General features: G+C 41.7%; 1 protein-coding gene and 1 long non-coding RNA gene across 3 annotated transcripts; one reads left to right on the top strand and one right to left on the bottom strand.

Moving 5' to 3' along the window:
* Positions 1-23,489: 23,489 nt before the first annotated feature.
* Positions 23,490-51,159, bottom strand: MAL2 (mal, T cell differentiation protein 2). Of its 2 annotated transcripts, XM_027092567.1 has the most exons (5): positions 50,639-51,159; positions 36,537-36,707; positions 28,376-28,531; positions 26,483-26,551; positions 23,490-25,737 (listed from the first exon to the last, which is right to left on the bottom strand). In XM_027092567.1, exons 1-5 carry the CDS (start codon positions 50,768-50,770, stop codon positions 25,666-25,668), a joined length of 600 nt encoding a protein of 199 aa, XP_026948368.1. In that variant the 5' UTR covers positions 50,771-51,159; the 3' UTR covers positions 23,490-25,665. The 2 variants fall into 2 exon arrangements, with proteins under 2 accessions (XP_026948368.1, XP_026948369.1); XM_027092568.1 differs by lacking the exon at positions 26,483-26,551 and having other exon boundaries at positions 50,639-51,131.
* Positions 49,566-52,613, top strand: LOC113612598 (uncharacterized). Its single transcript, XR_003429890.1, has 2 exons — positions 49,566-50,428; positions 52,302-52,613. It is a non-coding gene; the product is annotated as an uncharacterized LOC113612598 (long non-coding RNA).
* Positions 52,614-72,089: the final 19,476 nt, after the last annotated feature.

Below are 72,089 nucleotides of genomic sequence, written 5' to 3'. Positions count from 1 at the left end.
AGTGACTCCATGTGACAATTCACCTGGGGCAAACCTGGCTCACGCCTGTTGCCCCAGATGAATTTTAATAGACTCTCCTTTCACTCTCAAAAATGATATATGTTATGGTTGGGTAATACATTGTATGATTGGCCCACTTCTAGCTAATGCCAAGAAGTCTGCCCTTTTGGTCAGTGAAAGACACGTTGTCCTTAAAGGGTTTCAGAAGAACAGTGAAGTGATCTGATTTCTGGTTTGACAATTTCACTCTGGCTGCAGAATAGAGAACAGATTGAAGAGCGACAGGACTGGAGTCAGGAATACTGTTTGGTGAAAAGTTGTAGAAATCCTGGCAAGAGTTGATCGTGAGTTGAACAAGATGATGGCGGTGGGAGTGAGCAGGAAGGAATGGATTCCTCAAATACTAAGACTTAGACTGGACTTACCACTTCACATGTGATCTTGAACAAGTTCACCCAGCATTCATCCTGTGAGGCCCTCAATAACTGATTTCCCTTTCCCTGGTAACCAATCCCTTCATCCCCAGAGCACACTGCCCGGGTCCACCTCCCATGGTCAGCTCTCCATTTTTCCAAATTAGATGGTTCTAATCCTATTCCCAGTTTGCTGGTGCCTCTACCCCCACTTTGCATTCCTTTAATGCCAAGATACAGACAAGTAGATGTCTCCAAGGACAGCCTGATTTACTGGAAAATATGTTTAAGATTTATAGTTGCTTGAAGAATGCATGTATCGATTAGAACAATGACAACAACAAAAACTCCACCAGGCTCTAACCTAAAATCATATGCCTTGAAGACTACACACTTAAGAAGTGTGACCTATGAACATGGTAGCTGTGTACTCAGGGTTTCCTAAAACAGTTGTCACCTGTCCCCGTGTTTTTGGTTTTGGTTTAGAACAGTTCAGTCACCTGTCCATGGTGTCTTGGAAGAAAGATGGCGGTTTCTAAAAATCAGCTTCACCCTCCATCATAAACCTGCCTTCCTTTTGCCTTCTCCTTTTTTCCACCCCTTCTCTCCTTCCTTCATTTCTTGTCAATGGCTTTTCCTTTTTCTCACTTTCCCCTTCCTCTGCTGTATACACGTTTTCCTCTAAGCTCACCCCTCGGGAACCTTGACCTCTGTCGTTTGGCTTCAATGTCCTTTATAACCCAGTTCCTCTCCACCAAGGTGGACTTTTGTCCAAGTCAGTTCCTTTCCTGAAGCATGGCACAATTTCCCCTTGTCACTGTGTTTTATGCTGAGACTTTACCCATCAAAGTTTTGTGTCTGAGTTGATTCTACTGAGCGAATATCCTCCTTCTCTATGAAGTGCTTTCATTTTCTACTCTAGTCTGGAGTTGGCACCCTTCTTTCTCACCTCCTCCCAATTCCTTTAACACCGATGATCTGACTCTCTGTGTAGTGTTAGCAAATTTTTTATGCATGCCTGTCTGCCTGATCTTACCAACTAGGCTGACAGCTCCTGGTCAGGAAATTTTTGTCTTACATGCTCTTATATCACCCACCAAAGCTGGCATAAACTTTACACACAGTAAGTTATAGATTTGTGGGTTTTTTTGCGGTATGCGGGCCTCTCACTGTTGCGGCTTCTCCCGTTGCGGAGCACAGGTTTCCAGACGCGCAGGCTCAGCGGCCATGGCCCACGGGCCCAGCCGTTCCGCGGCATGTGGGATCTTCCCAGACCGGGGCATGAACCCGTGTCCCCTGCATCGGCAGGCGGACTCTCAACCACTGCGCCACCAGGGAAGCCCTAGATTTTTAATTAATATATGAGAAATAGAAAGAATAGCTCCTTATTATCTCTTTCTTTTAGGCTTTTCTTTTCATTTGGCCTCCAGATATCATTAGTGTTCTGGTCTCTTAGTAGGAACCTTGTTGTAAGTCATCAGGATTCCCGGCTTGGGACCCTAGGAGAGGTTAGTTTCTCCTATGGAAAATGGGCATATGAAATACTATTATATTTGTCCTTCGAGTTATCACAAAGTCAAATGAAACAATGTATTGTGGTTTATGCTGAATTTATTTTGTGAGGGCACATAGATGGAAAAGTCAGTTAATATGTTTTAAAAATGATTGACCTTATCATGGACAATATCCAGCATGATACCTTTCCTGTTTTCCATTGCTACTGAGTCACTGTTCCTCTGGGCCACTGTTATTTGTCCTCAAACGTAGGCGTAAACTTACAACTGGTTCATCCCTAAGTGAAAGTCCAGGGGGAAAATCACAGAACTCGTTCTAGTAGACTAGAACTCTAGATATTTGATTTTTCCTAATTTGTAGAGGTAATTGGACAGTACGTGGTCATTGGTGGAAGAATTCACTATGATGTTTTAATCTTTTTAGATTAGGCTGTGAGACAAGAGATCATGGTACATGCTGCGTTTCTTAATGGAACTTAATGGAAGCTAAACAGGTAAAGAAAAGTCTTCTTCCTTCTAACCTATCTATGTTAGCTAATGTTTAAGTACAGTAACCCTTCCCCTCTACAAACAATTCTTTAGGTGAACGGGAAATGTTGTTGGAGAAAGATGGAAAAGAGGCATATTTGTTCAGTTTCATCCTTCATTCCTTTACCCTGTTACTTGCTCCACAAATATTTACTGTTTGTACATTACGTGGCAGGCACTATTCAAGGCTTTGGAGATACAGAAGTGAACAAAAAGAAAATTATGTCTGCATTTTAGGTGTTTGTACTCTAAAAGTAGAGACAGTAAAACAAATAAATAAATAAGGTACGTATAATCGTTATAACAGCTACGTAGAATGTTAACAGGATGATATGAGCGAGAATGACGGGGTATGAGCTATGTGAGATGGGATGAGCAGAGGTCATTCTGAGAATAGCATATGGACAAGTTTGCAAAGAGACATGGAAAGAGTCTTTTGGGCAGCAGGAATGGCTAATGCAAAGCTCTGAGGTATGAAAGAGCTTGACAAGTTCAAGATACAGAAAGGGGGATAATATATAGCTAAATAGGACTAAAAATCAGAGAGTGGCATGGAGTAAAGTTGGAGAAGCAAGTGGCCAAAACCAGGAGTGACAATAGAAATGAGCAGGCAACTGAATGAGAGGGGTGAAGTCCCTTTTCTTCAGTTACTATTGATGTCTTTAAGTAACCCATGTCCTTTTCTCCTAAACCTGAAACTGCCTTATAACCTTTGGCTCACCCCATCTGAGCAGTGGTATATGAGTTGTCTTCTCTAATTCAGACCTTCCTCTGTTGATTTTACTCAGGAAAACTCCTGTTTGGGAGGCCACGGGGAGACACTTCCCATATGCAATTAAGATAATTATTCAATAAAAATGTCCTAATGTAGTGTAGACAAACAAGTTACATTTTATCCATCTTCCCATGGGGTTTCTTAGAAATCAAAATGTTTCTCTTTGGTTTATAAACTCATATGGAGTTGAAGGCAAATTTAATCTGGAAGGTTCTGATTCATTTACATTTAGCATAGCATTCTTTTACAGTGGTTTGAAGTTTAAGAAACCTCTTGAGACATGTATTTTGAAAAACAACTATTTAACTTTTAAAAACCCTTTTAGCTCTCTTTGTTCTTAAGAACAGGAAATTACGATTTTTATAAACAAAGAGAAAAGCCTGTTGCTAGAGTTCAGTTTGCAACATAAAAAGTGATGGTGCTTGTGTAAGTTTCAAATTAGGCAAATAGATTCACACATTCATGGTTTAATGAGAAAATCAGACCTTGGTAAAATGAGCAATGGTGTCTTTTACGTAGAGTAGAAAACTATAACATGTTATCGAGATGCAAGAGTTTCACTCTGCATATTTTCTCACTTTACCTCAGTTCAGTGAGTTATTGAATTTCAGAGATTCCAGAAATACCAGACCTTTAGAAAAAAATTATCAAATCATAAACTGACAGTGTTTGGAGAGACTTTGTAAAAGGTCATTTTATTGGTTAAGGCATTCTACGTTGCAAGTGACAGATAATCTACCCAGACTGGGCTTAAACAGAAGAAGAAATTAATTAGCTTATAACTGAAAAAGTCAGCGGTAAAGGGGGTTTCAGGCAGGGGAGAATTTAGAGACAAGCAATGTCATCAGAACTCTGTGTCCTTCCACCTCTAAGCTTCGGCTTCCTCTCTTGGCTTCTTGTGATAGCGAGCTGGCTTTAAGTAGCTTGAAGCCACGTTTTCCTAGGTTCCACTGATGTCCAATGGGGGATTAAAGAGACACACACATGCCCCTTTCTCAGTTATATTGGGTTGGCCAAAAAATTCTTTTGGGGGCTTCCCTGGTGGCGCAGTGATTGAGAGTCCTCCTGCCGATGCAGGGGACACGGGTTCATGCCCCCGTCCGGGAAGATCCCACATGCCGCGGAGCGGCTGGGCCCGTGAGCCATGGCCGCTGAGCCTGCGCTTCCGGAGCCTGTGCCCCGCAATGGGAGAGGCCACAACAGTGAGAGGCCCGCGTACGGCGAAAAAAAAAAAAAAATTCGTTTGGGTTTTTCAGTAACACCTTATGGAAAAACCCTAACAAACTTTTTGGCAATAGTTTCCAGACCCCCCAGATCTCTGATTGGGTCAGGAGTTCATTTCTGAGCCAGTCACTGTGCTTGAAGGGTGTGATTCTCTGATTGGCCTGGCTCCGGTTATGTGCAACTAGGGATTTGAGTGAATTCTGCTTGAACCACAGAGATAGAGATGGGGAGGTGCTATTCCAGAGGAAAATTGGATAGTAAAACAAATACTCCAACAAACAAAGCCAAACAAAAATGTCCACCCTAGAAGCTTCTGCACCCATTCATCTGATGTTTGAATCCCTTGAACGGGGAAAGTGGAATAGCAGCCTGGATCGAAGTCCTGGCTTTGCCATAAATTACTTGCTGATGGTGCCAAGTCCCTTCACTTCTCTGCACCTCGGTATCCTCGCTTCTAAAAGGAAGGGATTGAACTTTATGTTCTCTCTGAGTTTTCTTCCAACTCTGAAATGGTAATGATCCCAAGCTTGCCAAATGAGAATGGGAAGATTCTTCTGGCCTACGATTTCATGGAAAAGAAAACGGAAGCAGGCCCAGGTGCAGGGCAGAAAAAAGCCAGCAAACCCTGGGCCATAGAATGAATGAAGCAAAGAGAATGCCCGGGGGAGCAGGGTCAACTGTGGGACAGGACATCTCTCTGCAAGCTGAGGGGCACCCTCCAGTCTCTGCTGAGTACTCTGGGGGTGAGTGCACTGGAGCAGTGGTGATAGTTGCCATAGAAAGGGATAAATAGACTGTTGTTTGGTGCAATAACTCGGTTTCCGCCAGAAAGTTTCACACTCAGAATAAATATTATATATGGCTCCCATCAGCAGTTCCTAATCCGGAAAGGAAAAAAAATGTATATTTTTGGAAGTGTTTTAATAAAGTGCTATGATTCTAGATGTTCACAATTTCTCATATAAAATCCTTGAAGTCATATGTGTTTTGGAATCCAATTTTTTTTTTGAAAAACAATTACAGAACATGTACCATATATTACCAAAAGAGGGATATAGTGTATCTGTAATCATCTGTAATCATCTCTGTAATCATCTGTAATCATCTATATCAATATTTTTGCAGTAAAACACATCAATGTTCACATTGAGAGATAAATAAAGACTAAAAATAGTCTCTTAATAGGTCAGGTCAGATTTCTGAAAAAAGAAACAAAACCTGTTTTCAGAGTTTTTTGGATTTTGGAGTTATGGCTAACTATGGACCTGTAAGTACTGGAGTTGATTGAGATCATTTTGGAAAAGATAAAGAAAAGAGATGGAATCTGGAGTATTAGTGAGTAAATTGAATTGTTTTCCCTTATTAAAATCAAGGGACATAGAATTTACATCCTTGTCTTTTTCATCTGTGCCTAGTCTCTTGTAGGTGTTCAGTAACTCTTTGTGAAATGGATACTTTCCATTCACTGGCTGTGTTCTTACCATTACGTCAACTTCTCCGCTGAATGGACCACATCAGATTCATGCCCTTACAGCATTTGACAAGCTGATCACTTTTCCTGGCTCTGTCTTTCACTGACTTGTGTCAAGCCACACTGTATCTAAATTCTGGTTCATCCTCCTTGATTTCTTTCTTGGGCTATTTTTCTTCCACCCACCCTTACATACTGGTGTTTCTCTTTCTTTTTCTTCGTGAATTTCTCAACGGTGCGCTAATAGATCACCTACCCAAGGCATCGCCCACCACTTGGATGCTCACATCTCCAAAGCTGTGTCTCTAGTTCTTGTGGTTCTTCTGAGATCAGAACCAGTAGTTGAGAAGGCATTTCCAAATTCAAATGTGCAGATGAGTTTCAGCAGGAACCTTGCCTCCCCTTATCCTCCATGCACGCAACTTGCTTTAGTGAAGGTACCACCATCCATTCAGGTACGTGAGACAGAATCCTGAGAGCTGTTAAGTTATCAAGTGTACCTAGTTCATATCTTCCCTATATATTTCTTTTTCTCCGTCATTTACTCTGCCACTGTCTTAATTCTGAACTTCATCATCTCCTGCCTAGATGACTCAGGGGTCTCTTAACTCACTTCCCTGTTTCCAGTTACCACTTCCATCAGTATGAGAGAAATCCTTCTCAAGCAAAAATCTTATCAAGCCACGACTCCTGTTTCAAATCATGTGGCTTTCCTCACCCTCAAGATCAAGCCCAAACTTCTTTATATGGAAAATACTCCAAATGAACTAGCCTCTAATATCTAGACTCACTTCTGTTTCCTACATTTTGCCCCAATCCTAGGAACTGTTTATAGTTCTTCCAACATGCTCAAGCCATCTTACCTTTTTCCTTTGTCCAGGATATCCTCACTTTCTAAGTGGCTCATCCTCTCAAATGCCTGATTAACTTACATTTGTGATTCAGACTCAGTTCAGACAGCTGCTTCTTCAGGAAGCTGTTCTGATCATGCCCAGCTGGGATCAGGGTCCTCCTCTGCACACCTATAGCGTTCTGTTTATGACCTTATTACAACATACTTTATAATGTCTATAGTTTTTCACGGGATTGTTAGCTTTTTGTGAGCAGCGGCTAAGAAGTTCATATTCTATTACGTAGAAAAATGCCTGACCCATGATATCCCTCAACAAATTTTTGTTGAATGAAGGAATGAATGAACACATACACACACATATACATACACACACTCACACCCCACATATTAAGGCTCCTATAAGGCATTCAATATGTCCTTTTACTTTCCTAAAATGTAAAATATTGGCCCATTAAATCTAGGAAACTTTTTTGATTTTTCATGACTCAAATGACTAGTATATCATTCAGGGTAGGTGCGTTATTCTGCAGTAAAAAGCAAATAAGAGTACAGAAATCCATAGATATCAAGAAATTTTGAAAACCCAAACTACTACACTGCTTGTGAATCAGTTATACTTAATATAATTATAATCACAGTATACGTGTAATTTTCAATTTTACTTTTTCACTTAATGTTAACACTTGAGTTTTTATGACTCAGCATTCTTCTGTGTATTGTCTGAGAAGGGTTTCTATTTTATGTCTAACATTTCAGAAGTTACAGTTAAGCATACAGACTGCTGTACCTCTGAATAAGTTTTGCTTTGATTCGTAACACTTTTGCATAGGGCTTTAAAAAATGGAATATAATTTACTTACAAAAATTACAGGTCAATGACAGTTGTATACCCCATTTTGCAAGTTGTATAATTGCATTAGCCCACTACACAAAACAAGAAATAGAACATTTACATTACCTACATTACCCCAAAAATTTCTCTCATGTCTCTTTCAAGACAGTGTCTTACCCCCGGGAGGCATCTCCTGTTCTGATCTGTCATCATATCACTAGATTTACTTGTTTTCAAATTAAATATAATCAGTGAAATCATAAAAAAAAAAAAAGTAGTCTGGAATCTTTGAGGCCACCTGGGTCTTAAGCAGCACAAGCCCACCATGTGCCCAAATCGTGAAACATCTCGAGTACGTGAGGACCAGCAGAATTTTAGATACGAAGACATTTAGTTTGTTTTTCCACACTTAGAACTTCAGATTTATGAGGAAAAGCACACAGTTTAATATCACATGTTGATTTTTTTAAAAAAAGCAACTTCCAGATCAATATAAATTTATTTTATTCAACTTCTTCTACATCAGCATCAGAAGCCCTGATTCTCTCAGCTTTTACATCTTTTTGTTTTGTTTTGTTTTTGTATCTTAATTTTTATTTTATATTGGAGTAGAGTTGATTAACAACGTTGTGTTAGTTTCGGGTATACAGCAAAGTGATTCAGTTATACATATATCTCTTCTTTTTCAAATTCTTTTCCCATTTAGGTTATTACAGAATATTGAGCAGAGTTCCCTGTGCTATACAGTAGGTCCCTGTCGGTTACCTATTTTATATATAGCAGTGTGTACATGTCGATCCCAAACTCCCAATCTATCCCTTCCGGGACCACCACACACCCCATCATCTGAATCCTTCCTTCCTCCCTCTCCCTGCTCCCATCACCCTAACCATCACCTCTGCGGGTCTGGATTACAGCACTAGCTTGCTGGCTATCCCGTGTCTCCTCCCTCAATCCATCTCTACACGTTACAGCTAGAATAATCCTGCGTGTCAGTGTTTCTCCAGAGTTTACAGAATAAAATATTAAAGCTGTAGCTTAGTATCCAAGACCTGTTATCATTTGTCCCTGACCTCCACTGTGACCTCATTTTCTCATTATCTCCCTGTGAAAGCCTTTGGCTCATGCCCAGGGGTCCTCCTTGAGTCTTCTGTGTCTTATCTGTCCTGGCTTAATAATGATAGTCCTTATCTCTTAGGGTTGTCATTAAGATTGAATGAAACAATATATGAAAAGCCCCTAGCACACTGCCCTGACATACGGTTGGGCTCCTGATGTTATTGTAGCACGTGGTTAAAAATACATATGACACCTTTATGACACTCTCATTAGCAATCTCTTTTTAATGATCAGTGCCTGTGTAGTGTGCCAGTGGCATCCCTCACTCATTAGGATACCCTGAGCATAAAGAACATTGTAACAAACACACACACGCCCATCAGTCATACTGAAAAACTAAATCGTTCTAACTTAGTTCTTTGTGGTAATCATTCTAGGTCTCATCTTTCAAATGAGGGCGTGCACGATATAGTCCTCCGTCTTGTGGAGCTTCGCTATGACGGCCAAAAGTTAAGCAGCCACTCAGTTACTATTATTTTGAAGATCAAAGAATTTGCCTTTTTTAGGTACCAGGGATGGAGTGTTATAAATCCACTATGCTGTGTAGTATTTTCTTTTTTTTTTTTTTTTTTTTTGGTACGCGGGCCTCTCACTGTTGTGGCCTCTCCCATTGCGGAGCACAGGCTCCGGACGCGCAGGCTCAGCGGCCATGGCTCACGGGCCCAGCCGCTCCGCGGCATGTGGGATCCTCCCGGACCGGGGCACGAACCCGTGTCCCCTGCATCGGCAGGCGGACTCCCAACCACCGTGCCACCAGGGAAGCCCCTAGTATTTTTTTTTAATAGAAGTATAGCTGATTTACAATGTTTCAGGTGTACAGAAAAGTGATTGAGTTATACATACATATATGTATATATACACATATATATTCTTTTTTAGATTCTTATCCATTATAGGTTATTACAAGATATTGAACATAGTCACCCCCTGTGCTATACAGTAGGACCTTGTTGTTTATCTATTTTATATATAGGGTATTTATCTGTTCATACAAAACTCCTAATTTATCCCTACCCCCCTTCCCACTTTAGTAGCCATAAGTTTGTTTGCTATGTCTGTAAGTCTATTTCTGTTTTGTAAATTAGTTCATTTGCATCATTTTATTAGACTCCACATATAAGTGATATCATATGATATTTATCTTTGTCTGACTTACTTCACTTAGGATGATCACCTCTAGGTCCATCCATGTTGCTGCAAATAGCATTATTTCATTCTTTTTTATGGCTGAGTAATATTCCATTGTGTATATATATATATATATATATATATATATATATATAACCACATATTCTTATTTTTGGTGGATGGCTAACATTTATTTCATACCTGCAGCTGCACATTTTTAAAAATTTTTATTGGAGTATAGTTGATTTACAATGTTATGTGAGTTTCAGGTGTATGGCAAAGTGAATCAGTTATACATATATGTATACATATACATATATCCACTCTTTTTTAGATTCTTTTCCTATATACACCATTACAGAGTGTTGAGTAGAGTTCCCCGTGGTATACAGTAGCTCCTTATTAGTTATCTATTTTATATATAGTAGTATGTATATGTGAATCCCAATCTCCCAATTTATCCCCCCCTTACCCCTTGGTAACCATAAGTTTGTTTTCTACATCTGTAACTCTATTTCTTTTCGTAGATAAGTTCATTTGTACCCTTTTTTTAGATTCCACATATAAGCGACATCATAATTTTTTTTTCTTACCTCTCAGATCTTAGTTTCCTGACCAGGGATCAAACCCGTGCTCCCTGTAGTGGAAGCTCGGAGTCTTAACCACTGGACCGCCAGGGAAGTTATACCACATCTTCTTTATGCATTCATCTGTCGATGTACACTTAGGTTGCTTCCATGTCTTGGCTATTGTAAATATTGCTGCTATGAACATGTATCTTTGCAAGTTAGAGTTTTTGTCTTTTCCAGATATATGCCCAGGAGTGGGATTGCTGGATATGCTGTGTAGTATTAAGGTGATCAAGGATGTCACACTGGTGCACTTGCTGAGAACAGGGGTGGGATGCTTGTTCATTGTTTATAAATGTACCTTTATTTAAATTGCCTGAAATCAGGCTATAAAAACAATGCTGTACTGAAGCAAGACTACTGGACTAGGAATCTGAAAATCTGTCTTCTGAGACCTATTTAAGAGCTAATGGTGTGATCCATTAGCATCCGTTTATTTCTTGGTAGAATGTGAATAATACCTGTCTTCTTAGAATACTATTGTAAATAAATTACACTTGTGAAAATGTCTTGTTTAAACTGATAATTTGATTTCTGTCTGCAATTTGCACATATAAAACATAGTGTCGGGCTTTTCTGGTGGCGCAGTGGTTGAGAGTCCGCCGATGCAGGGGACACGGGTTCGTGCCCCCGTCCAGGAAGATCCCACGTGCCGCGGAGTGGCTGGGCCCATGAGCCATGGCCACTGAGCCTGCGTGTCCGGAGCCTGTGCTCCGCAATGGGAGAGGCCACAACAGTGAGAGGCCCGCGTACCGCAAAAAAACCAAACCAAAACAAAACATAGTGTAATATGCAAAGCATGTTAGAAAGATTTTCTTTATATTTGTGGTATTTGCTGAAAACATTGTTTCTTCGAAACCAAATTAGGTTCCTTTCTAAGATGTAAGTAACCATTACACTCAGAGTCAACTGCAAGTAAGTATGGAGAAGGTTTTTCATTATTATTCCTTGTTGCTTTTGCTGTTGGTATTCCTGAAGGGAAGGAAGGCACACGGAAGAAAGGGATTTTATAGAGAAGAGGTAATTTGAGAAATATGACTATTTTGGGGTGCATGAAAACAAATTTGAATTTTTCTCCTTTATATTGAAAACTGACTTGTTTGATAAAAACCAGATTTATTGGGGCTAATGTCTGTGCTACCAGAACAATGCAAAGGCTGCACTACCCCTTGGAGGGACGTCGCAGGTCTTTACCCAGCTAGTCTGGTCGAATAACAGTGGCAAAAACAGCAGCCCCTGCTTCAATTCTTACTGCTCAATAAAATCAGAGCACTGCTCATCTTCCAGACTGCAGACAAACCTGACCCAGAAATGACGAGACTGGCCCCAAATCTCACGACTGAGCCAAAATATGAAACAAGTTCTACCTGGCTCCCAGCTCTGTGTTCCTTCCATGGTACCACGCAACCAAGCTGGTTGTGAAAATAACCGTGACTTCAATCCAGAGGACAAAGACAAAAGTAGAGGGTTACTACAAGATGCAGCACTTTTTCGTTTTACTTTGCTTATTACATAACATGCGTGCTGGCCTCAAATGTGTTATTAATAATTCAACCACCGCTAAGGCTGTAAGTGAAGGCTGACAGAGCAATGCCCATCCTCAGTAGGAGGAATGACCAAGATTTGCCAACGGGGAGCCCAGTGACTATGTTCCCAAATCGTATTTTGATTAACCGCGAAAAATATTGAAAGGTGTTGAAAAAGATGATGTGTAATTGTAATATAGTGCGTGTCTCAAGGACATGAAAGGCACTGATGTTTTTAGCGTCTCCCCTCACACCCCTACCCCCACCAAGTGGAAACGGGCATTATGATGACATTTATTGCTATCTATGTTTTTAATGATTAAGTTTTGGCTTAATGACTTAAAAGGAGCCGTTAACTCTCAGCCCTTACTTAGAACTGCATGTTACATATGGCCTGAAACTGTGGGTTTACACGTTACCTTGAGGCAAGGGACTCAAGAGTATGTCATATTAAAATGGAAAATCTTTCTGAAGTTTCCCACCCTTAAGCAACTGCCTATCGTCTCTAAAATGTACTCGGACTGCCCTCTGCTGGTTGGATGGGAGAACAGCGAAAAGAAAAGTGATGAACATTGGTTTCAGCATTGAATGCTCTTTGATTAATCTGAATTTAATAGAAATGGAAACTACCAAGTGGTCAAGACAGAAAAACAATAGGACAGAGAAAGAATTCTCACTCGTCACTTTGCAGTGTAAATATAAACCCAGACTCAACAAATTGCATGAAAAAGCATCCCAATGTTGAACTGAAGTCTTGCTCTAGGGCCATTTGATCAGTAATGTTGTCCCACAGCTATCGACTGTGAGTGACCAGAGCTCATTTGAGTTCTGAGTAGATTTGTCTCAGGTCCCCTAAACTGTAGGACAGGATGCAATGGAGCCTCGGGACAACAATGTTGCATTTGTTTTCATTCATTTGTTCACTTCATAGCCTGGTGCCCTTTATTGAACCCTGGTGGCAGATGAAAAGATTGGTATCGGGCTAGAGGGCAAAAACAGAGGTAGCTGAAGATCCATGGAAAATGTTATGTGTTTCACTGTAAAATGCTCTCGCATTTCTCCAGTGTTTATCTACCAAATTCATGGCCATGATAAAATCTAAAAAGTATAAATTTACTCAACTCATTGCACTAGATTCAGAATTGTAATCTGTCTTAGGTACCAGTACTTCCTGGCTTCTTGGACCATATCGTTTGGATTGGAGGTGTGGCTGTGCTCCTAACTGCATGCCTTTACACAAGTCCCCAAGTTTCAGCGAACTCAGTTTCCACATCTGGAAAATGGTGATCATAAGGGTATGTCTTGGGTTATTTGGAGGGTTAAGTATGATACATCCAATATTCTTGGATCAGTGACTAGCACATAGTAAATGTTCAATAAATGTTAGCTGCTAATATTATTCTACAGTCAAAAGAGAGGGAACTTCTGCTAAAAGCTTCATTCACAGAGGAGCCATAAAATCATTCCCTGACATGAACGTGTCTAATATTCAGAGAGCAAAAACAAGAAAAATGCACATTCAAATTGGTACAGCCACTATGAAGAACAGTATGGAGGTTCCTTAAAAAACTAAAAATAGAATTACCATATGACCCAGCAATACCACTCCTGGGCATATATCCGGAGAAAAACATGGTCCGAAATGATACATGCACCCCAATGTTCATTGCAGCACTCTTTACAATAGCCAAGACATGGAAACAATCTAAGTGTTCATCAACAGAGGAATGGATAAAGAAGATGTTGTATGTATATATATATATAAATACACACACACACACACACACACACACAATGGAATATTACTCAGCCATTAAAAAGAATGAAATAATGCCATTTGCAGCAACATGGATGGACCTAGAGATTGTCATACTGAGTGAAGTAAGTCAGACAAAGAGAAATATTGTATGATATCCCTTATACGCAGAATCTAAAAAGAAATGATACAAATGAACTTATTTACAAAACAGAAACAGGCTCACAGACTTAGAGAACGAACTTATGGTTACCAGAGGGGAAGGATGGGGGGAAGGGATAGTTAGGGAGTTAGGAATCGACATGTACACACTGCTATATTAAAAATGGATAACCAACAAGGACCTACTGTATAGCACAGGGAACTCTGTTCAATGTTATGTGGCAGCCTGGATGGGAGCAGAGTTTGGGGGAGAATGGACACATGTATACGTACGGCGGAGTCCCTTTCCTGTGCACCTGAAACTATCACAACATTGTTCATTGGCCATATGCCAGTATAAAATAAAACGTTTAAAAAAATGGCCAGGCAATGATAAGTACCCCTCGAGGGCTTCACTTATACACATGGACAGGAAGTTGGCCCCATATGTGCTTGCCTTTCATCTTAGCATCATTCCAGTCGTTTAAACTAAAGAAGACTTGGCACGTGACTATACCACATATCAGATGTGCACGTTTGCTCTCGAATCTGTTAGCAAACATTGAAAAGGGAGAGGGATTTCTGGCCATTCTTCATTTCAGAAACAAAAAAAAGGATAGCTGTGTGCTAGGTGAGGTTGCCATGTTAGAATACCGGGACACCGGACAGCTGGCAGCTGACCAGGGGATTAGGAGAGTGAGTTAGTAGAAAGAGAAAGGAAGATGGACTTCAAAAATAGGACCTGCTATCTCTGATTGCCAGAGGATGCACTGCTGTATGTTCCCGAAATGAAGCACTAAAATTCTCAGACTAACGTGGTACAGCCAAGACTTTTGGACAAACGTCCAGGGCAACCGGGAAAATCTCAACACTCGCTTGAGGCAGAAGAAAGTTCTATGTGTAAAGAAAGAGAATTTTACGACAAGTTAGCTGGGCAGGTGCAATTTGGTTTAGAGTGGGCTTAAGCCTCTTGGGGCAAAGCCCAAACTCCTTAGCATGACACGGCAGGACCTTCATAATGGGAGCCTGCTAACAGCTCCAGCATCACCCCTGCATCCGTCACTATCTCACATTCCAAGCTGCCTCCACACCGAACCACTTTGCTTCCGGAACACAGCATCTCTTTTTCTGTTGGACCTCTACGCAAGTGAGTCTGATACCAAGCAGGACCCTGTGGGGCTCCAGGGCACAAAAGCCTTTCTCCATCCCCCATTTCTCGATTACAGGAAATAGGCTTCATTCAGCCTCCATGACCTTCCATGAGTTCCAAGGGCAGGTTCAAACAGACACTAACTAGGGAAGGGAGAAGACGCAGAGAAAAGGGGAGGAACAGTCAAAAGAAACAATAGTGCAGCCTTGGGTCAGGGTCCTGGTTCCCCCTCAAGGGATATACAGAGCGATATCTTTGAGCTGTTTTGCAGGTACTGAAACCTCCACCAGGCGGGAGAAATTAAGGGTATGGTGCTCACCAGTGTGTAGACCCCAGACCTGGTGGAACCAGAAGGTTGATGATGCTGACTTCCACTTACCTCACCATCAACCAATCAGAAGACTGTCCACAAGCTGATCACACCCTCTTTGAACCCTTACTATAAAACTCACTACGCCCTCCAGGTTGGGACAGACAGTTTTTGAGGACATTAGCCTGCTGGGGCCCCCTTTGCCTGGCAAAGCAATTAAAGCTATTCTTTTCTACTTCACCCAAAACCCTTGTCTCCAAGATTTAATTCGGTTTCAGGGTACAGAAGCTATATTTGGCTTCAGGTCCTTCTGCCTGGAATGCCCCTCTCCTTATTCTCTCGATACTTTCTCGACTACCTCAATTCATTTTTCAGACACCTTGCATATCACTTCCACCAAGAAGCATTCTAACACCTCTCCCCTCTATAACCAGGTTAGTTAGCCTTCTCTCGTGCTTCCATAGCATCCCGTGTTTATCTCTAAAATTAGCTTTTTCTATCTCTATTGCACATTTATTTATAGACTCTCCTCCTTATGGACAGTTGCTGGGTCTTATTCATCATCATAGTTTCATCTCTTGTACAATGCCTGTCCTAAAATAGGTTCTCAATGTATATCTTGAATGGTTGAAAAGACTCTCTTACTTTCCTTAGGAATAATCCAGAATTTCTACTTGAGAGGTTCACTTTGTGGTTGATTTTACCTTAGTGGTGAGGTCACCCTTTGGGCATTGCTTAAGGAAATGTCAACACTTTAAAAGCCCTGACGTCAACAACTGCTCTAGAATTCTTCTTCTATTTTTAAGAATCTCCACCAATGTATAATTTATCATTATTTGTATACAACAGCTGCCCTGAAGCAAGCTGACATTTTAGCTTTCAATACAACCAGTGATATACTAAAGCATGTTATACTCTGAAAATACTCGTTCCAACTGATGATAGCCGCATACAGAGCTATCCACAAAATATGAGGGGCTTTGATTCATTTGCTCGGTGGTACTTGAAACGTCTTAGAGGGCTTCACATTCACTGTCCTCTTAGACTCTCACAATAGTCCTTTACAGGCAGGGATTGTACTTTCCAATCTTATAGAGGAGGAAATCATGATTGCTTTATGGTTTTCCCAGACTTATTCTATAAACGAGTGGGTGCCAGAGTTGACAACCCTTTGCCATTTCTAACTTGGATCTTGCATCTGAACTCCAGATGTGTATATCCAACCACTTCTCAACATGGATACCTAAGGAATCTCAAACTTAAAAACAAACTTGACATGTCTGTATGGGTTAAATTGTGTCCCTCCCCGCTGAAAAAAACTATGCTGAAGTTGTAACCTCCAGTATACCTGTGAGTGTGACCTTATTTGGAAACAGAGTCTTTGCAGATGCAGTCAAGTGAAGCAAGGCCATTAACGTGGGTCCTAATCCAATGTGACTGTGTCTTTTTTTTTTTGACATCTTTATTGGAGTATAATTGCTTTACAATGTTGTGTTAGTTTCTGCTGTATAACAAATTGAATCAGCTATATGTATACATATATCCCCATATCCCCTCCCTCTTGCGTCTCCCTCCCACCCTCCCTATCCCACCCCTCTAGGTGGTCACAAAGCACAGAGCTGATCTCCCTGTGCTATGCGGCTGTTTCCCACTAGCTGTCTATTTTACATTTGGTCGTGTATGTATGTGACTGTGTCTTTTTAAGAAGAAGAGACAAACATACAGAGAGAATGCCTTGAGATGACAGAGGTAGAGATTGGAGCGATGCAATTGCAAGCCAAGGACCTCAAGATTGCCAGTCACCACCAGAAGCTAGGAAGAGGCAAGAAAGAACTCTGTCAGAGTCTGAGAGAGGACAGGGTCCTGCCAACGCCTTGATTTCAAGCTTCTAGCCTCCAGAATGTGAGTGAATACATTTCTGCTGTCTTAAGCCACCAGTCTGTGGCACTCTAATACAGCAGTCTTAGAAAACTAATACAGTGGCCCAAACCTAACATTTCATTCTCTTCCAAACCACTTGCTCCCATAGTCTCTTGTAAAGCAGAAGATGGCAACTTCATCCTTGATCTCAGTTTTGTTTCCTCTCTTGCTCACACTCCAAACCCCATCCTAACACACTCTGCTGCCTTTCCCTTCACAGCGTGCGAGTGTCCAACCACTTATCACCACCTCCACTGCTGCCACTCTGGTCTGACCGTCAGCATCTCTCTCACCTGGTTTATTGCAATAGTCCCTTAAGGAGTGTCCCTGCTTCCACCCTTGTTCCTGTAGAGCCCATTCTCAGCCCAGCAGCCAGCGTGATCCTGTTAAAACTTCAGTCAGATCATGCCACCCTTCTGCTCATGACCTTTCAGTGGCTTCGCGACCAACACAGAAAAAGGTAGAGTCCTTTCATTTGAAGACAAGGCCCTATATAAGCTGCATCCTCCAGCACTGCTTCCTGCCTCATCTCACCCCACTCCTCCTGTTCACTTCTCTCTGGACCCACTACCCTCCTTGCTGAGTCTGGATCACACCAGACATGCCCTGAACGCAGTCCTTTGGAAGGACTGTTCAAATCTCTAAGGCCTTTTCCCTTAGACACCTGCTTGTATCCCTCCCCTAGCATCAGGATTCTGCTCATCGCCTCTAAGCTAGGCTTTCCCTACCCAACTTATTTATTAAATGATAACTCTGCTTCCTCTGACCCTCCTATACTCTTTGCCTTGTTTTGTCTATCTCCCTAGCACTCATGAATATCTTAATATTTCATATATGTGCTTTGCATTTGTTTATTGTCTCTCTCCTCACATTAAAATGTGCTGTATAAAAAAATAAATAAAATTACATTAAAAAAATTTTTTAAAAGAAAATAAATAAATAAATAAAATGTAAACCCCATGAGGACAGGGACATTGCTTTCTCCCCTGTCTCTGTAGCATCTAGAACCATAGCTGACACGTAAAGGAATTCAATAAACATGTGTTGAATAAGTGGCTGAATGAATAGTCTCTTAAATCAGTCTGCTACTTTTCCCATTGACACAAATGACAAAAAAGAAATCCAGTGTCAGTGACATAAATGACCAAACTAGGTTAGCTTTTAAAAAGCTACTGAATGCATCCAATATGCTAACAATTTATTAGCATTCTGCTGAATTAACCACCATAAAATATTTAAACAATTTAAATACCCTTGTCAGACTTACCTGAAAAAACCAATAGATTCAAAAGTGGAAGAGGAGAAAGAAACGAGAGAAGAAAGAGGCAGGAGGAGACCTTTTATAATTTATCAAGATGAGAGTGTTCACTATCAAAACAAAATGAACAAATACCATAAGTAGATTTAAAAGTGAATGGTTTCAGGTGACACAGAATTGCCTGAAGGAGGTTGATGCTAATTTGGGGAAGCCCTTACATCTTTCCTCCACTCTGTTTTAGCAAGTCATCTGGATTTCTTTTCTATGTTTGGAAACCAAATCTACTCAAATCTCTGGACTAAAAACATGTTCTGTTTAGTTATTGGAATCTTAGCAAATTTAGCAATGATACCCAAGTGAAATAGTGCTTTTTCGGATTAGTAGCAAGCACCATTATACATATTCAATTCTGTAAGAACAGTCAGTGGTGCTGATAAAATAAAAATCACAAATATCTTATTGGGTAAATACAATCTCCCTAACATAGGAGGATGTCCCAATGGAGAGGAATACGCTGGGCGATATGATAATTCAGGCCTTTGAAAACACAGAGGAAATAACACGTGGAATGAAACAACGGGAGAAAAACACAGCTAAAAGCACACACTCAAGATCTGACAGGTTTACTGAACTTCAAAGGAGGCTCCACTAGGGCAAATCTGTAACACTAAGGACAGCATCCTGGTGAGGAAAGCCTGGGACACGGAAACATGGGATGGGCATGTTTGAACAGATACTGTCAAAGACTGTGGTCCTCTGGAATTCCCTGAAATACTTGGAGCTGCAGAGGTGACTCATCCCTCCTTATTTAGAGTTAGTACTTTCCCCCGCAGAGACCTCTGGCCGAGGATGTGTCCCCACCTTTCTCCTGGACATCTCCCTCAGGGTAGCCCAGCTGAATTCATGTTGGGTCTGATAAAGAATAAAGAGATTTTACCCCAAAGCACTCGCAAAACTTAACTAGCGTGTGTTAGCAGGAGCCAGTGTACCAATGGCACTGGATTTGAAGGATGCTTGATCAAGAAAAGAACATAAGACTGGATAAGAAAGAATCCCTTAACCCCAGGGGATGGTGCAGACCCCTCAGGGATGAGGATTTGGGTCCCAATAGTGGAGAGATGACCAAGACCTGGAGAGGAAGGTGATAGCTGCTGGGGGAATTCAAGGTGGATAATCACAGAGAGATTACGAGCATCGGTTACGGTCCTAAGACCACCTGCAGTGCTGGGGTTAGTAGTTTGTCTGACTTCCTTGTTCTAATTCTTCCCTTAGGACAAGAGGCCCACAGGAACCCTGGAGAAGTGGCTCCTGTGACATGCATGGAGAGGTGGATTTATTTGGCACAAGGAATGGAAAGTGGCAGTCACCAAGGGTGCTGTTCAGAATTCCAACAAAGAGCCATCCACAGGGAGTGCAGGTATCGGACAGCCTCCAGTTGCAGGTGCCTTCAATCTTCCTTTAGCTTTTAAGGCAGTGATCTGAGGTCCTGCTCTTTCTGGGCAATCCACAGCCCATGCCTGGAGTAGGTACAAGGGCTTATCTCTTCTAGCTAGTGTGGGATTCCTCTATGGGCAACCTTGGTGCTGGAGCTCCGTAGTGCGTTTGGTTGAGACTTTCTCAGAGCTGGAACCCAGTCTGGAACTCCTCCTGCCTACTATTACTTCCTTTTCCCTTTCCTCTTTATCTTTCATAGGCATTACTTCCAACGAATTGCTTGTACTTTTGGCTCTGTCCTGGGTTCTTCTTCCCAAAGGACCTACCGCATAGGTCTGTAAATATGCTCCCCATTGATCGATGAGAATGTAGGCTTGGATAAATGGACTCACCTCAAACCATACAGCTCTTAATGGAATATTTTTTCCTATTTGAATGTTTATTTAGTTTCATGCTGAATAATATCCATGAAACTATGCCTTTGCTGTGCCAATTATACTTTCCTAATGAACACTGAAAGCATAACTATAAAAAAAAACTGTCTGCGGCAACTCATACTCAACTAGCATTGGGAGAGAATGTAGCATATCCATGTGCCGAGAATTTATTTGCCCCATAAAACTTTATTTTTAGACATAAAATATATTTAGACAACTTTTCCACTCAGAAGAAATGGAGTAGCTATCATCTCACCAGGAAACCAAAGCAAAGGTATTGATAAAAGTCAATGCCTATGACTGCCAGACCCTAAAATACATACCTTCTCTCTCTTATCTAAATAAGTGTCTAAATAAGACATTTATTTAACACGTCTGTCAAACTAGGAAAGGAGATAAATCCACTTTCCTGACCTCCAAATCAATGATCCATTTCTGTGGCCTCTAAAATGAGCATATGCGCCTTAAGAAATATTGAAGATAACATCTTACACAGAATGATGAAGAAAATATTCTGACTATGTTTTAAAATTAAAATGCTTTACTAATATTTAATATAGGTTGACCCTAGTTCATACATTTCATACACATAAATAGGGTATTATGTTCAAAAATTGAGACAACTGTTAAAATAAATTGCCTAAAAGTAAATCTTTATTCATCCACTGTTAAATATTTTATATGCTTATGTATATAAATAAATGAATTTACTCACACTTCAAAAAATTTCCACACAGAAGTTTTAATGTATTCAGCAAGATGGCATATTTAACGATCAATAACATGCATAATTTCATGAAAAAGCAATGCGGCCCAGTATACTGATGCATCAGAATGTCATTGCTTCAGCTAAACTGTACATTGACTCAGGACATCAGGGCTATTTAGAATGGCACATTAAACTATATACAGGGAATCCAACAATGGCCTTCATCTAGAATATCTCTCATACATACATATCCAAGGATAAAGCTTGGGGTTGGGAGACATGAAAAATCAAAATGCCACATTATACAGATACCTCCACCTCTTGTTAGGTTTACAACAGTAACTATCATAATTTCTGGCGAAAACTACTAGCCACAGCCCTCCACCCCCGTCATAATTATAGAAAAATGACAGTCTTTGACAATTAGTTTTTAGTTCTGATGATGCTTTCAGTATTATCTAAGTCAGTTGAGTGCACAGTGACATCTTTGAAAATGTTTGAATAAAGACCTAATAAGTTTATATGGAATGTTTAATTTTTATGTCATTATTTTCTCTGCTATAGAAGACTGATTATATAACATTTTTGTAATATATTGATACACATATTTAATTAGTAGACAACCTATAAGGTTAAGATTCATTTGAAATAGATTCAGAGCTAGGTGAAAAACACCTAGCCATTTTATACCAGAACTTTTCAAGTGCTGATAAGATCAATTTTTATAGAATATATTGATTGGAACACAAGAGTAAGGTATTGTCATTAATATTCATTCATTCTCTGATTCAGTATATAATTACTGAGTACCTGCTATTTGCCATGCTGTGTTCTAGGCACTGAGGATAAAGCTGTAAACGAAACAAATAATTCCTTTCTATAAGTCTTACACTCCAGTGGAGAAGAGGACAAACAAAATAAACAAAATATATATGCTATATATGCTATATTGAAAATATATAAGTGCCATGGAGAAAGTGCAGAAAATAAGAACAGGGAGTGCTGGTGTGAGATTCAAGTTTAAACTCAGTTCTCAGGGAGGGCCTCCCTACAACGGTGACAACTGACTTGAGACCCAAACAGGGTGGGGAAGCAAGCCATGAAAAACTCGAGAAAACAGGGCTCTGGAGAGAGGAACTTGTATTGACCTATTGCTCGGGGCACAGCTTAATACATGCTCACTCTAAAAAGCTGAGCTTTCAAAACATTAAAATACACACACACACACACACACACACACACACACACACACACACACACACGTATGTTCTAAAGATGATCACCTCTCTCCAAAACCCTGGACCCCTCCCCCATGGCAACATTAAGTTGCCACCTAAGACACTGGTTCACTTAGTCACAAACTTGAAACATGATGTTGAGGATAGAACCTTTGTGATTATGACCCAGAATTCCAGATTCTGACATATGAAGAGGTGTAAATTCACACTCTATGTGTAAAGGTCTAATGGTATATCTCAGACTAGAGAACCTTCTGATGTCAGTTCCGGACTTCTGATTAGTTCCGGAGCAGAAAGCCAAGCTCATTCAGGAAAGGACTGACTGGACGCAAGGCAATGGAGCAGACGGAAGCCACATAGTCCATAACCAGAATTAACGGACCAGAGAAATCATTCAGGCAGCTAAGCGCTCTGGAGAACTTTGCAGACCAAAGCGGCCTAACTTTTTCCCTATCATGCAGGTTTCGCCTAAGTTCTTACAGCTAAACTCATGAGCCCTTGGTCGTGACAAAAAAGAAGTTCTAAAAGATGACATCTGTCAGAAACAGTTTTGTGTAGTCAACATTCTTCTAAAAACTTCTTTGGGAGAAAAGGGTCATATTTTTGGATATATAAAATACGTAAAATCCGGGAGAACTGAGTGATACACGACCATGAAGAGCCTGGACTTTGCAGCCAGACTGCTGAGGTCTAAATCCCAGCTTTCCTACTTGCTAGGTACATGACCCTGGGTGTTCTTAAGGTCTCTGTTTTGGTTCCCTCGTCTTTAAAATGCAACAATAATATCTATTCCATAGAGTTGTCACGATGACGATTAAATGAGTTAATATTTGAAAAAACGCTTAGAACACTGCCTGGCATATATTATACCTATACAAATGCTTTTTAAATAAAATAGAGTAAATTTAAACTTCCTTTATAATATTACCTCCAAAGACTCACCTCCTGAACCTTCACCAAAGAAAAAAGATTTACTGGCATTTCCTGAGAGACTGTCTTTTACATAGAAATGTTTAAAGCAGAACTCTTATATATTATGAGTCTAGAAGCTCCACATGTCAAGTTTATATCAAACCTTTAACTGAATTTCAAAGTAAATTGTATAAAAAAAGATGACCCCAAAAGATTATCAAATGAATACTTTATTAGAGTCATAACACTTATAAAATAAATTTCTTTTCATCATGGAGTTACCAGATTTTAAAACCAACCAACGCTTCCTCATTTTTACAGCTAAGATATATAAAGAAATTCTCAAATGCCGTAATTTTTGTTCAAGTGCTTTGTCAGTCAACTCACAAATCTAGATCGTGATTAATTTACAATTCTAAGTATTCACAGTTAGATGAGTTTTAGGCTTGGTTCTTAATGTTCTAGAAGCAATCCATTTACAAAAGTGTCACCAAAGCAGTTTCATGAGATCATTTAATTTAATGCCACCAAGCATGGACCTGTTACACCTTGGAAACAAAAATACAATCTCACAACTAAATCTAGCAGACTAACTTTTAACAATTCTAGTCGGAATGGACAATATATCCTTATGGCACATATATGACTCTGTAATATACAATTCATAATTCAGGGTTAAGAGTGTGGCATGGAGCTAGAAAAACCAGGGAAGTTGGATATTATAGAAAAGCTATGACATCAGTATAAAGTCACAAGACTGATATCCTCTTGCCGCATAGTAAATATACCTTTTATCTCTGTAGTTACCTCACAAACCAAACCCTAATCAGATTCTTCTTTCTAAGGGATTATCACATAAACAGGGTTTGATCATTGAGCATTGATTATGCTACTCATTCAGGATTGTTCTACGTTCCATGAAATCTAACAGCTCAGCTTATACATGGCACTTGTAGTGGATGATTTAGCCAAAAAGCAAAGGGTTGAAAGTATAAAATATTCAAAAGCCCTCTTTTCCCAGAGGTATAGCCCTCTTGAGGCAAGAGATAAGTATCTTGTCTGGACGGGTGGTGTGAGCTGGGGGCCTAACTCTGACTTGTTCTCCCCTTCAAGCCATTTTTGGCATGTTACCACGACCAGGGTCTCTGAGGAGGGTTAAAATACTTTTCTGTGCTATTCATATTCAATAGATGTCAGGACTGTTCTCTAAACACATGAGGATCTACAACTTGAAGTTATATTTCGTACTCTGTTCAAATTTAACTCAGAGTCATGTAAAAGAATTAGAAGTAAAAAGTTCACCCTTTGGAGAGCTCTACTGGGTAAAGCCTCACATATCCACACATAAATATCTGTATATTCATGCACAGGGTAAACAGCTGCATTTGAAGCATAAATAAACCCACAGTAAGACATCAGGAGCTAGATACCAGTTCCAGGAGTGGTTAGTGGTCTCTGGGGCTCTCATTTTAAGGACGCCAGATGAGCATTTTGCTCAGTTGTTAGGAATCACTTAGGTGGATTAAGCAACTAGGGTTCATTTCATTTTTCCTGTACCCAAGACTCTGCTTGAATTAGCTTGAGAAACTATAGCCCCTTCAAGGGTAAGTATTTGACCATTAACCTAAAGGCAATGTAATTACTGCATGAGACTGAATACTATGTGGCTTCTCTAATTCGCTTTATACCTTTCAGGATCAGTTCAATAAAATACAGAACCCATAACCAAGGTTTTACACCAGAGGTCCGCAAACGACAGCCTGCAGCCCGCAGGCCAAATCCAGCCTGCTGCCGGTTTTGTAAATAAAAATTTATTGGAACACAGCTACACTCACTCATTTACTTACTGTCTATGGCTGCTTTCATGCACCCATAGAGGTGAGTAGTTGTGACAGAGACTGAATGGCCCACAAAGCCTAAAACATTTACCATCTGGACCTTTAAAGAGTGTCGATCTCTGTTTTACACTTCCCACTGAACACACAGAGTTCAGTGGGAAGTTTATTTGAAATGTGTTTTTCTTCAGGAGTTTTAGTTACCTATTAAAATTAAGGTTCAGGTGACTCAGTAACTAAACACAAGAGATACCCCTTTTTCTCATGAACAATATCTGTGTATTTTATGGATGTAAAGGGAAATTTTCTTTAAAATAAGAAAAAGAGAAAGAGACAGATGTAAAACGAAAGGCTATTTCTCGGTTTAACATCATACTGAAATTAAAATTCCATCCATGAAATGAACCAGAACTCATACTTAAGATTCTCTCCATATACTAAACAAATTACTTTGGGGATGTTGTTATATCTGGACAAAATGGTATCCAAATTGATGAGACATAAAAAGTACACAAATGAAACTAACACACAGGCAGCGAGTTTGTAAGGGGTGTTACGGTCGCCATCGTCGTAAGGCCAGACCCAAACTGCAACCGTAACAAGCTGTCGTCACAAAGGCAAAAATCTAAGAAAAAAGAAACAACAATTCACATCAGATTCATAACCCTGACTTTAAGAAAACATTTGTCCAAAGGAGCAACTGTCTGAAGACTGACCAGCCTACTTAAAGATACTTCAACGCTAATGAGAATCGTTTATATTCCTCTCTTTTCTTGATGATTTTATCCCCTCACACCATTAACCTTTCTTTTCAACGTTCTGGCCCCTAATAATTTTCTCATTTGTGGACAGCCTTAGGGTGAGCCTTTTTTCACGTACTGGACTCACTTGTTAAGCAGTGGTGAAACCCCTAACATGGTACATATTCAAAACTTCACGAGGAGATGTCTATTTGCACAGTGATCTCACAGCCAAGCAAAGTGCAGTTATCAGGACTTGAGGATGCAGCAAATCATTTCTGTGACAATGGAAAGTGACCTTAGAGCTGAAGAGAGAAAACCCACAGAAATGAATCATCAGATTGGCGTGGGAGATAGTCCTCAAGTCTGTACTTAGCTCTGAATCACTGTTCTTTGCATTCAGCAAGGATTTCTTTAGCACCAGCTATGTATACATCAGTACGTTTGGTACATATAAACAGATAATAGGTACTGTCCTCACCCTTTTGGGGTTTATGATTCATAGAAAACTACCAAAGCAGTTAAATATGTTAAAACATTATATGTAGTACAGGAATCCTTTACAAGGAAACCAGAGCTCTGAGAAGGAATATCAGATCCACCTACAGAACATTTTTACAGCATAATTACCATTCTGCCATTATCCCCACCCTTCTTCTGCTGGTTGTCTCTCTGATACATCTCTGATCTAGGCATTTTCTGTTGAATGAGAATGACCACTTTATTTTAAAGTACAAATGTGAAAGTTTAATTAGAACAAGAAATCACAACAACCATGGATTCTGAAAAGCTGACAAATGTCACAAATATTCCCAAACCTAAAACAACAATATTCTTGTTTTATTACCTGCCTGATACATCTTATTTTTGGAAACCCACTTTCTTTGATATCCTTTTCACAAGACAGTGTGCTCTTCATAAGACAACAGCATTAGAGAGATTTTGTAATCTTGGAGAAAATCTAGTATTTCCTCTTCCATGGTTGATCAAAATTTGTTTGATTTCAATAACTTAGAAAAGTTTATTTCAGTTTTATACCGTATTTGTAATGACATGCAAACAGTGTAGGTTTGTCAAATTTGGGAAACCCTCTATCACATTTCATAAACGATTTATAAAATTTCAGGACATTTCAAAATTTCTTGAGCAATGATACTCTTTTTGTTTTTTTTAAAGATACCAATTGTACTTGAGCATTTGTTACTTTTTTTAAAAAAATTTATTTATTTTTGGCTGTGTTGCATCTTTGTTTCTGTGCGAGGGCTTTCTCTAGTTGTGGCAAGCGGGGGCCACTCTTCATAGCGGCGTGCGGGCCTCTCACTATCATGGCCTCTCTTGTTGCGGAGCACAGACTCCAGACGCGCAGGCTCAGTAGTTGTGGCTCACGGGCCTACTTGCTCCGCGGCATGTGGGATCTTCCCGGACCAGGGCTCGAACCCGTGTCCCCTGCATCGGCAGGCGGACTCTCAACCACTGCACCACCAGGGAAGCCCAGCAATGATACTCTTAAATGATAAATCTCAAAGTGTAAATCTTAACTACACTCTGAGTTGCTCACATGTAGTTACAATTGTCCTCCATGTCCTCTTTGCAGTGGCAGGTTATGAATTTATGTTATCCTCATTGATCTCAGAATCCTGTGGGGCTGCATACACGTGGCTCCCCCCAGTTCTGTTTATAGTACTGCTCTTGTTTGTGCCTTATAAGCACAGGAATTCTGATAAATTCTACCTCTAATGACTCCCATCAAAAAAAGAAAAAGAAAGCCTGGTGCATTTTTAATTATGTTGAGGATACACCTGAAAGGAGAGAGTTTCTGTTTTGACTAGGAATTCGCTTATGCTTTTGTTCATCCAATGATCTGATCAGCGAGGTTGTTCCCCTGTTGTGAGTCAGCTCAGCTGATTTCACTCACTCACACTGGGCTACCTGGCCCCTGCATGAATGACCACTTTTGATACCTCTTACTAGGGAAAAGGAGTTTTCCTCTCTCTAAGGTATATTGAAATAAAAACAAAAGTGAGGGACTCAGTGGAATGTCACAAACGAATGGCTCAAGCATTTAGCTTCTGTCATTAAAACTCAGAAACTAAAGATTTACGTCTACGGGAGGGTATGGATGAAATGGGGATTAATGTAGAACTTGAAGCATGTAGAGGTTTACTAGGGCAGCTTCACTTAGAGAGAGAAAGGGAAGGACAAATCTCCCTAACCATGTCTGAAGTTACACCAGGTAGAAAGCACAATTAGTTCTTTTCACAAAGTAGACTTTGTGGTGCAAGGTCAACTACTACCGCTGACAGGTATGATCTTACATGAAGTCAGCCTCCTGGTGCTTCAGTTTCATCAACCACAGCACTGGGGTAACAACTTGGCTCATAAGGCTACTGTACAGATAAACAGCTATTATATGTCTAATGCTGACGGTTATTAGTAAAGAAAACTATTGTTGCTGAAGGACTTTCCTGGAGACCTTGACAGGGGAGGGGAAGCGCTGGTAAACTGTATTCATCAAACACTTACTGTGGCTGCCACGTTGATGTTATACTGGTTATCGTTCAAGAGCGGCTGCACAGCCATGGTTCGATTGCAACGTAGATCGTGCAGCGATGTGGCAGCTGCTTCCAGCAAAAAGGCTCCAAAGTAGAAGACGAACACTGTAAAATGGTAAGCGAGATCCTGAAAGAGGGTGGAAAAGGGAGACAGCTACAATGAAAAAGAAGAGATTTTTTCTTCCGTTCCTTATTTCAAGTGAAGTTTACGTGCAGGAAAATTAGAACACTGAGACAGTCTTTAACTGCATTTGCCATTTCTTTTGGCTCCCTCAGCAATGTCAAGCTGTTAGAATCCCAGTGAAAATCAACTGACCCATTGCAATTGGCCCAGTGGCAAACCTTCAGATCCACTGAATTTTAGAATAAAATATATAATTTCAGTTTCGATTAAGGTTCCATAGCATTCCTATCCTTAAAATTCAAGTAAAACAGCATTTAAATTATATCTTGTTAGGGTTATTATATAAATCTATTTTATTAGTGTATATTATATAGTTATATAATTATATACACATTCTATAATCATTTTATTTTTGAGCAATTATTATTTTTATCCATTAGATTGTCATCTCATACACTATGGGCCTATGAAATCACTGAATTCAATACCCTATCTCCCGATATTCTAAAAAACAAAACAAACATATACTTCTACAAAAAAGCAGAGGAAATTTTCATACAAAACTCAGCTGTGATAGTTATTTATCTCTCGTTGCACTGATGTGACACACAACTCTTAAAATTCACGTCGTCTTAGGTGAGTTAATATGCCATCAACACATCGCTGTGTATTTTTGTTAACAGTTCCTACAGCAGGTACTTACCATTTATTATTATACACCTGACAATCACCATTTGTTATTTCCATTTGAAGTTTTCATCTTAAAAGGAACGGGAAACGTTTGGTGACATGGCCTGCGGCTCTTGGTACGATATGCTTCCTTCACCAGCCTCCTCTGATGCCACCCTCTTTCCTCTTTGAACATCAGCCACTCTGGTCTCATCTTGGTCCCTAGGAATCACTCTATACCTCAGGGTTGATGCTCTTTACGCGTGGTAGCGTCTCTGACCGGAAAGAGTCTTCCCACAACCAATTACTTGCGCCTGTCCCCCAGCCCTCCACACCGTTCCCCCCAATAATACCACCTTTCTACTCCTGCTTAATTTTGCCTCCTTCCTCCTCTACAGGAGTATCATACAGGAGTATCAGAACTGAGTTGTGCTGAAGGCTTTCCCTGTCCAGTCCCGTTTCCTCCCCCTTCAGCTTTCATAGGTGTTACCATCCGATAAACTTCTTACACGCCCAACTCTGTATGGCTTGGGTCATACTATCCAGCTATCCGTACTGGCCTTAGGGTCCTATGCACTCTAGAGTGATGGAGGAAAAGACGTAGTACGGAACTCATGGCAATGGTGGTGACAAACTCACGACATAGGCTCCTAGGGTTCTAAAGTCAGGCATGTAAGTTGTACTGGGGAATTACACGTCTTGGAAAAGCAGCTCCCGGTGTCATCCTGGGCCATCGGAGAGAAGAAACACTTGATCTTGAGACACCAAGTGACTAAGTATCTGGAACTGCTCATTAAGAATGGAGTTCTATCAAAGCCACCAACTCATAAAGTCATAGCACTGCTTCTTCAGATGGGAAGGGCACATCAGCGATCAAGCTGAGCTGGGCTACAGGGCACAAGTCTGCTGCGTGAGCAGGTAGCGCAGGCCCCCATGTCACCCACCAGGACAGGACTGCCCTCCTTCCTCAGCCCACACCTATGGCCACGTGGGGGAGGGGAGCCCTTAGGTCCAGATGAAGGAGAAAGAAAACACCTGTGCTTGTTTCTAATGGCATGCTACGCTGTTGCAAGGTGAAAAGGGACAGCAGCTGCACTGCACGTGCATTATAGCCACACTCGGGGCTGGCTTGGAAAGACAGAGGTTAGGGGATATTTTCCGAACGGCTGCAACGATGAGTGGTGCAGCATGTCACACACTCTGTTAAGAAAGCAAAGCGGCCCAAGGTAAGAACATACAGAGACTTGTGGTCAGTGGTGAAGGGTCTGGCAGGGTAGTCGGGGCCGTGGAGAATAAAAAGGCTACAGGTTTAGAGACAAGAAAGTGTGGAGCAGGAAGACGGACATATGGGATGAAGCATACAGTGTGAAGTGTGACCTTTCTGTTACGTGGTCACGCCCACCAGAAGCACCCACCATGGGATGGCGCGTATAGAAAATGACCCGGCCAGCTGATGCAACCAGCCTTTGTCACCAGTTACCCGGGTAGAGGCATTGTGGGTACAAGAACAGAGTCGCCACGGCTGGGAGGAGGAGGCTATGTCAAGGCCCAAGAGCATGGACTCCCAATTGCCAAAGCTGACCCAGCTACCGCCTTTTCTTAAGGCGGAACCTGCCAGCAACAGAGACTGACTCTGAGACCCTGATATGGCGCTATTCGCACCTGGTACCAAATTGACGAAACTCAGTTCCTCCCTCCCTGGGAGACACATGGTTCATTCTCACAAAACAGACACTCATTCTGAGTATGGATTTGCTTTTCTTCCCTGCAGAACCTCAGCCTCCAAGACTATCCAGGGACTTAGAGAATGCCTGATTTATAGGCGTCTACTCAACACAGCATCTGACCAAGGGACCAACTTCTCAGCAGAGGAGTGGGAATGGGCCCACGACCGTGAGTTGTCTTGTACGCTGCACCATCTAGAACTTGCTGGCCTGAGAGCATGACAGGATGGCTGGCTGAAGGCACACCTGGAGGCACTACCCTGTGAGGATGTGTGGCCATCTTTCGGGACGCGATAGACACGGTGAAAAAGAGTTTTCAATACGGTGTTGTGTCCTCATTGGAAGAGTGAGAACCAAGCAGGGAAGGAGTTTCTCCTCTTACCATCGTCACTCCCACTTACCTGATGAAAGACTGAGACTGCTGTCCCCACAACTCTGGGCTCTGCATGATCAGAGGTCCTGGTCCCCAGGGCATGTACTCTCGCTAGAGGATACAGCAAGCATCCCATTGCACTATGAGCTACAGCTGCTGCCTGTGTACCTTGGATTCTTTGTGCTCAGGGATCAAAAGGCAAGAGGAGGAATCACCATCTTGACAAGAGAAGGTAGGGTTGCTGACACACAGGAGGGCAGGAAGGAGTCTATGTGGAACTCGGGTGATCTACTTGGGGCCCTGTTAGAACTCTCTTGCCCAACTGTGACTAAAATGGAGAACTGCAGCAATACTGGCCTGAAAGGATAAAGTTACCAGGGAGGGTTTGCATCCCACCACCAGGTAAACCTCGGAGAGCAGCAGCCATGAGTGCTGAACAAGGGGAGTTTAAAATGGTCAGTGGAGGGGGGAGGTGACCAAGACCAGCTGTGGCTCTGAGACCAACTCCAGTCAGAGGGGCTGCCGTTTGTTCCTCTACCCTCTCTCTTTTAAGTTCTGCTTCAGGAAGAGAGGCACACTGGAACCCCGGAGGAGCGGGGCCCCAAACACGCATGGAGAAGTGGAACCACATGGAGCAAGAAAAGGTCTGGAGCACCCACGGCACGCGCCGCACACGTGTCCCTTCCAGAAAGAACCTGACGTTCTGCTGTGAGGAGCACAGTTAGCGGACATCTTGGGCTTCAGTGGATTTGAGATCTGCTGCTGTGTGTGAACTAAGGTCACATTCTTCCTGGGCCACCCTCAGCCAATGATGGCCCAGAGCCGATACTGGTGCCTGGCCACCTTCCCCCAACACAACAGTCGTAAAGGGAAGGCTGTGCTCTGGAGCTTCTCACTAATTTGGCCAAGACTTTATCACTCTCTAAGACCTTTCTGCTTTATCCTACATCCTCCCTCTTTTGAAGGTGTTATCCCCTCCCCTTTCCCTCAAAAAAAAAAAAAAAAAAAATCTCTTATACTTCTAATCCATCTTAGAGTCTGCCTCCCAGTGGCCCAGAGAGGATACGTACACTCTTCTTATTCCCTTCTTGGCCATTAACATAATTGTAATTGTTCTGTCAGTTGTGTAATCGTTTCCTCACTGCCACTGTCTACTCCAACAAACTCTTTGAGAGCCACTACCAGGCCTGTCTTGTACACCATTGTATTTCTAGGTCTTAACATAGGATCAAGCATATACTAGGTGCTCATTAAATATCCCCCACCACTGGAGAGCTACACCCACATTTATATCTGGCCACCCTGGACATCTTATTCGAATTCCTGCTATGCGTGGGATGTGTGCACAACGGTCTTCCTCACTCACAATTTCACTCATGGTTTTGGACAATACAGATTATTTGCTCTAAGCCAGAGGTTCTCAAAGGTTAGCGTGTATCAGAAGCACCTGAAGAGCTTGTTAAAACACAGACTACTGGGCACCAGCCCCAGAGTTTTTGACTCTGTGTGTCTGGGTGGAATCTGAGAATCTGTATTCTTAACAAGTTCCCAGGCGATGCTGGGGCTGCAGGGCAGGGAACCACCCTTTATGGACCACCTGTCCGAAGCCCTTGGCCCTCCCCCGTTAGCAGAGGACCCCATCCCGTTTCTGTGTCTCCGTCACATGCTCTTGCTTTTCTGCCAATCTTCCCAACACTCACGCACCCCAGAGCGCAGCTCACCTGTCATCACCTCAAGTAAACTCAGCCTCAAGCATGCCTTGAATATTTTCAGCAGCCGGTAACTCTTTCCCACATTCTTATCTCCAGCCCATGTTCTGCTTCTCAGCTCAAGGTCAAACTTACTAACTATTAAAAAAAAAAAAAAAAAAAGCCACGCTGTATATAGGGGGATCCTGTTTTACACAATGGCAGCATGAAAAAGGGATAATAGTCAATCTGAGCTGTAGTTTTCTCATTTGTAAAAATGAGGACAGGGCTTCCCTGGTGGCGCAGTGGTTGAGAGTCCGCCTGCCGATGCAGGGGACACGGGTTCGAACCCTGGTCTGGGAGGATCCCACATGCCGCGGAGCAACTGGGCCCGTGAGCCACAACTACTGAGCCTGCGCGTCTGGAGCCCGTGCTCTGCAACAAGAGAGGCCACGACAGTGAGAGGCCCGCACACCGCGATGAAGAGTGGCCCCCGCTTGCCGCAACTAGAGAAAGCCCTCGCACAGAAACGAAGACCCAACACGGCAAAAATAAATTAATTAATTACTAAACTCCTACCCCCAACATCTTCTTTAAAAAAAAGGACAACCATCATTTTCTGTAAGGTCAAATAGGGGAATGAATGTGGGGACAGAAAACATAGCTCAGGACATTTTAAAAATATTAAGTGATTTCCACACTGGGCAGATGGTCACGTGTGCCAGCTACATTTCGGGGGAAGAAAGGGAAGAAACATGTTTAATTGTACAAGGCCTTTTTTTTTTGGTATCTTTTATTTCTCTAACATATATCTTTCCTTAACACTCCATCTTCCAAAAAGGGAAAAATAAATATGACATCTGTTTAAAGTTAGGTGAAATGGTATTACTGCCAGTCCATATAAAAACAATGAAGAAAAAGCATCTCAAAATTAAAATCTGCTGCTTTCCTCAAATTAGAAGGGGGCAAGTTTTTAGCACTTAATATATGTTATTACATATCATATTTTTATTTCACCATTTACACCCACACTAGAAAGCTTGGGAAAAAATACTGAGGACATCAGCCATGAATATTAATTTAATCTCATGAGCAATAAAAACTAGAAGCTATACATACTGTAGGTAATATCTCACAATGAATACTTCTAGAAAATAAATTCTTTATCAACACGCCTTCTTCCTTCATGCATGGCATACAGGCGACATTAAACTGTTATCACAGGGTGGGTGGGAAGCAATACTTTTCTGAGCAATTAATGTCTAACAATTCCAGAATGCAGCAATTAAAAACTGTTACCATCTGGTGACAACTCCATGATATGCATGGCTCAAAAATTTACCTGGCTGAGAGTATACAAGATAAATTTAAAAATCTATCAAAGGTAGCCATGCGGTCAAAAATGACTAAGTATGTAGAAAATCACAAAGTATGTCCACCATATGACAAGACTGTGTACTAACAACCGCTGCACTGTGTCCTGTGCGTGGCTGTCCCCATTTTCCCCTCAGTAAGAGTGGCCTACTCCAGCTAGAAAGCCGTAAGATAAACTTTGCAGGTGACCTATGGAACAGATTGGCAGTTTCAATTGTCCCTTCCATAAAGTGGTTTAATTAAAAAAAAAAAAAAAACCAACGTTTTATTGTATCTGAACATCAGATACAATGCTACAAATTGGAAAGAAATACAAATTTAGAAAACCTAATTAAACCTAACAAATTTAGGAAACCTAATATTAATGCTTATACTCAATACCGAAGATAAGACTCAATATAAAAGAAAGGAAAGAAAAGGGTATGGACGTTATGTCTAATAAAACCAGGAGTGATACTGGAAAAATATGTAAACATTGGTAAGGCGCGCGCATCAACCAGTTAGACAGAACGTTGAGCACTGCAGGATCCTGGAGACTCACTACTTTTCCAGATATTAACCCTTTAGTTGCTGGGCTACTAGGAGGTCCAGGAAAGGGCCAGGGTGAAAGGGAGCACAGCACTTAGGAAGAGGCAGTAGATTGGGGAAATGGCTATGTATTAACCAGTACCGAAGTACCAGTAGGGCTATACTACTGGTACATACTGGCCAAATACCATCTTCAAGCCTGATATTAAAAGAGCCTGGTGGCACTCACCAACATTAGGGATTGACTGATTCATTCATGAATTATTTTAGGAAAGCCAGGCATTTAGAAAAAGGAGATTAAGCATCTATTTGTAACTTAAATAGGGATTTTTGGTCTTCGTCACTTGAGTAATGATTAGAAATATTTTCTCATCGTTAATGAGAAATCAAGGCAAAAATGCAGAAATACGTTGTATCAGGAACCTAAGAAATAGGACTTTCCAAGTTTCAAAGTGCACACCTCAGCGTGTTTAAGGACTTACGGTGATTACTGATCACTTACTATAAATCAGACACAAAGCTGAGCACTGTATACTACGTGAGTTCCATTATTCCTTGACAGCATCTGGTGAGGTCGGTATTATTATCAGTGTTTTTACAGAGGAAGAAATGAGGTTCAATATTTTGCCCAAGGCTACATGGTTAGTAAGCAAACCAGACTAAGTTCAAAGCCTGTGCATTACTATAACCACCACACTACACTCTTCCTCCTTAGCTTTACCCTAACCCGTGCCATCTGCCCCGGGCTGACTGAATGGACAGCCGCATTTGCTTAGACTTCACTGCTGATGACAACTGGGATGGTGGTTCTCTTTATGGTCTATAAATAAGACAAGAACAAATATTTTCCTTGCTGCTGAATAAAATACTACCACACCGGAAAGGAACATATATAAAGCCCGACTAAAGGTCTGATTGAAGTTCACCAAAGCGTGAAGGAAACCTAATGGCGGTTCTTCATGAACTTCATAAAAGCACTGTCCACCATGCATTGGAATTCATCTCCACTGGGGCCCATTTTGAGACAGTCCCAGAGAATGAATAACCACAAACATGAAAGAGGTTCCTTATATTATATGAGAAAAAGGGAAAGTAAGTTGACCCAATTTAATGGCGTCGTAATTTTTAAAATGGTGTCGATGGGAAATGCATTTCTTAAAACGTATCAATTCTTGCTAGTCTAGGACAGGCGTTGAAAATAAATATAAAATATCCCCTTTCCTTTTCTAAGTATTTGGAGAGTAACATATAGAGCTACTTGTTTTCTGAAAAGAATATACGTATTTAATATCTGAAGCAGGAATCAATGGAAAATTTTAAGATACATGGCACAGCAGCCGTCTCTCCAATAGTTCAATAACTGTAACGTGATTCATTTGTTGTATGAAACAAAACAGTCTTTGCAGAAAGGTCATCTAACTCATAAAGGAATCACAGAGAGATGGCTCAGCTCTGTCACCACAGGACCTGAGCAAGCTGGGACCCTGCTGTCCAGCAAGGCCGGCCACACGGCAGCATAGCAGCCTCTGTGCTCTGACCTTTTCTCTCCCGCCAGTGGCAACAGATAGAACAGGGCAACCAGCATTTCAGGACAGGATGAGATATTTATAAGTTTCTCACGTTTTCCTGAAAGAGACTTAAATATCCCTTACCAGGAAGTTCCAGTTGGCATTAATCTGAGTCACCACGCCAGAGAGGAACACGCCCAGGAAGAGGAGGGAACAGATGAAAGCCGTCACGGACACGAACATGACCCATCCTTGCAGCAGAGGTAGAGGAACATTGGAGGAGGCGACCAGGATCCACACGAGTGCCCCAAGCACCTAAAGGGAAAACGAAACACGGTAATAGGTTTGGGCCATAGAACTGAACGTGCCTGCGTCAGGCTCACCACTGCCTTTGCTCCCCCCCAGACTCCTGCACGTGTCCCTGCAACCCCGCCAGCGACTCGTCTCTATCATTACTGGAGAGCTTTCTTCTCTCAGGTGTAGGCCAGCACTTCTACTCTGGGACCCGATCTGACTCCACACCTATTTCTGCACCTGCCTTCCTGTTGGGCCCTCATCCTCAGCCCATGACCAGGCTCAGTATTCTCTCACCATCTAAAAGTATTTTCCTTCAAAAGAACTTGAAAAAGAAGAGATACATGTATATGTATAACTGAATCACTTTGCTGTACACCTGAAACTAACACAACATTGTTAATCAACTATGCTCTAATATAAAATAAACATTTAAAAAAATAAATAAATGAAAGTATTTTCCATTGACCCTGCTGCCTCTCGAACGACTGCCCTCTCTGAGGATTTCCCTTTTCAGTACACCATTGTTACAAATTCATCTTTGCTAGGTCTCCACCTTCTCTCCTCGCTGTTACTCTTCAAACCACTGTCCACTGGCTTCTGCTCTCACCATTTCTCAGAGAGGCTATTAACAACGATCGGCCATGACTTCCTAACTTGTCACTTCTAATGGCCACGTTTCAGTCCTTATCGTGACCGATTTGTACAGGTGAGATCATTGCCTATATATAGCATAGCAGCTATTGTACATGACAGTAAACAATAAAATCTTCCATCATTTACTGACACTCTTCTAGGTGCTGGGCATGAGAATAGATACTTGAGATATTCACAGATCTAATATTCAATGAATACCTACTGTCGGGCATTGTGCCAGGTGCTAGGAATAAAACGGTAAGCAGTGGTCTCGACCATCATGTAATTCACAGTCTCTTACAGAAAAGAGAAAATTAAGCAAGTCACTAAGATGCTGGGCAAACACTGGGCAAAGTCCACACAATGAGGGTTCTAAATCCAGATTTGAAAAGTCAGGAAACACTCCCTAGAAGCAACAACCCAAAGGACAGGGCCAGGGGGAGTAGCAGAGGGCAGAGAAGGCTGTTCCAGGGCAGGGGGGTGAGTTGAGTCTTAAGATGGTTTGGGGAAGCTGAGGAACACCTGGCAGAGCTGAAAGGCAGAGCTCAGGGTGACAGGAGCAGCGGGCACCATGTGCAGAATGGCCAGAGGTGTGAGCTGGACACGCAGCTGTGGGGGGTTCTGAAGGTCAGGTCAAGGAGAGGAACTTCACCCAAGGGCAACGGGAAGCCCCAGATCACCTTGAGCAGGAATGAGCGTGCTCAGGTTTGTATTTAGGAGTTTCTCTCCGGCTGGAGTGTGACGATGGGCTGGAGGGGAACAGGCGGAGGACTGGGGGACCACAGCGGAGACCGTTACGGTAACAGAGTGTAAAGTAGACTCAAGGAGCTGAGGACAGACAGAGGTGAGTGGCTCAGAGAGAAACTGCGAAGTAGATGTGAGGGCGGCTGGTGGCTGATCAGATGTGGGACAATACGGCAGAAGAACAGATAAGGAAAATACCCAGATTTCTGGCTGGGAGAGCTGGGAGGGAGTGAGAAGACACAGGAGGAGAAGTGGTTAGGGGTGAAGACAGGCAGTTTTACGATCCTGACAGCAACAGCCTTGTGCATACTACCACTAGAGATAAAGGCTACACACCCTCTGCATGGCATTCCAGGACCTTTATGAGCAAACCTGCCTTTTGCATACTTGTCTCTTGCCACTAAACCCCGCACATCTCACATTATAGAAAAAGAAATGAACAGTCCAGAGACAAAGCTCTTTCACATCTGAGTGGCCTGACATATGCTGGCTCAGAACGTCATTCCCTCCCCATGTGTATCTGAGAAACTCCCATGCACAGCTCATCCTGAAGAGCACATCAGCCTAAAGGTCCTTCCTGAGTTCCACCCCATGCTCAGGCCCCCCTCTGCCCTCTGGGCAAGCTCCCTACTATGGATTTGTTACGTTGATGGGAAACATTGTAATTGATGCCCCTGGCTCTCAGTCCAACTGTACTGTTAGATCTTCTTGGCGGCATGCTGCCTTATAATGGCTTGCATCCCATATCATTTATTAATCTACATAATAATTCTTTCCTAACTCTCAGTCAGGCACTGTGCTACATTTGGCAACACAAAAACCTAGGCTACGGTACACCTGCCTGGAGACACCGACAGGCAAATGGGAATCAATTCCCCCCGGCCCCCATCCCCCCACACAATATAGGCGCTATCATACAAGCAGGTACGCCTGGCATACGGAAGGCTCTCAGCTATTTGCTGAGTGAACAAACTCCTAGTTCCCATATGAGAACAGTTGGAGCAGCAAATATTAAAGACCAATAATCATGTGACTCTTGCTAGATAATATCCAAACTGTGTAAGTCACTAAAAGTTAAAAATACAAGTATTAACTTGCTTCTTTAAAAAAGGCCCATACAATTCATTAGTACTTTGAAAAACATTTTGGAAAGCCTAATAAATTATCACTTGAGCAATGATAACAGAAGCCCCAATCTAATAAATTGATAATAGTGGTGGTATATCTCAAGTCCTTATTCCAAATCAAATATGAACAATCAACCCAGAAAGTTTCAGGAAGTAAATCTAGGTCATGGGTAATAATGCATATTAAAAAAATGTAACCACAACCTTATTAGTAGCTATGAAAGAAACAGTGTCCCTGGTAAAAGATTCTATACTCTTTCATACTGTTTACTAAATATTTGAAGATGATAAGATCTTCCATTTTTTCTTTTTTTCTCAGCCTCTTCTTGGTAGACTTTTCTTACTCTCCCATCACAAATAAGCTACATTAAATACTGTTTAAGAAATATACATCATTATTCCATATCTATTAATTCAAGAATCATTTATTGAAACTCTAGGTGCCGGTATAAAGAATAATAAAGAACAATTGGCCACTGTTTATTAGGGACAGGCAGACTCAGATAGATAAGCATAATTATATGATATCGAGATTATGATAATTTCACACCTCTGAAGAAGAGGCTATCCGATCCCTTGGAATTAAACATAACATGTAATAAACCTGGACTGGACCTCAAACTGGTCAGCCTCAAATCTGCTGCCAGGCACTGTAGAAGGACACGGAGAAAAAAAAAAAAAGGCAAGGTTCAATCTCCAGGAGCTCTAATAAGGGAGAAATAGACACCACCAAATCTGATTCAGGAGCAGATTGTGGCCAGTGCTATAAAAAGGGCTCAACACTGCGCGCTCCCAGAGACTGCCAGAGGGAAGAAGAAACAGAATGGGAGGAATCTAGACAATAGGCAGGGGAGGCAGGTTTTTTTTTTTTTTTTTTTTAACATCTTTATTGGAGTATAATTTCTTTACAATGGTGTGTTAGTTTCTGCTTTATAACGAAGTGAATCAGTTATACATATACATATGTTCCCATATCTCTTCCCTCTTGCATCTCCCTCCCTCCCACCCTCCCTATCCCACCCTTCTAGGTGGTCACAAAGCACCAAGCTTATCTCCCTGTGCTATGCGGCTACTTCCCACTAGCTATCTATTTTACGTTTGGTAGTGTATATATGTCCATGCCACTCTCTCACTTTGTCGCAGCTTACCCTTCCCCCTCCCCGTGTCCTCAAGTCCATTCTCTAGTAGGTCTGTGTCTTTATTCCCGTCTTACCCCTAGGTTCTTCATGACCTTTTTTTTTTTTTTTGAAGCGGGCTCTCAAGGCAGACGAGGGCTGTGACAGCGGATGCTAATGTGAAACAGTAGAGATGAACTCTTCTTGTCGGACTCAAAACTACAGCCCTTCCCAAACTTCAAAGGCTTGGAAAGGGAACTCAGTGTGTATATGAAAAGAGAACAGACTTGCCTCCCCATTTGTGGTGTGTGTGTGGCTGGAAAGGGGGCAGGGGAGGCAGGAAGGTGTAGGGATGCCTCCCCCGTCCCAAATATACACACACACACTGCATCCCTAGATCAGAGATTCCGTGAAATACAGATTTAAGTCATCCTTACCACAGGAGCTTTGGAACATAGAGGATGGCCCAGAGAAGAGAAATAGTCCCACACTGGAGATCCACCTTCCTCGTTGTAAGACTGTCACATTGGTGAATGGGTCCCTAGGGCCTTGACACAGTTATTTCTCCTTACTTCACGATAAGCTACCTTTTCTTTTGGCCAAAAGCTACCTTTTCTCCTGAGCTTCCCAATCTAGCTCAAACTTTAAAAACTGGGCTTTTAATAACATTACCAATGCTTAGTGTATTCCCTTCACCTAATTCTGCACATTACGAAGCTCAGACTATTTACCACTCCTGTTAATTATCAGCATTCCTGTTCAGTAGAGGTGGCTCTGGAGGTAGCCCGTTTTTAGAAGTGAAATGCAGAGCACAGGAATGGTTAAAATCTGAGGGAGAATAGTTGATAATGTTTCGTAGCAACTGCAGAGTGCACACACGCTGAAGAAGGCTGGAATTCCTGTTCACCCACGGGGAACTGAATCCACATTCTGACCCCTTGTCTATCACGGCCTTCCACCACTCTCTGGTGTCCTAAAAAGTCTGAGAATTATACACAAAACTCCCAAATGCACCACCTTTTGAAATTTCTGTAAGGAACCAAGTCAGGGCTCATGACTCTGAATCTCAAGCTCTGACAAAAAGACAACCCGACTTCCAGGTAATGCACAGGCAAACACGTCTTCACCTAGATATGGGTCTTCCCCTGCGACCCCTCACCTCCTGAGCTCAAATTTAGGCGAATCTGGCACACACTTCAAGTGCTCAAATATACCCCGAGTTGCCGTGATTAAGTTGCTACCCATTCCAAGACCCACAGCTCTCCTTTGTGGCCGGCTGTAGTGTATGCTCATCCCTTCAGTTTAGCTCCTGCAGGGCAGAAGGGTGTACCTTGGCTGAAGCCTTCCCATAAGAAAGCCATGGAATTATTATTCATCCACACGTCACACCGAACTGAACCCTCAGAGCTGGAGCTAAAACATGTTTTCACTAGGAACTGTGCACTGGCAAGAATATATAACCCCGCGGGAAACCATGGTCTTGAGCAAGCGGCGATTCTGGCTGCGTGGATTACAGACTTCCCAGATTGAGTCCTATTTGGACGGTCTTCCTATGTCCCCAAAGGATTCCTTTTGCAAACACCCTTTTTCTTTTCGAATGTCACTTATTTCCTAATAGCGTGCTTTTAAACCATGCCCTCCGACATCTTGGCTAATAATTTTCAAACCACTTGGACACCTTCATCTTAGTATACTCTTATTATTCACTAAGTAAACAGGCCAATTCCTACTCTGACCTATTTTCAGTCAGTGTTTGGAATGAAACCAGGGAAAGGTAAGTGAAGCTGAAGGTATAAAGGACTGGTTAGACTGCCCTAAGGAGAAACATTTCAATACTTAGAACTTTCTGTGTATAACATATGACCCTCTCTTTCCAGTTCTCCTACTGCTTACATACTGGGCTTTTCATCACTTTAAATCAGTGAGGACGAACAAATCAGAAAGACTAGAGGAAAACACGTCTCCCAACCTGGCTTACGGAGTTAATCTGAGTAAGAGGTCGAAGCTGGTGAGGGTAACAGAAATACGAGCTAGCATTTATCTAGGTCTTGTGTTCAAGCACTATTCTAAGGGTTTTATTTGTACCAGTTTAATCCTCTGAGATTAACACTGAGAGATTAAACACTGAGAGCTAAGTACTATTATTATTACCATTTTATAGAGAAGTTAATCAAGGTAGAGAGCCATTAATAAATTGTTCTAAGTTATGCAGTTAATAAATGTTAGACCTGGGATTTGAACCCGGCAACTGGCTACCAGAGCTTATGCTCTTAACATTATGTTAGTTCGCCCCCATCAAAGTTTCGTGTTTATTCTAGAGCAGGGTTTCTATACTTTTGCCATGGATTGGTTTGGGGCAGGGGCAGGGTTGATTCTCCAAAATCATATCAAATTGGGTAGATAAGTGCACATACACTTTTCTGAGGGCACCGTCTACAATGTTCATCAGAATCACAAAGTGGTTCGTGGCCCTCCAAAAGTTCAGAATACCTTATCTTCTTGATAACCCCTCCAATTTCAATGGGCGCTACAAATGAAACAAGAGGATTAAAGGATGTTAAACATGCTCAGACTATTTATCTTCTAGTGAATAGATTACCTATAACTCCATTTTACACACAACTTGTATTCCAAAGAATGTTTTTAAGTGGGAACATACTTCAGTCAACAGATACAATACCTGATAGCTGTGTTTACAAGGCAGCCCATAAAAGTGTAAAGTCACTCATGATGTGACTGCAGTCCAGCAGTTTTAGCACTGGTGAATACTCCTGCCTGCCTCTCCAAGCTCACCCTCTCCCCTGCAATGCTCCTTTCCCTGCCACCCTGTCTCTGCACTGCAGCCTCTGTCCCTCATCCCCTGCACACAAAGCGTCTATTACACTGGTCCATGCTTCTGCTTAGCGTGCTGCCATCAGAATTTTCGCTGGATAACTAAACTCCAGTACTATGTCTTCCAGAAAGACTTCCCTGGCTGGATGCCATCGCTTGGTGCTTCCATGGCTACCAAGCTGATAGTAATCTTAAAATGGAAAGCCCATATTATAGGGGAGAAGTATGCTCTGGCCCTCTTTTATTCTTATTTATAATTTCCCTTGATTTTTAAAATCGTCTTTTCATGTTTATAGGTAAGTAGTTATCACCTAGGTTAAAAATGTTCACGCATGCCCATGCTTCAGTATCAACAAGGACTGTACAAGTCATTGCCTCTTTTCTTTCTTTTTACCTTCCTTCTTCTGAAAGCTATTATACGAAAGTTAGGGATGTCATCTATGGCGACTACGAAAGGGCATGACCCTTTTCATATAAAATAGGACAGAGGAAATTCAGGTCAAACTTTAAACTCCTGGAGAGGAGTCATGACATTTTAAAAGTTGGGCAATAATAAATGCTGGAGAGGGTGTGGAGAAAAAGGAACCCTCCTACACTGTTGGTGGGAATGTAAATTGGTATAACCACTATGGAGAACAGTATGGAGGTTCCTTAAAAAAATAAATAGAGCTACAATATAATCCAGCAATCCCACTCCTGGGCATATATCCAGAGAAAAGATACATAATACATAATGCATAATTCGAAAAGATATATGCACCCCAATGTTCATACCAGCACTATTTACAATAGCTAAGACATGGAAGCCACCTGTGTCCACTGACAGATGAATGGATAAAGAAGACGTAGTATACACACACATGGAATATTACTCAGCCATAAAAAAGAATGAAATAATGCCATCTGCAGCAACATGGATGGACCCAGAGATTATCATACTAAGTGAGGTTAAGCCAGACAAAGACAAATATTATATGATACAGCTTATACGTCTAATCTAAAAATGATACAAATGAACTTATTTACAAAACAGAAATAGACTCACAGACATAGAATATAAACTTATGGTTACCAAAGGGGAAAGGGCAGAGGGATCAATTAGGAGTTTGGGATTAAAATATATACACTACTATATATAAAATAGAGAACCAGCAAGGACCTACTGTATAGCAGAGGGAACTATACTCAGTATCATGTAATAACGTATAATGGAAGAGAGTGTAAAAAAAAGAATACATATATATACATATATATGAATAATTGAATCTGCTGTAAATGAATGAACTGTGCTGTACATGTGAAACTAACACAACATTGCAAATCAACTGTATTTCAATAACAAGTTAAAAAATAAAATAAAATGCTAGAAGAAAAAAAAAAGTTGAGGGCTTCCCTGGTGGCGCAGTGGTTGAGAGTCCGCCTGCCGATGCAGGGGACACGGGTTCGTGCCCCGGTCCGGGAGGATCCCACGTGCCGCGGGACGGCTGGGCCCATGAGCCATGGCCGCTGTGCCTGCGCATCCGGAAGCCTGTGCTCCGCAACGGGAGAGGCCACAACAGTAAGAGGCCCGCGTACCGCAAAAAAAAAAAAAAAAAAAAAAAAAAAGTCGGGCAAGACATAAGAGGGCGTACTCCAAAGCTGCTCTTCCCCGCTCCAGTCAGTTTCTCTAGAATATTTTCACACTGTTCAGTTTGTCCTACAGAACAATCACACAGCATTTGTCAAGTACTGAACGTGCGTGGTATTGGCTACACCTGCCTGGTTCCTGTCCCATGTCATTACACAGTCTTTCCTATTCAGCTATATCTATGCAGATATGCCACACCCATGGCTCCTACCACCCGGTACGACATTTCTATCAGGCACCACAAGACAAATCTCCTCTCCTTAACCTTTTCCTTTGGAGCTCAAGGTCAAGGTTTTCAGCAACTTGGTTTGAAGTTTTCCATGTTTCAGTTCTCATTCTTACAGAACTGCCAGCCAGGGAAAACGATTGCTGAAAATAATCTCTGGCAGGGGCACTTTTTTTTCTTATGAAGTTTTAAAGACTTTTTTTCACATGGATGGAGATTTTTAACCCAGACGCAAGGTAAAAATTTTACCTATAGAATTAAAACCCCTTTAAAGCAGGGAAAACACGCCCACAGGTAGCCCCTCCTTCACCACTGCAGACACACAATGTCCCTTTGCAACCGAAATCTATTTTCTGGGTGAGAAGAGAGAAGTCTATACAGCTGAACATTTATGTGTTAGTCCATCTACAGTCAAAGCTGCAGGTTGAAAATAACCTGAAATCCCTTCCATAGAATTATCTGCATGACTGCACATGCCTGCTGCACAGCCCCTCCTTCCCCATCATCCTTTCATTAACATTTCATTTTTCTGGCGTAAGTCCTCTGTGTTACATCTTATACTTAAGTTTGGTCTACGATCATTTCAGGCCATGTCAAAACTTTACATGGGGCTTCCCCGGTGGCGCAGTGGTTGAGAGTCCACCTGCCGATGCAGGGGACACGGGTTCGTGCCCCGGTCCGGGAAGATCCCACATGCCATGGAGCGGCTGGTCCCGTGAGCCATGGCCACTGAGCCTGCGCGTCCGGAGCCTGTGCTCCGCAACGGGAGAGGCCACAACAGTGAGAGGCCCGCATACCGCAAGAAAAAACAAAACAAACTTTACCTATGTGGTTGACCTTGTAAATATCAAATCTGTGCCTCTTCTCTGCTTTTCTTTGTCCTACTTCTAGTTCTCATCACCCCTCATCCAAACCACTGCAATAAGCCCTTTAGCTGACCTTCCTGCCTTCAATCTCTCTGCTTTATAACCAAACTTCATTACTCAAAGATTTCTGCAAGTCTGATCAAGTTAGCCCTGTCCTTCAGCAGCTCCCCATCACAGACAAAAACAAATGCTATGCCTTGGCCTATCATTCCTCAGCAAACCACACCTTGAACCCTACCTGCTCTTTTTCCTCCTCCTGCCACCTCCCCATAAGTCATGTAGAAAAACACACACAGAAAAACACCAACCATTGCCAGAACTTCATGCCATGGTCTTTCTTGTCTCTGGGGTTTGCACATGCCCTTGTTTCTACCTGGAATTCTCTTTCCCACTTTTGTCTACTGAACCTCTACTCATCATTTCAGGCTAAATTCAAATGTCACCATCCCATTAAAGCTGCCTGTCCTGGCCTTCCCAGTGGCCAGATGTACTCCACCCTGTTTTTCAATAGTACTTTTCATAAACCAATTTTTTTTTTTTTTTTTTTGCGATACGCGGGCCTCTCACTGTTGTGGCCTCTCCCACTGCGGAGCACAGGCTCCGGACGCGCAGGCTCAGTGGCCATGGCTCACGGGCCCAGCCGCTCCGCGGCATGTGGGATCTTCCCGGACCGGGGCACGAACCCGTGTCCCCTGCATCAGCAGGCGGACTCTCAACCACTGCGCCACCAGGGAAGCCCATAAACCAATTTTATCACTTCAAATGCAGCACTGTAATGCTTTCTTGGATTTATACTTTACTGTATAGGACTTTCTTTTAAGGGCAGGAGTTATGTTAATTATCCTATTTCCAGGGCATAAGATAAGGCCTGATGCATAGCAGGTTATTAATTACTTGTTGAAAAAATGAAAATTATTATCGCATCCAAAACACTGCAGTTAGAAGCCTGTGAATAAGAGTCCTAGACCATCTCCCATAAAGAGAAATGTTCAGGAATATCATGGGGAATGTAAACAGTTTCCTAAATACTGAAACTGTGAAACACACTGAATTCAATAATGACCTTTATTCTTTTCCATGTTTAATACTGTTACTTCCAATCTTCTTGTGCATAATACTCACTGAGGACAAAGGACCAGAAATAGCTTGTTTAGCCCAATAGTACAGATGTTCCAATGTCATTTTCTTATAATACACCTGCCTGGAAAGTGCGTTAGCTATAGTTCACTTTCCATTGTTGTGTCTTTATTCCCTGAATGGTAGTTATTTGGGGGGCATATCCTCTCAACTAGGTTATAAGCTCTTTCAAGTGAGGCAGAGTTTAAATATCTTTGTTCCCAGAATAGTGTCTGCCGCACAACAGGTATTCAATAAACACCTGATGAATGATTTACAAAACATTAATTCAGGAAACACTGAATCAAAACATTAGATTTTGAAAATGATAACTTTGGACGGCAACGTTTTCCATCTTAAACTAAAAGGTTTCACTTTGCAAAACTAACTTAGTATTAAACTCTTCATAGCAAGCACACATTGGTAGGTATAGCTGAGTGCAAAAACCCAGAGGTAGACAACTTAGGTGCCTAGCAGTACAACATACCTATCTCAAGAGAACCACACCATGCATGTGAAGTTGCAATACCTCCACCTATAAAGCCAGTGCTATAAACTACTTTGCCTGGTGTTTGGAGGCTGGCAATATCTGTATCTTTTGAATTATCTCCCCAACAAATGCCTGACACTTGAGAGATTGTGAATGTGGTACAACAAGGCAAATTGAAATTAAATCATTGAGCAAAGTTACTGGTTAGTGCGAGAAGTGAATTCCAAGATCATGGTTTCATTAGCTTAGTCAACTATAGAGAGCCCAGCATCTTTGTCAGATGCAGTTTTCAGGTGTTCAGTTTTAGACAGCAACGGGACATAAAGAAATTGCAAAGACAAATGGATTCGATAGAAAGTCAAAATTAAGGAGTTTGGGCATATTCAGAAACACTGGCAGAGGCTAAAACAAAGGGGTCCCCAGAAAGGACATCACCCAGAGCTTAGAACTGCTTCTGGTGAATTCTCACGTTTAATTTACAGAGAGAAATTTCTGAAGAGGAGCCATGGGAGACTGAACAATTTCAAGGGATCAGAAATCCGGGACCAAAGCACTTCGAAAGTGTCTACTTTGCTTATATCTGTGCATCTCCTCCGGTGTGGATGTTCTAGGTAGAGAGAGGGGACCAAGGTGGCCTCCACCTCTGCTCTCTTAAAGCACATGATCCAATAGCTCTAAGTGGCACAGCAGGATGAGGGCCAAGAAGGAGCCATAGTTTGGCTCTAATGTGGTCTCTTGTTTCTCTGAGGTCACCAGTTTCACCGGAATATTCTGGGCCTTTTATTTTTTGCAGGTTGGGCTGGGGAGGAAGGAGGTTGATATCAAGTAAAAGGTAATGGAGGCCTATGATTTAAACCTATCGAGATATTTGGCCAAAAATAGTGAAAATTAAATGGAAATGGCTTTCAGAAGTGATGCTGTTCTATCTAGATAAGGATCCTGGAAGCGTTTTGGGGTTAAGAAGCCAGAGGAAACGAAGGGACGAGAGGAAGGGATTGGATACTTCTGTGAGCCTGGGATTTCCCCTGGGATGGGGCGTGGCAGAAGTTCTAGCAGAAGGAGAGGATTCACATTTGCAAGAGAGAGCTGTCTTGTCCACAGAGCCCCGAAAAGGCCTCCCTTGGTGGTTCCCAGACATGACCGTACATTAGAACCTCCCGGGAGCTTTTTAAAAACCTAATGGACTCGGTAGCTCCCCCAGAGAGTCCGATTTAATTAGTCTGGCCTAGCGACAGTATTTTAAAAATCTGCCCAAGCAATTAAGTATAGCAGCAGTTGAGAACTAACCAATGGGCTAGATAAATACAGAGATATGGGGGTGGGGGGGAGGAAATAGAATAAACCACTTTCCACTTTTTTTCCCAGAATTAGGTGGAGTTTCCAAAAGTGTCACATGATCACCAGTGGCTCTTGAGATGGAATTTGATTTGATAGCACATGGCTAGGCCTTCTTTGCATATATATACATATATGTATGTCACAGTTTTTACATATATACATATATATGTAAACATATAAGTATCTATTTGAATAAATATTAGAAAAATATGACAGCATAGCAAATTTGAGAATTCATGTTTTTATTGCTTAGGATGAGGCTAAGGTAAGGTACTGAAGCTCAGAAAGTGAATGCATTTGAAGTGCACAATCTGTAAATTCTAGAACAGGTGAATGTGGCAGGCAAAAACTTCTAACAGAGGCAGGCAAACAACTGGAGTCTGAGGAACACGGAACTAAAGTAGCCCAGAGCCTATAAAATCCTTCTTCCCAGGCTTCACTGCTCTCAGGCTGTCCCCCTCCCCACAGTGGGGCTGCCCACCCAAGGCCACCCTCTCCCCGCTCTTCTCACCTGGATGCCCGCACCTCATCCCAAGCATTCAGATGCTTCCGAACTGGGCTCAGACTCAAACCAGTTTCTCCTAGCCTCGCAGTCACCATCCGATTACTGATGTCATAGCCGGTAACTCACTTGTCTCCTTTTTCAGATTCAAATCTGAGCTAAACTTAACTTAGGGTGCCTTAGCAAAATAGGGCGGAAAACCAATGCTCACAAGGCGTTCCAGCCCCACAAGCACAAAAGTGAAACCGAAGCGACCCAAATCCAGGTTATGCAAACTCAAAGGTGTGGGTGTGGGTGAGGGGGACGATATGCAAACTCCAAACCGAGCAAACAAAGCCAGCCGGCAGGAAAGGCACTGACTGGCAAACGTTTCACTCTGTATTTGCCATTCTCAGGACATGATGTAACCTCAGGTTGCCCAATTTATATTTGCACATTTTCCCCAGCGAGCTTCAAAACCTCCCAACTCCATTAAAGTGCCTTTTTAAAAGTTCACGTCTGCAGCCCAAGAAGCCTGCACGACAGGCCGTGACCCGACGGTCACCTAGGCCCAACCAAGTGCGCTGAGAGGGTTTGGAGTTGCAAAGGTAGACTCGGAAGGGAGAAGGCGCAAACGCAGGCGGCGAGGAGCTTGACAGCCACGTTTGTACTTTTACCCTACCATTCTCAGCCCACTTGATTAGACACTGCCCAGGGCACCGTATGGGCTTCACCTTTTCCCTGCCCTGCCTCCTGAGCCCCGCTGCTCTCCCCAATCCAAAGGGCGCTCATAATGGTAAAAGGAAAAAAAAAAAAAAACCCACGTCTTCTAGCCCTCCTCCTCCGCTTCCTGGTACCTCCTGCCCCTCCTTCCACATCCTAGCGGCCTCCTGGTCACCCGGTCGTTGGCTCCACCTTGCAGCACCCAACAAAATGGCAGGTAGCATCAGGCGAGGCCGAGAGCGCCGGCACCCGCTCCAGCCCAGCGTGGCCCCCGGCCAAACCGCCGGGGGTCTCTGACAGTACCCCAACTCCAAAGAGCCTTCTCCTCTCAGAGTCCCCAATCCTCGGCCCGCGGGGCCTCCTGCTCGCTCTCCCGGGACCATTTCTTTCGCCAGCGGAGGAGCAGGTGCCAGCGTAACAGGTGCCAGGCGAGAGGGCCAGGGCGGTGGCGCCGTCGCCCGGGTGCGGGCTGCGCTGGGCATCGGGAGGACCCCGGGAGGGGCGCAGGAGAAGCCCACGCCGGGGGGACGGGAGCTGGGGGCCGCGCAGAAGGACGCAGCCCGGGGGGCAGGATGCAGCTGCCAGTTCTCGCCACCCGGGGCGCGACCCTCGCCCAGGCTGCCCCACTTACAATCTCCAGGCAGACGAAGGCGCCCGAGTAGGTCCGCAGGATGTCGGGGCCGACGGGCAGGGTGACCCGTGGCGCCGGGAAGGACACGGCGGGGTTCGCGGGCGGCGGGACTGGCGCTCCGCCGGCCGACATGCTGCCGCTGTCGCTACTGCGTCTCCGCGCGCCGCCGCCACCTCCCTCCGCCCGCCTCCGCCTGCCTCCGCCTCCCGGGCTCCCGCCGCCGCCGCCGCCGCTGCCGCCGCCGCTGCTCGGGTCCGCGGGCTCCGGGCGCGCCGCCCGGGAGGGGGGCGTGGCAGCGCTGTCTTCGGCCAGGCGGGGCCCCGCCCCGTCACGTGGGCCCAGGTGAGCGCGCCTCCGCCCCGGCGCCCGCGCGGGTCACGTGCACAGGTGCGGCGGCCACCTGGCCCGGTCCTTCCTGCTCTGTTCTTCTGGTGCCTTTTGCCGGCCAGCGGCCAGCGCTCCTGGAGCGTCTCGACGCCCGGCTCACCGCTCCGCTCTTTATTTTTTCCTTCTTTCCCTCCCCTGGTTTCCACCTATTCTCTTCCACCTGTCCTCCCCCGCAACTCTCACAGCTCCCCTACCCCACTTCCCTCAATTTAACTGCAAGACTGGTCTTGGAGCTGTGACTCAGAAGGTGAAATCAAGGTCATCAGTCACACCTAAAAAGTGGAGTGGATCAGCTTAAAATGGGACTCTTGTGGGATTTTAAAAACACCACTAGAACAGTGTCGCCTACTGAAGTCAGATGGGTCAGCTCCAACATCTATTGGCAGTGTATGCCGGGCAGGTAACCAAACGCTGTGCGCGCCAGTGGTGTGCTCATCTATGAAATGGGGCTGAGGTTATCTACTCCGTATGGATACCCGAATTACATGATATAACATAAAAAGAGGAAACTCATAGTAAGTGCTCCTCAAATGGTAGCTGATATGATGACTACTATTTTCCTGATTTTTACACATGCACACATCACACTGTTGTGTACACATGATGTTGCATAGGTTATATTTTCCACATAAAACTTATTGATTTCACCTGTCTGAAACTTATGAATTGCTGTTGTCTTTTAAACGCTTAAAAGGCAGATTTTTTTTTTTTTTTTTTAAGGATTCTGTGTATGGTTTGCATTCCCTGCCCCAGTTCATCCCCATTTTATATTTGGTTTTAACGTCAACATTTAATAAGTGAAATAAAGGAGATGAGATTAATTTTCTCAAAGATCAGCTGAAAATAAGCAAAACTACACACAGCAGCATACACATGTAGAGCAGGTTGGAAAAAAGATTAGGCAACATCACCAGACATTCTCCAAGTTGAATAATAATCTTGTCTGTCAGGTTTAGCCTTTGAGGAACTGTGTTCAGCTGTATGCGCTGGTCATCAGATTTTAGTCATTCTACCTCTTTATTATTTTAATAAGCGAAACTCGTAGGTGTGGTGGTAGCATCAGGGTAGATACCACAAAACAGGGTGTGAGTGAAACGTTTTGTGTAAATCTCTGGTCTTCCCCACCTCTAAAAATCATCACTTCTTGACATTCAATGTGTGGTATTTATTTAATAGGAAATTTCGTTTGTTGATCAATGAACCCTCTCTGTGTTTAGATCCAGATTGTCAGGGAATGATCTTTCGTGATTGTTTTATTTTATTTTCTGCCCAACAGCTCTCAATAAACAAAGTACATCCAAAAGGAAGACATCTTCAAGTTCTTTACCCTGAAAATGTGCAGCTATAGTGATGGACCCCCAGAATTTCAATGAATAAGCCTACAATGACTTTGAAGTTCCCAGAAGTGCTCAGTGACTCAGAAAAGCCTCAACTGTGCTTGTCTTAAAAATTACCACCAAGGGGAAAACTTCACTGTGTCCCTTCCAGCACCCTCCTTGCTGCACCATGCATCCCCCACCATCCCCGACTCTACCTGCTTTCTACCTGCTTCCACAATGACCAGTGGATTAAAAAAAATATCGTTGAAGCCTCTCCTATTATTGTAACATACTATTTTAAAACGTTACAATAATAAAAATGCATTCCTCTCTAGAATGATTTTCCACTCTCATGACCAGTACCAAAACCTGTTTACTCTTTTTTTTTTTTTTTTTAACTTATTTTTAGCTGTGTTGGGTCTTCATTTCTGTGCTAGGGCTTTCTCTAGTTGCGGCGAGCAGGGGCCACTGTTCATTGCGGTGCATGGGCCTCTCACTATCATGGCCTCTCTTGTTGTGGAGCACAAGCTCCAGACGCTCAGGCTCAGTAGTTGTGGCTCATGGGCCCAGTGGCTCCGTGGCATGTGGGATCTTCCCAGACCAGGGCTCGAACCCGTGTCCCCTGCATTGGCAGGCAGATTCTCAACCACTGCGCCACCAGGGAAGCCCCCAAAACCTGTTTACTCTTGATGATACCAATTTCCTTCTAATGGAGGGCAACAGCTCTGGAATCAAATAAAGAAAAGCACTCATCCCATATCTCTCTCCTCCTCCACACAGTCGACTGTGAGCTCTTCACAGCTTCACTTTTCTGCTCTTTCCCCATCCTGTTTCCATGGTTTACTGACTTTCAACATGACATTTACCTTGCTCACAGACTTCCTTTGGACCCCATTTTTTGGAATGTCATCATTCCTATTCATGACACTTTCAACAATTTTGCCTTACAACCACTTGCTACCTTCAATGAGCTGAAATCACATCTGGACCCACCATATTGCCTGGAGCTTCACCAGCACTATTCCCTTGAATGCTGACGTCTTCTGTCCATCTAACTCTTCTTCCTTTCTCAGTCCATTGGCCTCCAGCCTTTCATTCCCTCCTAATTCTCTCATTGGCCCCATTCTGGCTTTTCTGGTTTCTATCCATCCCGTGCTTATGAGAATGCATTTTAGAGATACTTGTAATAGTCCCAGATATTGCCTCCCATTTTATACTTTACTATAAATTTATCCACACTGCCCCATGTTCTGCAGCATGGATTCAATCCATCATCTGCATCTGCTCTTTGATTCTACTCTCACACTGCCTGAAAATATGTCATAATTAAGACTTTTGTTTCCATTATTAATTCATGTTATCTAATCTTGACTTAGGGATTCTGAGGTATCAATTTCCTCCACCACCTCTCCCCACTCTTTTTCTCACTTATTAACCCATACCTTCTTTCACTGTGCCTGTCTTTGTGCTTGGCACAAGTAGACAAGAAGTTCAATGTATGAAAGCAAATCTAAGCCATTCCAACCTTCCCTACTTACTTTACAAGGAGTTTTAGGATATCTAACAGTGATCCTGTTTCATTGAAAACAGGACCATCAATCCAGTTATCTAACACAAACATCTGGGTGTTTCCCTTGATAGTCACATACTTAACCAGTTATAAGGTCTGGCAGTCCTACCATCTTATTCTCCAGGATATATCCATTGGGATCTCTCCATTCCCATGTTCTCACTCTATCTCAGGATGCTATTCCTTCTCACGATGAATACTTTAGCAGTCTTGTTTCCCTCTCTTGTATTTTCTACACTGCTATCAGAATGATTTCTAAACACAAAGTTGATTGCAGTCACACCTCTACTTAAAACTCCTCTAGGATTCCCTACTGTCTCAGGATCTATTTCAAACACCCTGGAATGCATTCAAGGTATTTCTGGGGTATAGCTTCTGATGCACTCTCTTACCTCCACCAGACCTATTAATCCACCTACAGTTCCAATAACTCTCCTGCCTCCAGACCGTTACACATTGTCTTCCCTCTAATGGAACATGCTTTCTTCTTACCACCCTACCCCATATCTATTTTCTGGATAATTCCTTTGGGTCCTAAAGGCAAACTCATTATGGCAGCATTTCTCTGGCTACCGAAGATTATGTAGGGTTCCCTCCCACCCAACGTGTTTCCCTAACCTGATGTGCTCACTCCACGTAGAACACTTGCTTCACTAAATTGATATTATATTTTCACTTGTCTCATACCCCTTAGCTAGATTCTAGGATAAGAATCAACCATGATAAACAGACCAAGAAATGATACACATGATTATATTAGTAGAAAGAACATTACGACAGTTATTATAAATGTATTCCATATTTAAAAAAATAGAGTGAGATTGAGCATGTCATGTAAAAAGGACCCAAACTGAACTTCTAGATATGGTAACGACAGTGTCTGCGATGAAAAATACTTTGCAGAGGATTAGCAGCAGTTTAGGCACAGAAGGGAATATCAGTTTATATGAAGACATAGAAATAGAACATAAAATGAAACACACTGAGTAAAAAAAAAGACTAAAAAATGGACAGCGTAGTGAGCAGTGGGATACTCTCAAATGTTTTAATATATTTGTAATTAGTTTCAGATCTAATAAATTCAATCTAATAAATTCAGTGAACCCCAGGAATTAGAAACATGAAAAAATCTACAAAAAAAAATCAAATTTCTTAAAAACAATAATAAAGAGAAAATCTTCAGGGCTTCCCTAGTGGCACAGTGGTTAAGAATCCACCTACCAATGCAGGGGACACAGGTTCGAGCCCTGGTCCGGGAAGATCCCACATGCCACAGAACAACTAAGCCCATGCACCACAACCACTGAGCCTGCACTCTAGAGCCCGAGAGCCACAGCTACTGAGCACGCGTGCCACAACTACTGAAGTTTGCGTGCCTACAGCCCATGCTCCGCAACAAGAGAAGCCACCGCAATGAGAAGCCTGCGCACTGCAACAAACAGTATCCCTGTTCACCGCACCTAGAGAAAGCCCAAGCACAACAATGAAGACCCAACGCAGCCAAAAATAAATAAAATAAAAATAAACAAATTTTTTTTAAAAAAGAGAAAATCTTCAAAGTAACCAGCATAAAAAACACATGACATACAGAGAAACAAAGAATGGAAACAGACTTCTCATTGGAAGCAATGCAAGCAAGAAGAGAGTAGAACACCACCCGTAAGCTACTAAAAGAAAAAAAAAGAGGGAAAAAAAACAACACTGTCAACCTAAAATTCTATTTGCAGTAAAAATGCTTTTCAATAATATTGTATAATAAGCACACCACAGTAAGAGTAATCAGAAGAAAACCTGAGGGGCTATATTAATATCAGATTAAATAGGTTTCAATGCCAAAAAAGTTATCAGAACTAAAGAGGGTTATTTCACAATGATAGAAGGGTCAATTTATCTTGAGGACTTAAAACTCCTAAATATTTGTGCACCGTATAACAAAGTTTTAAAAATAAGTGATGCAAATTCTAGGTAAATGGCAAATTGCTTATAACTCTGTATATTCCAACCTCTGTGCCTTTGTTCACACCTCCGATTGTCCAGTCCCTTGAATAATCCCTCCTACAACCTTTGAATCTATGCTTCAAGCTTCTTCCTGAAAGTCAGCTCTTTCACAATGCCTTCAGTTCTCCTTTTGACCTATCTTTCCAACATCTTTCATGTTCTATCTTATGTAATCGTCATTCATTAGTTCATATACATATACATATGCACACACGCACATTCATAGATAGATGTCTGTGTATGCACACAGGTTAATTCATTATAAATATAATCTTTCCTATTGAGGATCATGTTTGTGATTTTCCTTTGTATGCCCTACTGTCTCCTACCCTCTCTATCATTTAGGCACAGTGCTTTGCACATGTTAATTCACTCTTTCATTCAGCAAATTTATTTTCTATTTACTATGTGACCAACCCATGCTAGGCACTAGAGATACAGTGGCACATACAATAGATGGAATACAAGTCTTCTTCAAACTTAGAGTTCAGTGGAGGAGGCAGACATCACTGAAATAAGTATTTATTTTAAATCATAAGGCTATAAAGAACAAGAATGTTTTTTCAGGGTCCTAAGTTGCAAGCAACAGAAAACTAACCTGGCTGACTTACACAGAAATAGAATTTATCGAAAAGATGTGATAGTTTATAGATCTGGCAGGAAGTTTGGGTAACCACTCTCAGAAAGTGGATTGGAATAAAGGTGGGTGCATAGCCAAAGCCATGCCCCGAATTAAGCTGCAGACCTAGTCCAGTGAGGGCACTACTTGCGAATCCATTAATCGCTGGAATCCATGACTTGGCACGCCTTACATTGGCAGAACTGGATCAAGGATTCTACCATCAGCACCAATGCTCTTGATGCCTCTGTGATCCCTCAAAACTGGATGTCAGCATAGCCACTCTCACCATTTTGGAATAAATCCTCTTTTGTTTATGCTTCTTTGGGTTACTAGCTTCTCATTTGAACCTGGAAGCAGGTGTATATAATTTGCTAAACCTAGTCCATTCATCTGCACTCTAGCTGAAAGGAAATCTAAGAACGTGAGGGTTCCATAGTGGGAGGTGGGCTCTCTCTCTCACTATAACTCATACTTCAGGAAATTGACCAAATGGGAAATTGGTTCATCTACAGCACAGCCCAAAAGACCTTGACAAATGTTTTCTTTATGTATTGAGTGTATGCAAGTAAATTACAGAGTCTTCTAATGTGGGAAGTTGGGGAAATCTTTGATGAGTAAGTGGCATAATCATAAACCTGAAAGCTGAATAAAAGCTGGCTTGACCTATGGGTGGAGGAGAAAAATGTTGTTAGAAACAAAGGGAAGAGCATATGTGAAGACCCTCCTTGAAGAAGGGGTTGGGGTTCAGAAACTGAGTGAAATCCACGGACTTTGAGATGAAGCCAGGGAGTTAGGGAAAGGTCTGGTTTCTTTCCAGGCCCTTCTAGGCCGTGCTTAAGTCTATGAACTTTATCCTAATAACTCTATAAGGACAGTGCAAGGTTAGAGCACAGGACTAAACTTATGAAGCACAGCTTTAAAGAGGTAACTCAGGGTTCTAAGTGAAGAATAAATTGACACTCAAATGTTGAAACCATCCAACAATAAATGGGCAAGCAGTGGGGTGAGGGAGTAAAATTAGAAAACTTTGGAGTGAAAAGACTTGCTTATCTTGGACAAATCAATTAACTTTCCTGAGGCTTATTCCTCATCCATAAAATGTGGGTGATTTTCCTGTATTTATCTACCTTTGAGGTTATTGTGAGGTAAAATGAAATAGAAGATATGATTTCTAACTGTAGAATGCTTACAAATATGAAGTTCTAATAAATATTTAGTGAGCGCTCAATTATTTTGCTGAGCATGGTGGAGGGTATACAAATTTATTAAACTTATGGGAAAATATTCTAATTTTACATTTTACAGAATGTCATTTATTATCATTAGTCCCTGGTCTCTATGTTTTTAACTCCACTTCTATAGGGAGGCAGTATTATTCTGCAGATTGATATACGTACAGCATTTATTGTAGTACTGGACATATAGTAAGCCACTATTAAGTACTAAACATTGTTAGTAATAATGTATACATCATAGAAATTATTCCCGAAATATATATATATATATATATATATATATATAATGTTGGTTCTTCATTTTGGTAATTGTTTAAATTTCTCCAATAGAAAATGACTTTACAGTCCATAAAGTAGAGAAATGGGTTAATGTTTACAAAGACAAGAGAGAGCAGGGTTGCCAATATTTTAGAGAAAAAAACCCCAATGAAACCATTTTGAACGGCCAGTTTTGCATTGAGCGCCTCAGCACACCGGAAGTGGAAAAGAAATCTTTCCCCAGGGAATTTGTACCATCAATGTTCTTCAAATCTTAGACATAATCAGATCTGACCTTACTAAAAAATTATCCAAGGATAGATATAGCCTATTAAGCTAATTTTCCTCTAATTATTACACATATGAAGGCATAGCCCTTTGAAAGATTATAGTAGAAATCTGTAGCTTGCGGTTTTTAAGGAGACAAACAAATGCCTAAAAAATACATTTTTTTGAAGTGAGGAAAAACAATTGACAGAAAAGTTAGGTAACATGACAAATATTTGGCATGTGTTATACTACCTACTACCTGGTACCCATGACAGACATCAGTGATAAATCAGAAGTTGGCACTTGGGGAAAAAAATCTTTTATTCTTGTTCTAGGTGTTCATAAAAGGGTATTAATTTGCTAATAATCGTTCTGGTAGGAGGATGAGATATTCTAAAATGACTAGGAAATAGGCAGCAGAAGACCTTTCTTCTTTAAAAAAAAAATCCTTGAATTTCCATATAATAGAGACTAATTAATGTGTTGATGAACTCATCTTTTACATTCCCAGAATCTCTTACATTCCAGGCTATATGGCAACGAGAAATAAGGATAAATGAGTCTAAGAACAGTACTCTGCAGACTAGCCTCCCAGGAAAGGAGCTGGCCCCCTGCAAACTCCATAGTAGCTGGTGACACCTCGGTTCTTAGGGTGAGCAATCCTAGTCAAATGCAAGGCTTGGGCTTCAATCTTTGGTTGAAGGACTGACTGATGTTTTCCCAGGCATAAACCTGATGTTGAAACTCCTGCTGCTAGTTTGGTGTATCACATACCTGGAACTGTAAGGTCTGGACCCCAGCACCCAGAGCAGAGACTGTTTCCCACCCCCCATAAATACTAAACAGGCAGGATACAGTTGAAGCTAAGTTTCTGCACCACTGCAGCGGGGAAACATACCAGGGAAGAATCAGTGCTTAAAAGTTAAAAATGTATAAAAGCCAGTGCTATTCATGCAGCTTACAAGTTCACGGCTCAAGGTTTAGGGTCGTCTGAGTCATATCTGGGCTTGTTGGAATGAATAAACAACTGAGAACCTACATATAGGCCACTAATTCTATATCCAATAGTTTTTCCCAGTGAATGATTTCTAGCTGACCTGTATGTGGGGTGTGTGTGAGTACAGAGGTGTGTATGCATGAGTGTATGTGTGTAACATCTGCTCTAGTATTAAAGAATGTTAATTGCACCTTCATGTAAATTGTTTTAATCTGGCTTCTTTCTTTTTTAATGTGAGGTCAAACACCAAAGGTTTAAGAGCTTTGAATAGAGAAAGAAGAGAGAATTTCAGAAAAGTAGGGTTTTGTTCCAAATGATGTAGGGTAAATGTGGAGATCACTGTTCCCTGCCCTTTAATGCTTCTTCCCTGTCTGTGCCTAGGATCCACCTTATAAAACCTGCTAATCTACTTAGTTCAATCATTTCTCTGTGGTTTCACCACCCACCCAGTTCTTTAGAGCTTCTTGCTTTTTTTGCTTTTCTAAGTTCTCATCTCAACAGCTCCCAGCCAGGATTCCGATTTCTCTCTGCCTAGCTTCCGCAGAATGACAGCCTATTTAGATCACATCTGGTTTCTTCTGCAGACTCACCTGTTATCACTTTCTTCCTCTCCACACAGCAACCGGAGTGCCACGCTCCAAACGCAGGCTTTTTTCAGCATGACTTAGTTCCCAGAATGGCCTCTAGCCAGTGTGCTGGTAAGTGTTTAACAACCATCCAGGGCAGAGGGGAGCTCTGATTTGTAGCCCATGCTGATTTCCACGGTGCAAATATTTCTGCCGGGGTCAACTTCAAATTACCAATGCGAAATCACTGAAAGTGGAGTTATAAAGAGGTGTGCAGCAGCACATTGTATATTCCCTGTACAGGTATGATAGGTGGAGGTAATCTCAAGAGCATAGATAATAAAAAATAGCAAAATAGTTAGGAATTGTTGAGTATTTGTTACCTGTATTTCTAGCATAATTTATCTACCTGTAAGTTTATGTAAGTTAAATTTTAATTATGGCTATATGTAATAAGCAGCCTGCAAGTTTCTTAAAAAATTGGCAGTCAGCTCTCATGAGCAGGTATAGGCTGGCCCCAGCACACCACTGATTCCAGAACAATACTGCTTCTATCCCACCATTCAGGAAGAGGCAAGAGAAGTGGGTGGTTCAATGTTTTCAATTGCACGCAGGTGGCATTTTGATATCCACCAGTGAAAAGAGTTGAAAAATCAGTTTCTATGAAGTTTTGGAGCTAAATTCTATATATAAGCTGAATATCTATATCTATATCTAATTAGTTACATAGTTTGTATGCATGTGACATATAAGATTTGAAATGCATGCTATCTGTCATATAGGCTATATATTCTATATTCTGTATGTATATATTATGTATACTAAATGTACATAATGTATATTGTATCTGTCTATATATATACCTTTAAGGAAATTATATAATACTTCTCTATATATATAAATTCTGCTATGACAATAGATTATGGTAATTAAGGCAGCTATTCAATCAAAATGCCTGGGTGTAAGTCACAGTTCCACTGCTTAGCAGGTGTGTGACTTTGGGCAAGTACCTTTACCTCTTTGTGTCATGTCACAGTTTCTCTTCCTGTTGAAAAGGAATAATAATAGCACCTTCCTCCTAATGTCAGAACGAGTGTTAGCATTTAATCAGGGAGTAGATACCAGTGAGTGCTATGGAATAAAGACTGCATTGCAGGAACTCTTACACACCGTGGGAAGAATCAGGGGAATAAAGGTCAGAAAAGATCAGAAAAAAGTTGTTAACCAGCTTCCCCGGCTTGGGTGAATGAGGAGGAATTTTCCAGAAGCTGGGCACCTCCAGCTGGTAAAAGTCTATGGGAGGTTGTTGGCTCTTTGTGGCTGCTGCCTCTGTGAGTTCTAGGAGTGACCCTTGAGGTAGGCCTATGACAGTTTACCAGGTAAACTGCAGGAGGCCCAGTTAAATTTGAATTTCAGATAAGCAACAAATAATTTTTCGGTATAAGTATGTCCCAAATATTGTATGGGACATATCAATACTTAAACCTTTTTAATAAATGGCTGCTTATATGAAATCCAAATTTAGCTCGACCTCCCTGTATTTTTATTTGCTAAATCTGGCAACCCTAGCCTGTGGTCCCTTTTGGTCAGCAGGGCCAGCAGTTGGGATGGAGAGCTGGCATGGAAGAGGAAAAATCCAGAAGAGACTGGAATCCACCGGCACCTCTGCCTCTGCCCCTTATCACCCCTAATCAATGATGACAGAGCACAGTGGCTGCCGCTTCACTTGGACCTCACCAAATCTCACCCAAATCTTTCTTGTGGCCAATCTTGGCCTGGAACTCTATAAATAAAGGACTCTAGGAAATGAAGTTCCAGCTTAGCTAAAATTGACCAGCACAAAATCCCACATTGTGCGGTAAATGAGATAATACACGTGAAGTCTTAGAGCAGCACCTACACATAATGCACACAAGGAATACAAGGAGTCATTCCCTAGTCTTAGCAACTCTGCCAAATGGAAGCTTGGGTTGAGAGGGTCGTGGGATTTGATGAAGAGCTGTGCGTAAGAGGGAGGAGGTGTAGCATAGGATGAAACCCACAAAAAGTTTCTGTACTGGGACAAAAGTCAACGTTATCTTGTGAGAATAAAAGGGCACTCTTGGGGAAGTAAACAGTCTCACCCAGATGGGGGCCGGGGCCTGAGGGACAGGCCAGGAAAGGGTGTGGTACCTCTGATCCTGTCGTAGTGTTTGCGTCGTAATGATTTCTGGACACTTTAACCTTGGTTTGTGCCTTTTAATCCTTTCAATGCAAACAGAAGTGTTTGAAAATAGGCTGTGAAGAGGTTGTGCAGCACTGTTTTACATACATCACCCTAGGTATGGGGATCCCGGACAGCTGTGGCAGAGACAGGTTCTACCTGAGCACCTTACTACCTAGGTCTTTGCAGGACCATTCAGCATCCGTTGTCCCTCCTCCTGGTACCAGCAGCCTAATTTTGCTTTTAAGGAACTGCCTTTCTCTCATTGATACAAAGGTTAATGTTCCTTGGCTGAGGACTGACCATGTGATCCACGACTGCCCAATCAGATGTGTGCTCCCTGGCCTAGAGACCAAAGCCAGCAACAAAAAGCAGGATTTGATTTCCATTGTCAGTGAAGCTATGACTAGACCATCAGCAGTTTCTGCCACCTAGATCCTTTCTTTAAAAATTTTATTGAAGTATAGTTGATTTACAATGTTGTGTTAACTTCTGTACAGCAAAGTGACTCAGTTATACATATATACTCTTTTTCAAATTCTTTTCCATTATTGTTTTTCACAGAATATTGAATATAGTTCCCTGTGCTATACAGTAGGACCTTGTTGTTTATCCATCCTATATATAATAGTTGGCCTCTGCTAATCCCAAACTCCCAATCCTTCCCTCCCCTCACCTCCCCCTACCCCTTGGCAACTACAAGTCTGTTCTCTATAACTGTGAGTATGTTTTTGTTTCACAGACATGTTGATTTGTCTTGTATTTCAGATTCCATGTATAAAGGATATCATATGGCATTTGTCTTTCTCTTTCTGATTTACTTCGCTTAGTATGATAATCTCTAGGTCCATCCATGTTGCTGCAAATGGCATTATTTCATTCTTTTTTATGGCTGAGTAATATTCCATTGTATATATATATACCACATCTTCTTTATCCATTCCTCTGTCAATGGACATTTGGGTTGTTTCCATATCTTGGCTATTGTAAATAGTGCTGCTTGCCACCTAGATCCCTTTAGCATCCCTTTTCCCCCTCTAGTAATAGGCAGTTATATTTCCTTTAATGAGCTATACTTCCCCAATCTCAGTCCATGTAGCTTGGGCAGGGATAATACCGTTCTTGCCTACAAAGGTAAGAACATGGCAGAGGCTTAGCCTATCTTCATATTTCATTCATAATTCAAATCAGTCCTGTGAGGTTCAATCTTGTGGCCCCTATTGGAATGTTTGGGAAAGAGAAATTCTGTTTCCACTGGATTATTTCCTGTAAAGATTTTGTGAACCTGGATGTCCCTGGGTCCATCTTGTGGCACTAGATAGTGTAAAAGCAATAACAAACAGAGGTAAACAGTCTGTAATGAGGAGAGAGAATGCATCATAATTTAATTTGAACACTTGGATCCAGTTTTCAGTTAAAAGGGTCAATTCATTTCCTCTTCTTTGAGTAGGTTTGGGTTGGGCGCACATATACCACAAGGGAAAGCCAAGGATGGTGACTAACTGATATGACACATAAAGATACAATAAACCACTTTTAGATTTAGACAGTTTATTACTTACACAGAACAATCAGAAGAGTAAGCCAAAGGTATCAGCTCCCCAGGTCTTTGTCCCACACACCAAAAAGGACGGCATCAAAACAAAAGGAGCGGATGAAAGAAACCCACGCTGTGACATACACTGTTGCTGAAGAGCCGGCTCTAGGTGACAGCTAATGAGCTTTCTATTCTGCATCTCAGTTCTGAGGAGGGTGGAGCAAAAGTCCTACACTTCATTAGAAACCCAGGAGGCAAGGAGGGAGATGGGAAGGTAAATGGTCGATGGCCTAGTAGCTGTTTCTTAGAGACCTTTCATCCCCTCGTGTACCTGGGGAATCACATGTTCTTCTGCCAAGACTCAGATAAGCTGTGGTTCAAGCCTTTGCCTCTATAGATGCATGCTAGGTCTCTAGGGCACCATGATGGAGCTGTTCCCTCCTAAGTCCTGAGTGATACATCACTGCTGTGGACATTTGTTCTCATTTTTGTCAACAGTACAGAAATCGCCTTCCTAAGTTTCAGGACTTCATACCTCATTGAGAAAGAGCCCACCTCCCATTGTATAAGCTAAAAATGCTAGATTCTTTCTTTCTTTCTTTTCTTTTGTTTTTAATTGGGGAATAGTTGCTTTACAATGTTGTGTTAGTTTCTGCTACACAACGAAGTGAATCAGCTATATGTATACATATATCCCCTCCCTCTTGGATCTCCCTCCCCCACACCCCCCATTCCACCCATCAAGGTCACCACAGAGCACCGAGCTGAGCTCCCTGTGCTATACAGCCAGTTCCCACTGGCCACTATGGAGAACAGCATGGAGGTTCCTTAAAAAACCAAAAATAGAACTACCATATGACCCAGAAATCCCACTCATATACTTTGAGAAAACCATAATTCAAAAAGACACATGCACCACAATATTCATTGCAGCAGTATTTACAATAGCCAGGACAGGGAAGCAACCTAAATGTCCACCAACAGATGAATGGATAAAGAAGATGTGGTACTTAGACACTTCCTAATCTCCCTTGTAGATGGGATGGAGCAAGTTACATAGGTACCACCTATTACATGCACTCATTTCCAACTTTGACATAGAACTAGTGTTAAAATGAAGCTGAGACCACACAGACTCTATCCTGATGAGAGTGACTGTCTCTGTAGCATAAATACTGAATTTGCAGTGGCTGCAGTGGTAGCTTTCATTATCTGTGAAGCAAAGGGCAGTGAAGCAGCCCAGAGGAGGCAGCAGAGATGTCTTCATCAGGGGTTTAGAATGATTTTCAGTGTCGTTTTGGGGTGCATCACTTACTACCTTTATTCTTGGGTTCTCCTGGAGATTCAGTGAGCTACTCAGTATCCTTTAAGAAAACCATTTTATGTTTAAAATAGTCAAAGTATGTTTCTCTCAATTGCACGCAGGATCCTTAATTGATACATCCTCTAACACAAAATTTCTACAACCAACCTATTACCTACCACTTTCCACTTGCCATTGATATTAGTCATGCGTCCATCCATCAATCACTAAGCTATCTTTATATAGGAGTTGTTTATCCAATACTTCAAGATCTAAAGAAATGCAATTCTAATGATGGCATCTCAGGTTTCATGATAGAACATGTGTTTCAGTAAAAATGATACACATAAATGGTTCTGAAGAACCTAGGGGCAGGACAGGAATAAAGACGCAGACGTAGAGAATGGACTTGAGGAACGGGAAGGGGGAAGGGTAAGCTGGGGTGAAGTGAGAATGTGGCATGGACATATATACACTACCAAATGTAAAGTAGATAGCTGGTGTGAAGCAGCCACATAGCACAGGGAGATCAGCTCGGTGATTTGTGACCACCTAGAGGGGTGGAATAGGGAGGGTGGGAAGGAGATGCAACAGGGACGAGATATGGGGATGTATGTATACATATAGCTGATTCACTTTGTTATAAAGCAGAAACTGACACACCATTGTAAAGCAATTATACTCAAAGATGTTAAAAAAAAAAAGAAGGGAATGGGGAGTTAGAGTTTAACGAGCACAGATTTTCAGTATGGGATAATGAAAAAGTTCTGGACATGGATGGTGGTGGTGGTTGTACAACACCGTGAATATACTTAATGATACTTAACTGTACATTTAAAAATTGTTAAAATAGCAAATTTTATGTTGTGTATATTTTGCCAATTAAAGAAACTTATGAAGAGTAAAAAAAAAAAAGATACACATTCATTTGCAGGCAATATGGAAAACACATTAGAGAGGAAAAAAGAAATCATCCATAATCCTACCAGCCAATGCTTGTATTTTTTCTTCCCAGTCACTTTCCTATGCTTATTTCCACAGTGGTGACAATAGCATCTAAAGAACTTCTTTCTTCTTTTAGACAATATAAGCATTTCTCATAGTATTTAGAAAACTCATGGGAGGTTACTTTGCCTATTGTGGCTTTGTAGGCTGTTTTCAGTATTGCATTCTTGTAAATACTTCATATTTTGAATACCTCTGTTCATTAAATATTTTTATGTGCTTCAGGTGAATTTCTTAGTATATATTCCTAAAAGTGATATTATTAAGTAACAGGATATGAAAGTGTCTTGATACATAAATCAGATTGCTTCCCAAGGTGTTATGTACTCTCACCAATCCTGGATGAGAATGCCAGTTTCACTGCTTGCTAACTAGTATTACATGACGCCATTTTTAAAAATTGCCTGATAGTCAAAACGGTATTTTAAATAGATGAATGGCAAAGGGTAAGAAGAAATGATTCATAAAATAAGGACGAAAGGTTAATAAACAGATGAAAAATATTCACCCTTATTAGTAACAAAAATTAAAATTATACTGATTTCTAAACTATTTTGAGGTCAAGGTTTTTAGAAACATTTACTTTTCATGGCTGTATCTGCCTAAGAGAAAGTCTGATACAGTTTTAAGTGATTATTTAAGCTAAAGAAGTGACGTATTCAGGGTTGCACCTATTTGTATCGGGTGCGTCCGGCCCACACATATCTGCTCTTTATTTTTTCTTTTTCCAGTAACCTTGTGAGGTAGTGATGGATTTTCTCCTTGTTAATATCTCACTGAATACAGTATGCCTGATGTAAGTGGGACAGGAGTTTTACAGCAAGAGATTTATTCTTCTAGGTCACATTTTTCTTTGCGGGAGAATGATGTCTCATCCCAAAGTCCTTGTCAATGACAGTAGCCCAAAGTTTTCGTTACTGTTGTTTGTTGTTACAAAATGTCTTCCTCTTCTCTTTGCATTTTGCCTGGTATTACTTGATTTTCTTCTTGATGCGTATTTGACTGCTTATTTCTTAATGTGTGTACATTTCCCCTTTACACCGTACATTTAAAAATGCCACTTGTAGACATACCGAACTTCTGACCTTATCAAGTTTCGTATTTGGTATGAAGCTAAAGAAGAGATGTATTGGATACCTTAGAAGTCAATAGGTCTCTTTATTTATTTATTTTTTAATATTTATTTATTTGGCTGGGTCTTAGTTGCTTAGGTTTAGTTGCTTAGTTGCTTAGGTTGCTTGTTTAGGTCTTAGTTGCTTAGTTGCTTAGTTGCTGGGTCTTAGTTGCAGCACGTGGGATCTTTGTTGCCGTGTGCAGGATCTTTAGTTGCAGCATGCAAACTCTTAGTTGCAGCATGTGGGATCTAGTTCCCTGACCAGGGATCAAGCCTGGGCCCCCTGCATTGGGAACGTGGAGTCTTAGCCACTGGACTACCAGGGAAGTCCCTAGAGGTCTCTTTAAAGCGGAGGTCACACACTAGCTTATCATGAGCCATAACTGGCCAACAGACATGTTTGCCAAATATGTAAACTTTTAAAAGGAAATCACCAATGCTTAAAAATTGTGAGGTTTTATTTACAAGTTCAGATTTCAGCTTCCCTTTCAAAAAAATGTTTTATGATCTGGGAACACTAAACATACATTTGTAACGTGTTTAGACTGGTGCCTGCACATAATAGGTGCTTCATAAACACTGGGTGTCATTATTAACTGCCTGGTCGTGTAGACAGTTGAGTTTGCAGCCTCACTTTAGAATCTCTGAATTTGGTTTGAGCATCCTCCATGGACGCTGTGTCTTCAAAACAGATTGAAGGTTTCCTTGTGGGAATTGTCACTTTCTTCTCAGTAGAGCTTCATTGAGGAGGGTGGTCTTCCCCCACCACATGCAAACAGATAGACAAACACACACAGACACACACACACACACACACACACACACCCCTCCACCACCACCACCACCACACCAGGTGTCAGGATGGGTAGTACTACAAAGCTGGGGAGGTTTAGGGACCTCTGAACAGTGTCTTCTCAGCCAGACAGCCCAACTGCTGCCCCTAGATTGTGAGAAACGCAAGGGCAGAGCATTTGTTTTTTATTTCTTCCTTCCTGTATCAGTTGAAGACTGGTAATCTCATATGGAAGGATAATCCCTTTTATTTCTCTAGTCCCGTCTCCTCTCACACCTTGCTCAGCCAATTTTTTCCCATACACATCCTCTTGTATCTTTCTCTTTCTTTCACCTCCTATCATCTCATTCCCTTTAGCACAAACACCTCTAAATGATATTGTGCTGTTTTTTTCTCTTTACAGCTGACTTCTTTAAAAAGAGTGATCTATACACATTGTTTACACATTACCACTTTCCTTTTTTTGGCTTTTTCCCAACTCAGATTGAAACTGTTCAAGCCAAGGTCATTAACTACCATCTAGGTATGAAATCTAATGCTAACATTTTTCTTGTTTTTTTTTTTCTTTCTATTTCAATATAACAGCTTTCTTAATATATAAATCATATATCACACATTTTACCTACTTGAAGTATAAGTGCAATGATTCAGTCATCACCACAATCACTTTTAGACCATTTTCATTGCCTCAAAAAGAATACCCATAAGCCATCATCCTCCACATGCCCCAGGCCTCCCTGCCCAGCCCGAGACAACCACTGATCTATTTTCTTGTCTCTATATATTTACCTAGTCTGGATATTGCAGAAAAATGGAGTCATCAATATGGACTTTGCAACTGACATCTTTAATTTAACATAATATCTTCAAGCTTCAGTCATGTGGTAGCATATAGTATTAGTACTTGTTTGTTTATATCACTGGATACTATTCCATTGTATGGAAATACACCACCTACTGTGTATTTATTCATGAAGTGATAAACATTTGAGTTGTTTCCACTCTTTGTCTATCATGAGTAACATTCCTATGAACATTTGTATACAGGTTTTAACGTGGATATATATTTTTAATTCTCTTGGGTTTTGGTGAATTTTTCATTTGTATCTTTCATCTCTAGAAATTCCATTTAGTTCTTTAATATGTTTTCCACTTTTCTTCTTTGACATTTGATGTTTTTTCCTTTAGTCTTTGAGCATACTGAGCATATCTACAATAGCTATTGTAATACCCTTCTCTGCTAATTTCATCATCTTTTGCATTTCTGTGTTTGCTTCAGTTGAGTGACACCAGCTTATGGGTTACATTTTTCTGCTTCTTGGTATGGCTAGTAATTTTTGCCTGGTTGGTGAACAATGTCAATGTTATATCACCGCCTAGATTTTGTTTTTCTCCTGTGTTTTGCGACAGGTAATTCTGTTAATTGTGGATGGACTTGTTACTTTTCAGGGATATTCATAAGTCTTGCTAGAGTGAGTCTAGAATAGCCTTTACTCTAGTCCTACTTTAATCTTAACTCAAATATGACCCTTCTGGAGTCTCTACTGAATGCCCTAGTCATTATCATAGTGTGTGGTCCCTGGGACTAGCAACATGGGCGTCATCTTATTCGTAATGCAAAATCTTAGGCCCATATATATGTCTTAGCATAGGGTATTTGTCTTTCTCTTTCTGACTTACTTCACTCTGTATATATGGAATTTAAGAAAAAAAATGTCATGAAGAACCTAGGGGTAAGACAGGAATAAAGACAAAGATCTACTAGAGAATGGACTTGAGGATATGGGGAGGGGGAAGGGTAAGCTGTGACAAAGCGAGAGAGAGGCATGGACATATATACACTACCAAACGTAAGGTAGATAGCTAGTGGGAAGCAGCCGCATAGCACAGGGAGATCAGCTCGGTGCTTTGTGACCGCCTGGAGGGGTGGGGTAGAGAGTGTGGGAGGGAGGGAGACGCAAGAGGGAAGAGATATGGGAACATATGTATATGTATAACTGATTCACTTTGTTATAAAGCAGAAACTAACACACCATTGTAAAGCAATTATACTCCAATAAAGATGTAAAAAAAGAAAAAAACTTAGGTCCACTCTAGACCTACTGAATCAGAAACTGTGGAACTGAGGCCCAGCGATCTGCGTTTTAACAGGTACTCAGGTACATGCTAATGTCTGAGAACTGTTTTACTACAGCAATCCTTCTCAGTGCATTTTCTGATTCTGTAGTCTGGGTAACGTCTGAGATTCTAAATTTTTGACAAGCTCCTAAGTGCTGGTATTGATGCTGATACTCTGACCTCAGTTTGAATAGCAAGGGCCTAGAAACCTTACTTTCAGTCAAGGAGTCCAGTTTCAATGGCATAAGAATGTTTCCTTTTTAAGTAACTGCATAATGATAAGCAGACCCATTCTGGAATTTCTATATTGAGGCTACAAATAGGAGCCTTACTGGATATACTACCCACAAAAGTATGTATTTTAGGTGGAAATAATGTAGGTTTTTTTAAAATTCCTAAATCCAAGTGCAAGTATGAGAAAAACATAGAACTCGTAAATAAGGATAAATTGTCATTTGCTGAAAACAAATTTTATATGCTGGACACTGCCTATTTCTTGACATTAACCCTGGGAAGTCAATAGCATTATTTTTACTTTTTTATATTTCGTATTTTAATCTCTCCAACAGAAACTCGGATTAAATTACTTGTTTGATGCCATCCAGCTAATAATTGACAAAACCTTTACCTATATCCAGGTTTGTCCAATTCAAATCCTGATACTACAGTGTTTGTGTTTGTTGTTTTGCTTTAGTATTTTAGTTTCAATGCTATATTAAGGAGAAAAAAACCCAAATGCACTTACTATGTATTGGATTACCATGATTACTATAACAAATCCAAGTTAAACACGGGTTCCAAGTAATGCCACCTGACAGAGTGCTTGCACTGCTGTGATTTCATCACAACCAGTTTTAAACAAGAGCCTCTGGACCAGACTTCCATTACCTAAAATACCTGTCCTAACACAGGTATTGTGTTCTTTTCTTTATATTAACTAGCAAAACAATGCTTTTGTTTTAATTAGAGGGAGGAGGTTAACCTTGGCAAAGCAAAGAAAGACTTTGAAAGGACTGGCAAAAAAAATCAGAGCTTTGTATACTGCGGCTAAAGCATATCACCTCTGTTTCAAAGTCAGGGCACCACGGCTGGGAAATTGGAGTGGCTCAGTGAGGGCTCCAGGGAGGGAAGATGGGTTGACACAGTATGCATTGTGGCTCTCTCTCTGTCTTGTTTGAACACAGGCAAAGGAACTCTGTTCTCTGCAGTAATTATTCTGTAGCCTGAAGCATGAGATTTGATCATTAATATCTTACCTTGGATCAGAAAACACATTATTATTCGTTAAAAAGTTATCCATCTTTGAAAAAAATAGTGAACCAGAACTATGCCCTGTAGTTTTGGCCATTACATACTGAATTTTACACATTGGGTAACTGCCACTGGAAAGACTCTCTCCCTTTATAAAAATTATTCAAACCCTGTTTTCTTTGTAGCTAAGACTCTCTTTCTTAAATCTGGTTTCTTAAATCTCGGGTATGAATGGCCTGAGGTGAAGGATGTCCTAAATAGATGATCCCCTGAAGTTTTTTGTAAAACTGTGATTCGTATTCTCTCTCTCCCTCCCTCCCTCCTTCACTCCTCACCCTCCATACACCTTAACAATGTTCCTACCTGAAGATAAAAAGCAGGCTAAAAGGCCATTCAGAAATCTCATAGCCTTGTGATTCTGTATCTATAGTCTTGGACCGCATCTATTCATAAACCAGATTTTACTGTCTGTGTATTCAGTTTGTAAGAAGTAACTGGGTCTAATCGAATCCAAAGTCCTTAAAACAAAGAGCATTAGAATCACATCATGAAACTCTTTATGACTTAATTTGGAAAAATAAGGCAATATCTTTTTACATGCCTGATGGTGGGAGCTGTAGTAAGCAGAGCAGTTTCTGAAGATGTCTCTTGTTAAGGGTATGATAAAAAGGACTGCAAGGCCTTTGATTGGAGAGCCCTACAGGCTCTTGGCAACTGGGAGGAAACTGGGCTCTGCAGGTTCTGGGCGGTGCTTGACAGTTTGGGGTTTGGCGGGGACAGGGTGAAGCTGGGACACTGTAGCATGAGGAGCCGAGATGGGCACAGTCTGAAGAAGACATGGAACATACCTGGGCGAGCAGTCAGGAATCAGGAGGCTACAGACACCCAAGGGCAGAACCATTTTG

Source organism: Aethalodelphis obliquidens, unplaced genomic scaffold (genome assembly GCF_003676395.1).
Source record: "Aethalodelphis obliquidens isolate GAN/ISIS:26980383/991018 unplaced genomic scaffold, ASM367639v1 scaffold79, whole genome shotgun sequence".
NCBI classification, from domain to species: domain Eukaryota; kingdom Metazoa; phylum Chordata; class Mammalia; order Artiodactyla; family Delphinidae; genus Aethalodelphis; species Aethalodelphis obliquidens.
The sequence above is the reverse complement of the archived record's forward strand: the minus strand, read 5'-3'. Positions and strand labels throughout refer to the sequence as shown.

What these genes read in the sequence shown, in the direction of transcription:
- MAL2 (XM_027092567.1), bottom strand. Translation starts at nt 50,770, where the DNA reads ATGTCGGCCGGCGGAGCGCCAGTCCCGCCGCCCGCGAACCCCGCCGTG. An exon ending in CCTTCGTCTGCCTGGAGATT is followed by an intron (nt 36,708 to 50,638) that starts GTAAGTGGGGCA and finishes TTTTCCCTTTAG; the next exon opens with GTGCTTGGGGCACTCGTGTG. An exon ending in ACATCAACGTGGCAGCCACA is followed by an intron (nt 26,552 to 28,375) that starts GTAAGTGTTTGA and finishes CTCATTCAACAG; the next exon opens with AAAATGCCTAGATCAGAGAT.